Source organism: Coffea arabica, chromosome 11c, assembly GCF_036785885.1.
Source record: "Coffea arabica cultivar ET-39 chromosome 11c, Coffea Arabica ET-39 HiFi, whole genome shotgun sequence".
NCBI classification, from domain to species: Eukaryota; Viridiplantae; Streptophyta; class Magnoliopsida; order Gentianales; family Rubiaceae; genus Coffea; species Coffea arabica.
The window spans coordinates 3942575-4014663 of NC_092330.1; the positions used below are offsets into that span (position 1 = coordinate 3942575).

The window sequence follows — 72089 nt, forward strand, 5'->3', positions numbered from 1 at the left end:
TTTTGGTTTGCTTAGGCGAAATCAAAGGAAAAAAAAATTAGAGTTAGAAAGACTGAGAAGAACATGGTTCATAAAATATGCGATGCATGATGTAGTTAATACCTTTTCTTAGTAAGGAGTTGTCTAACTTGGAACCTTCATGTTTTCAACTTTATCTGCGTTAATTGTCATGTCTTTAATTTTTGCTTTTTGTTTTGCCATTGTTAGTTAGTTTAGTTTTGGTTTGTTGAAAAGAAAGAAAAAGAATAAAGTTAGGGAGACTAAGAATAACATGGTTCATAGAATAATTGATGCATGATGTAGCTAATTCATGTAGGACTGTTCATGGGCCAGGTCAGCTTGAACTCGACCCGTTTACCCCAAGAAAATGCTCGATAAGTCTAACATTTTATTGAATTGGGCTAAAATTGAACCTAAATATTAGACACGAATGCAAAATGAGCCAAGTTTTTGTCTCATTAGGCTCAAATCCAATATAGGTTCAAGCCTTTAATCTGCATATATATATATATATATAATATTCATATTTTGATATACATAATTGTGTATCTAAATATATAATAATTTTTACTTATGAGTTATGTGCCAAAATATGTTAATATATAAATATAAAAAATTATGTCAAAAGATTTAGAAGAACAAATCTTAGTACAACACATTGAGAATTTTCAAAGATGTATTGACTGTTAATCATGTTTTATTATTATTATTCATGTACTTTGAACAAATTTGATATATTTTTATTGAAATTTTTTTTATATATATACTTTTTAACAACTGTTACTAGTTCGTGTATAGTTTTAATATTGTAGTAGTGTGGATATTAAATTACCTTTAGAACTTACTAGTTATAGTAAGGAAATTAAGGAGCATTAAATGAGTTTGAACAAAATCCGAATTAAGTTCACAATCCGAATATTTTGTGAACTAGGTATAAGTTTCACATTTATCAATTCAAAACTTATAACCTGAAACCGAGAGTGGTACTAATTCTATGAAATGAGTCTGCGGTTGTTAAACCCAACCAAGATAGCCTGATGACGGGCCTCAACACAACCACTGAGCTAAGGCCACTAGAGAGGGACTTAAGTCTCTCTTTGAACTGTAGGTGAGAGTTCAAACCTCACCTGCAGCAAAAAAAAATTTAAGGGTAGTGCTATAGCACTCTCTTGATTTAGTTGAGTCTGTATACTCACTAATCCCTAACACAAGCCTCCTTAGACTCCCCCTCCCCCTAGATTAGAATAGAGTAGGTTATATAATGTATTTTTGCTAGAAAAAAAAAATGACATACATGTTACTTCGTGAACATGCGTGATTTAGATAGTTCTTTATAATAGCTTTCTGCTTTTGTCATGGATTTTGTAATCAGGTGAGGTGACCTATTTATTTTATTGACAAAGTACAACCTTATGATACGGCAACAAGCCTTCAAGTTCTTGAACCAACATTTGTCTCCATTTTAGGCACATGTAAATAGAGATTTAATGTACTTGAGAGAATTACATGTGAATGTTCTAAAACATCTTTAGCATGTGATATACTTTTAGCTAATTAAGAGATGTAGATACGGTTCATCAGCTTCCAAGGTTAACTAAAAATGCCATTTTCGAAAGATATTAGGATCTATTAGGATTCAATCCATCATTAGATCTTAATCGATCCCAATACACGATATTATTTAACTATCATGAAATATAAATTAAACAATCAACAGGTTAGCCTATCTTTGTTTAGGACAAGATTCACTGAAAAGTATGGAATTGCTGCTAGGTTTACTTGACAGTTATATAAATGACTATTATTCTACCAAGTTATATTTATGTTAATTATGTCTTTGTTATGTGATTAGAAGTGATTTACGAGCTTATTGATAACACAGCCTCTAAATCATATAATGTGAAACTTGAGCTTAATAGGGACATAAGTAAGAGCTTTTTGAAGGGTCAAGGTTGTGCCTTACAAAAACTTATTCCCCTAGAATTATAAGATACAGGGAAATAGGGAATTGTCATTGGGAGGATGACTAAGAAGTGGGCAAGACTAATAAGTCTTCTCAAAATTCATTTCTTATTCCGGACGCCTGAATTACACAAGCGCTGACGGTTTCAGGATTTTATAGTTTAGGGAGATGAACTATCAAAACTAGGCTAGTAAAAAAAAATATATTATGTTAAATAAAGCATACCAAATATAAAGTAAAATACTAAATATAAAATAAAAATTTAATAGACGATAACTAGGAATAAGATGTTTTTACTAATAAAGACAAAGCGTAAAGTAAAATGTGAACATTGGATTCTATACCATTCTATTTAATATCAATACAAGGTATTGCTTAAAAAATGAATCTAATAATGCATCATTTGTTATGATATTTCTTGTTTTCTATAATGCACTAAGGGTGATTACTTTTTGGTAAATAATGATATAATCTAAAAGCATATATTGACATTTTATTTAATAGGGATGCTAATGAATGAGTGACTTGAAAATGGGTAGGCACTAGATTTTTACAATCACATGCGGAAATTACATTTTTGCGTAATGGATAACAATAGATTTGTTGAAACACAATTTGAAAAAAAAAATTAAATTTTATGTGAGTGAAAATTGGGAAACTCGGTGCTCACTGTTCCTTCATATTTTTGGAAATTTTCATTATAATTCAAGAAAATTTTGATTGCAAGTATTGGGATTACTCAATGCTTTGTCTTATTTCATATCTTTGGAGATTCATTTCTATTTTTTTTAATAATATAGTGGACTAATAATGGTGTTGGTTCAATTAATTTTGAGGAGGTTTCGGCCCGTTATCCTTCCACTGCAAGGAACGGGAGGTTTTCGTTGCCCTGTCAAACCAGTCTCACGCAGTTCCCTCCACTTTAGGAGCCAAGTGGTCCACGCTTCCGCCTAGGCCACATAGCCCAGCTCTCCGCTTGGAATGGGCGAGCCAGTGATTAGCTCAATTAGTCCTATCAATCCAACGTTCCAACACATTAATGCCCCCGCTTGGGTCACAAGCTTGAGCAACCAAGCTCGGCGTGAGGCAGCCCTCAGCAAGTTACTTATAAAGCAATAATATCCACATCAATTTTTCGATGTGGGACAAACTTGTTTCCATTTCCATTCAAGAGAAAACAGATCTCAAAAAAATGGACAGATTTCTTTTCTTACAAACACGCATCTTGATATGGGACACACTTCAATGGACCCATTAAGAATGTACTTAGACATATGGTAACTGGGGTTGAATTGCTGGTATTATTGTCAATGGAAATGTAGGCTTTAAAAGAAGGTTTGGTCGCTGCAAATTCAGCATAAATGAATAAAAAGAGACTGAAGTACGAACTAGTGTCAAACTGGCTTAATCCAAATGGTGAAAGGTGTAAATAATGTCTTTGGAGAACCTAGAATGAGAATTATAGGCTTTACTTTTATTCTGTAAATTTTCTTGATTTCTTATGTTTATAGTGAAAGCAGCAACTGTCATTCTGACTTTATTGCTGGATTTCTCATCTCTATAGACACCTTATCGTTGTCAAAATTGCCCTACAATATGATTGACGAATGTAAGAATGGTAGATTACTTAATTGATGCAATATTTTCACCTTTATTAATATAAGCTCACAACCTCTCAGAAATATTAAAAAAAGAGAAAAAGAATAACCATACCAAAGCATAACAAGCTGATTATACCAGATTACAATTATTGAAATGCCTGAGAATTAGCATTGAGAATGCTGAAATGAAACTTTTTCGTATATAACAAAATGCTTATTTATGGCTGAAAAACTAAATGCTGAATATTTGACCATAGGGAAAAATTTTGTGAAAATTGGCATTTTAACTATTGTACTAAGACCAACACTAATCATAAGTCTGACCACCACTTTTTGTTTCATGCTTCTATTCCTTAATTATACCTCACAAAACACGGGGGGTTAAAAAAAAAAGGGTAAATTTAATATACACTGACAGTGTATACACTATCACTATTAGATTCATGATACATACGTAAAAGTTGGATTTCAAATTTAAATTTTATATAGTTGTTATTCATCCAAAATTAACAATATATACACTGTCAATGTAGGAAAGATTAATTCTAAAAAAAAAAAAAAGAAAGAACCAAAAAGTTTTTCCAGTGGTATGCTATTATTTTGAAGCAATGTTGCTGTGTTAAAGCCCTTAGCAAGTTTTACGTTATTTATTCTAAAATCCACATTGCTCGATTAGATTAAAGCAGAAGAATGATATTTCTTTCCTTTTATGATCAATCCAATGAACTAGGAAGATGGCATTCGACCTCAAGCTTTAAATTGGCTATACTTTTTTGCTAACGAAAGTGAATTTGTATTTTAAGTCATGTTTCTATCCATCTTTAGATGTTTTTCCTTGAAATATAAGAACAGAGAACTCATATGGATGAGTTAAATCGGGCATAAACAATTGACTAACAAATTGTGTATATTTGACAAGAAGAAGATATTTAATTAACTTAATATTCCCAGTAAGACCTTTTCATCGTCTTATAAGTTGATGCTAAGTTGATTACAAATCATTCAAATTAATATAATGTTAAGATTATGGTAATCAAGATTTTGCACCTTGAAACCTTCATTTTTTTTTCTGTCATGTTGGACAATTTTCTTTGTGCTAACCACTTGATTCCTTAAACTTTTTGTTGGATATGAAATCTTCATACGTAGCTGATATCTAGTAATAGGTATTAATTATCTTATATCCGATTATTTTCTGTATTTTTCTGATTTTCAATGTATCAATCACAAAGATAAAAAAACCTTTTGGTATCTCTATATTAAAAAAAAATGTAGTTAAGGTCAAAAAAACGAAATTTGTCAATCTCTTCTTTCTCGATATCCATTCCTTAGCTGTAATTTTCTTTTTTTTTTTTGGTTAGGATTTTTTTTTGAAAGTCTAATCTTAATCACATTTAGAAGTGCAATGAATATATCAAAGCAAGCAACAAATATATACATTAAACATCTTTACTATTTTGTATGTTTTTAGGAGCTGTGTACAAAACCATGGGAAAAAAATTTAGATTTCCAATTCCTCGGACTAGCATAAAACTTTTCTCCATACTCCCCATAAAATTGATTCAAAAACTGTTTTGGAAGAACAACACAATTCACAATACACAAGAAGTATTTTTTACTCGTCAGTCAAGTCATTGGGTGTCTGAAATTTGTGTTACAGAATATGCAGTTTTGGATTCTTCCTAGTTCATGAAATTGAACAACTTTTTTACAGCATTGATTCAATCTCAAATATTTCTCCAGGTTTGTGCAGTCACTGGTGTTTGGCCATCGAAATCAACGATTTGATTTTCTTAGGTGGATGCTTTTGGAGTTGTCATCCTAATGCCTTAACTCTATCATGTCCTGATGCCAAATTGAATAATGTTAAGTTGGCAAAGTTGGTCTCTGAGACGCTAACAAATAGCATAAATCTAGAAAATCCTGTTTCAAGAGAGGTTAAGTGTTGGCGGCATCAGCTAAAGGGGGTAAAGCATGAGGCCATCACAAAAACTCGAAGAGAAGGGCTGCCAGCTGAAGTTATGAACTTTGATAACTCTGGTGGAGAAATCAAACGTCTGCTACCCATCTCCGCTTTGGCAGTTTGTTGATTCGTTTCAATTTAGAATGGTGAGGGAGCGTCTTGCAATTTTATCTAGAGTGTGCAAAGGCTTTAGATCAGTGCTCTGATAAATGCAAATGTGATGCTATGATTTGTTACCGATCTTATTTATTCCATCTGGAGTAATTTATTCACAACAAACACGCTGATACAAACTAGAGGTACATTCGAGTTGAATTGAACTCGAGTAGCATTATCTGAGTCAATTCCAGATGAAATAACTGAGTTCGAGTTCAAACTTGAGCTCATCGAGATTTTAGAAGTCGAGTTCGGGCTCAAACTGGACTTCAGCTTACTTTACTCGACCTCGTACTCAAGTTCGAGTTTAAGTTAATCTAATCGAGTCAAATCAAATTCAATCAAATCTATTCATGTGTAATCAAGTTTAATCGAGCCTATTCGAAACTAATTAAGCTCACGTAATAAAAATTAACATTTTACATATCATTTTAAATAAAGGATATTATTGACATTTCATAATAATAAATATAATATATATATATATATATAAATATATATAATAAAAAGCTTGAATAGCTTAGTCGAGCCTTCGAGTACAAAATATTGGAGTTTAAGCTCAACTTGTGAGCTCAAGCAAGTACCTCGAACTCGAACTTGAGTTCGGTCAAAACGAGTTCGAATCAAGCTGCTGACCGAGTAGCTCGCAAACTCGAGTTGAGTTTCTTAATTTAGCATCACCCCTAAATACAATGCTAGTTTTGCTTGTTGATTAATTGAATTTTTGAACCCATAAGATGTTTGCTTAGTTGAAATATGTAGGAAACAAACCCACAGGATAAAATAATATAAGCGAATCACACACTCAAAGGAATAGCTTGGCAGCGGAATGTTTATAACAAACGGAACAGCTAAAGAAAGAAACAAAAGGTGACAAAAGCTTCAGGAGGCAAACTTCTCAAATTGTGTCCAATTCTCGGCTACTTTACATATGACACTCACATCAGACTAGTACTACACATATGTATATATAGGCACCAAGTCTCCATAATCAGAGACCACATTAGAATTGGAAATCAAGCATCCTAGTTAGACTTGAACTCAATTAGCTAGACGTAGCCCTGAACTATACTAATTCCAACCAACTCCAACTAACAAATAATAATCTTGATTTAATTCCTACATTGCCTCCCTTAAATCAAGATCTTCAAATTTCACCATGCCGAGCATCTTCTCCAATTTCATGAACATCTCCAATTTAAGCGGCTTTGTCAAAATATCAGCTACTTGATCTTCACTTCTACAATAATCAATGGCAATTTCTTGCTCTTGAACTAACTCACGAATAAAATGATACTTGATGTCAATATGCTTACTGCATCCATGAAAAACTGGATTTTTTGTCAACTCAATAGCAGACAAACTATCACAAAGTATTATGGTAGGACCATCTTGCTTGTGTTGTAAGAATCCAAGCATTTTCCGCAACCAAAGTGCTTGAGTAGCACTACTTGTGGCCGCCATGTACTCCGCTTCTACTGTGGACAAAGCAACCACCTGTTGTTTCTTTGAGGACCAAGAAAATACACCAGATCCCAAGTAAAATGCATAACCAGAAATGCTTCTCCTTTGTATTGTGTCACCAGCCCAATCACTATCAGTGTATCCAACAAGGTTGTTATCATGTGAAGATGAATAAAATATACCGTCAGATTGCGTACCTTGAACGTATCTCAAAATTCTCTTAGCAGCTTGCAAGTGAGACTGGCGTGGAGACTCCATGAATCTACTAATCAAACCAACTCCATAAGTGATGTCAGGTCTCGTAGTAGTTAAATATCTGAGACTCCCCACCAACCTCCTAAAATAAGTAGCATCAACAAAATCACCAGTACCATCTTTGGTTAATTTCAATTTTTCCTCAACCGGTGTCATCATTGATTTAGCCACATCCATCTTAAACTTCTTCAGAATATCACTTGCATACTTCCTTTGTGAGATAAAAATTCCATCATCCAACTGATGAACCTCAATACCAAGAAAATAAGATATCAATCCCAAATCTGTCATCTCAAATTGACTAATCATAGCCTCCCTGAATTCAGAAATTAGTTTGGGATTGTTGCCTGTGAATATCAAGTCATCCACATACAAGCATACAATAAGGATATTTCCTTCGGGGTTGAATTTGATGTACAAAGTGTGCTCATATGGACATCTCAGAAAATCATGCTCAACAAAATAAGTATCAATGCGAGTGTACCAAGCTCTAGGAGCTTGTTTCAAACCATATAATGCCTTTTTCAATCTATATACTTTGTCTTCTTGACCCTTTCTAACATAACCTGCAGGCTGCTCAACATATACCTCTTCTTCAAGAAAACCATTTAAAAATGCGGATTTCTCATCCATTTAATGAATTTTCCAGCAATTATTTGCAGCAAGTGACACAATCATACGAACAGTATCAAGTCTGGCAACTGGTGCAAAAATTTCAAAATAATCAATACCTGCCTTCTGCTTATAGCCTTTGACAACCAATCTCGCTTTGAAGCGATCCACCTCTCCTGTTGGCTTATACTTGGTCTTATATACCCATTTCACTCCAATTGGATTCTTTTCAGGTGAAATAGTGGTCAACTCCCATGTATCATTTTTCTCAATGGCATGAATTTCTTCATCCATTGCACAAACCCAACGATCATCTTTGACAGCTTCTTTAAATGAGACAGGGTCACAATCTGCAAAAAGAGCAAAATTTACAATTGCTTCATCAGTTAAATCATCATCTGTGCCAACAACATAATCATCAAATCGGGCTGGCATGCGGCGTTCTCTCTGTGGTCGACTGGATGTCTCAACCTGAATAGTAGATGGTGAGGGATCACCATAAGAGTGCACAACTTGCTCCACTACTTGCTTACTAGCACTCGGTCCCATAATGGGAGAAATGGATGGATATTTTGGTGATGTCTCGAGATCTTTTCTAGACCAATCCCAAACTCCATGTTCATCAAAAGTTACATCTCTGCTAACAATCACCTTTCCTGTGTTTGGATTGAATAACTTATACCCCTTTGTCTCATGACTATATCCAATAAAAATACACTTCTCTGCTTTGTCATCCAATTTCTTTCTTAACTGATCTGGAACATGCGCATACGCAAGACAGCCAAATACCTTGAAGTGAGAAATATTCGGTTTCATGCCAGTCCAAACCTCTTGTGGGGTCTTCCCAGAATTGCATCTAGTATGACACCTGTTCAAAACATAAATATACTGCTTCTGCCCAAAGGGATTTAGGAATACCTTTGGAGTGCATCATAGATCTCACCATGTGCATCACAGTCCTATTCTTTTTTTCTGCCACACCATTTTACTGAGGTGTATCTCTAGCTGTCATTTGATGTTTTATACCACTTTCCACTAAATAGTCATCACAAACAAGATACTCAGTGCCTCTGTCAGTTCTCAAAATTTTAATAAAGTAATCACTCTGCTTTTCTACATAATATTTGAACTTTTTAAACACATCACATGCATCAGATTTATTTTTTAAAAAATACACCCATGTCTTCCTACTGAAATCATCAATGAAGGTAATAAAATACTTACTACCACCATTGGAAGGAACTTCAACTGAGCATAAATCTGAATGAATCAGTTCAAGCGGTCGATTAGCCCTCCAAGCCTTACCCTTTGGAAAAGGATCCCTGTGTTTCTTTCCCAAAATACAAGACTCACACTTCTTGTCAGAAAACTCAACAGAAGGCAACCCAACAACTAATTTTTTCCTTGCAAGAAATTTCAAACTCCCAAAATTCAAATGCCCAAAAAGCATATGCCATAACCAAGAATCATCACAAGTCACAGAATTAAAGCAAGGTAAATCACCACAGTTAAGAGAAAGAGGCCACAAACGACTACGGTTCATTTTTACCTTGGCAATTAATCCCAATTTCTCATCACTTATGGTGCCATCACCATATTTAAAATGCAGATCATAACCTTTCTCAGACAGTTGTCCCAAACTCAACAAGTTATGATATAAACTTGGCACATAGAAAACATCAGAAATATAATTTGAAGACCCATCTTGCAAGATAATTCTGATTTTCCCTTTGCCAAGAACAGGCACTTTTTCATTGTTTCCAAATCTCACAGATGCATGAAAAGATTCATCCAAGTCAGAAAACATCTCCTTTTTACCACACATATGATTACTACAACCAGAATCAATAAACCAATCATTCTTCATAGACTCTTCAGATGTAGAACTAGAAAACAACAAGGTCTCCTCTCTATCACTACTATTTTCAGCCACTTTAGCATACACCTCTTCATTGGACCAACATTCATTCTGATAATGACCAATTTTACCACAATTATAACATTGGACATTAGATCTATCATGCCTTTGAAAATTATTTCTTTGACTTTGTTGTTGACTATTTTCCTGATCCCCATTAAAATTATTTCTAGGTTGGTAAGAATAATCACCTCTTCCACGACCACGAAAGTTACCTCTGCCTCCACGTTCTCTACCTCTGAAATTCTGGCCCCTTTGATTTGTGTCCATACGATTCACCCCCTCTTTTCCTTTTGGGTGATCTACCTTGGCTTGTAACACCTCCTCTACTGTATCCGATGGCTGCTGATTCAGGGACATCTCATACGTCAGCAATTCACCTTCCAATTCAGCAAGTGACAAATTGTCAAAGTCCTTTGTGGCTTCAAGGACCGTCTTCTTGGTGTGAAATTTGGTAGTTAGAGATCTTAGAACTTTTTCAACAACTCTAACCTCTTCCAAATTCTCACCATTGGACTCCATATCATTGGCAATCTCTTTAATTGTGCCAATAAAATCTTTAACTGACTCCGTGGATTTCATCTGGGCCAACTCAAATTGTCTCCTAAGTTCCTGCGATCTGATTTTTCTCATGTTAGCAGCACCTCGATTTGAGTTCACCAAAATTGTCCAAGCCTCTTTTGCCGACTTTGCATGTATAAATTTTTTGGCAACATGCAACTGGACTTGAGTGTTGAGATAGTACATTGCCTTGCAATCCAACTGTCTATTTCTCTCTAATTCTTTAACTGCATCGCTTGATAATTCTAGACCTTCTATCAGCTCCGTATATCCTGTTTCGACAATATTCCAAACTCCAATATTTTGGAAAAAATTCTTCATCATCGACCTCCAAACCTCAAAATCGTTTTTACCATCGAAGATAAAAACGTGACAATTGTGCAAATAATTTGGATCCATATTTTAATTTCTCAGGATCTCAAACAAAGCTCTAATACCACTTTGTAGGAAACAAACCCACAGGATAAAATAATATAAGCGAATCACACACTCAAAGGAATAGCTTGGCAGCGGAATGTTTATAACAAACGGAACAGCTAAAGAAAGAAACAAAAGGTGATAAAAGCTTCAGGAGGCAAACTTTTCAAATTGTTTCCAATTCTCGGCTACTTTACATATGACACTCACATCAGACTAGTACTACACATATGTATATATAGGCACCAAGTCTCCATAATCAGAGACCACATTAGAATTGGAAATCAAGCATCCTAGTTAGACTTGAACTCAATTTGCTAGGCGTAGCCCTGAACTATACTAATTCCAACCAACTCCAACTAACAAATAATAATCTTGATTTAATTCCTACAAAATATCACTACATTTTTAAGCAATAGACACAAGTATGAAAATCTCTAAATCAAGAAATTGGGTCATCCTTTAATAAGGACTATATCCTAAGCCTAACTATATATAAGAAGCATTTGCCCTTTAAACTGTTCACCAACTTTCATCTCCTCACTTGTGGTTCAAAAGCTTGTACCTTGTTTTCATTCCACTCTTTGTACTTCAAGCTCATGTACGTTGCTTTCTCCTTACTCTTGTACTTCAAGCTCCCACTTTCCATTTGGTATTGTTAGTGCATTTGTTTATTTACGTTATTACCCTTTGTAGATGCTTTGTTGTGGCTGCTGCCTCAGAGTTGCATGCTCTTTATAGTCATTTTGTATGGGTTTGACTAAGGTTCAGCACTTACAACTTTAGTGGGTTGTGAAATTACTCACGTGGACAAGCATCTTGGTTGTTATATGGATGATGGTATGACAACAATGTGCACTATAGTAATTTCACACTAAATTAAGCAGAATTAATTCTTGGAAGCCGTGTACTACAACTTTCATCTTCAAAATGCAGCGCTCTATTTTATATGCTGCAATGCATTGCTTTCAGCTTTCAGCTTTCAGCTTCAGCCTGTGTTTTGCTCCTCTGGTTTCTCAGTGCTTCGATTGCTGGTATCATTCAATTTGCACTTTATTTCCAATGTTTATTTTCCCTTGGATCGTTTGCTTTCATGCATCTCTTTGGTTTTGCTTTGTCTTTCATATTGCATTAGTTTTCTGTTCTCATTTTTGTGCTTATGAACTATAGCATTTGCTTGCATTTCTTATGAAATCTTCGTATGAATGAAGTTAACAGGTTTTTTTGTCCATACTAATAGTAGTTATTTGCAAACAAAAATTGCTATTTGTTTGATCGAAGGAGTATGTGTTACTTTTGGAGGCCTGTTTAGTATATACCAGTTGGATTATGCTCTTATTTCTTCTGTTCCTGTACACCACGTTAAACAAGCTGAACTTGGGAGAAATTGAAGCCAGAGGACTGCCACCAATATATTCTGATGCAGAGAGTTCAACAGCAGCAATGCATGCTAAATCGACAATACCACCAACTGAAAACACTACAACTTCATTTGGAGATCATGACAACTTGCCTCCCACCAATTGCCACATTATGTGGTTTTTAAAAAAAATTCAGACGAGTACGTAGTGCACTCTTCTGGTCTGATGATTGTTCTGTTCCATCGGTCCCCTGTAAGCTCAGTTGAACCTTCTAAGTTAGATTAGGATAGAGTAGAAGTAGGAATGACAATTGATCAAAAAAATAAAAGTGAAGGAAAAAGACGACATGACCGAACAGAATTAATAGCCACTAATTCCTTCACCCTTTTGCCAGCCAGCGCACTTTTGTAGATTCAATTATCTAAACTCCAGCTCTTAAGCCATAGTTTTTGCAATTTATATTTTGCAGATTCACTGATGTCCACTGAAGTTCTTAACTGCCAACTTTTGACATCCGCCAACAATAGATGTAAAATACTTTTGCTATCATAACAATGTCATCCTATTAACCACCACTCAAATATTGTTACCTTCCCAAATTCACTCATCTCAACTACACCACGTCTAACAACATGAATTTCCTCGTTCTTATTAAATGTTTCCTGATTCTTATTAAATGTAATCCAAAACTTTCCACCTCAATTTCTTAAGAAAATCAACCTTTACATATATGCACACGCACCACCTCCGTCCGCGCAGTCATTTAGTACCAATTCATTGACTAGTCCTCGCAGTCATTTAGTACCAATTCATTTAGTCAATGAATTGGTTGAATCATATAACTAAAGCTACTTTAGCATCAACGTTGTGTCTAGGCTGCAAACAAATCGAGCAGCTCGCGAGTCAAGCTCGACTCGAGCTCGATATTGATATCGAGCTCGAGTCGAGCTCGAATTGGCTCGAGTTGAAATCGAGTTCGAATTCGAGTTCAAAATATTAAGCTCGCGAGCTTAAGTATATATATATATATATATATTATTTTAATAATAAAATTATATATATATAGTATTTTAATAATAAAATTATATATATATAGTATTTTAATAATAAAATTATATATATATAGTATTTTAATAATAAAATTATATATATTATTTTAATAATAAAATTATATATATCCTTAATATTTTATTATTTATTAAGAAAAAATATTATTTTATTTATTTTTTAAAAACTAAAATAATTATTTTTTATTTTTTTCGAGCTCAAGTTTTAAATTGGCAACTCGTCGAGTTCAAATTCGAGTTCGAATTCAATAAAATTAAGTCAAAATTCGGCTCGATTAGACCAAAACTCGGATCGATTCGACTCGTTTGCAGCCCTAATTTTGCCATTTTCTACGTTTTGGTTTGCCTTCTATCCTATATTTCTTTTAGTCCATGCTAGATTCCTTCTTCTTTAAATTAGATAGGCCCATTTTTGTAAGAGGCAAGCATATAGAATCCACCCAATTTAGGCAAGACCAAAATGAAATTCTATTTCCTTGCCAACAATAAATTTGGGCTTATGCGTTTCAGCATACTGTACATTTTTTTGGGCCATCAAGTGGATTACGAAATCAACAAGCCCCAATTATATATTGCAGTTGACGCCATAACTACACTAATACAAAGGCCTTAGGAGAAAGCTAAAAGGAAAAACATTTCAAATAAGTCTTAGTACAATCTTTTAGTAAATATTTGCTTAAAAAACACTTTTCGTAAATATTCTTCCTCTGCTACTTATATAAAATTCCAAGCAATGGAATGGAGTTGGTTTATCTTTTATTTGTTTTCTTTCTTGTAATTATTCTTAGGATGGTTTTTAGGTGTTAATTATCTAAAAAAGTAAAGTTAAACCAAGCAAGTGCATAAATATAAGATAGGGCAATAAATATGAGAGTTTTGTTAAAGGACCTATCTAATGAGTTGCCCACTAGACAATCATTCATATGTAGCCCAAGTCTTAATTATACTTTGAAAATGAAAAGTTAAATAGGGAAAGCTTATAAATACATCGTAGGTTAATAATTATTAGTGTGTGCAATCACATAATAAGTTAAATATGAATTAGCTAATTTAATAAGTACACATTAGGTACCCGTTAAAAAAAACTCTTTGTTAAATAATGAATTTGATGCATATGAATTAACCAATGCTCATTAGTTACCTATTAAAAATGATTTTTATAACGGGTGCTTATAGAGCACTCGTTAACATATCTATATTCCACGTAATATATCATATATATATAAACACTAACAATTACTACTTTCTCTTACATTTATACATTTTTTCTAATTAATTCCCTTGCATTTATACACTTTCCTTAATTAATTTTATATTTCTAAAATACCAACACCCAAAATATATTTTAACGGGTGCTTATAGAGCATCTGTTAGACATATAGTTAAAAAAAATGGTCTGTCATAATTTTACACCTTTGCACCCTTGATATATATGGTGATGGCAGTTGACACGCTCAAAAAGGTTGTATGTAAATAGGGAAACAAATCACCACCCAAAATTTTCAATGAGAAGACTATAAACAAGCCTACAACAACCGAAGGATACTGCCCCCCCCCCATCAAAGTCAAAAATAGTGCTTCAAAGGCAGTGATTTCCAACAACGACATCCCCGCATTCAACGGATAACTAATACGTCAATCAATGCCAAAATCTAGTACTAAATAGTTCTTCCTTTTGGTTTTTTTCCTGGTACTCTAAATAGATTGTCCCCAAGAAAAGTTGCAAGTACTACAAATTTCAGATGACAAAAATCAGTTGTAATGCAAGTACAATCTCATGTGAGCAACAATTTTTCTTGCACTTTCTGATTTTCCCTTTCGGTGGTATGAACCAATGGAGTGTGTACTACAAGCTGATAATGTTACATCAAAACTGTGCAAGAATTTTCTAGTCAAAAATTTTTTGTTTACTAAAATGCAACTTTTGCCCTATGCAAGACTTCAATTCTGTAAGTTATTTGCCAAAATAACGGGTTTTTGTAATGGGCGGCACCCGTTAATATACCTACATTCCACTCAATCTATCATGCATATACACACACTAACAATTACTACTTTCTCCGGCATTTATACATTTTTTCTAATTAATTCCCTTGCATTTATACACTTTTCATATTAATCTTATATTTCCAAAATCTAACACCTGAAATACATCTTAACGCCGTTAGACAAACCGATTAATAATGTGCTTTTTCACTAATCACTACATCAAAGTGGATCCGGAGAATTCTATTACACAATACGATGGTAGCACTTTCTTGATACTAGGCAGTGAACTATTTTCATTGTAAAATTTTAGTCAGTCAGCTAATTAATAGTTTCAATTAGCGTAATAAACTTCTAATTTTGAAAACAAAAGGTAATTTCATTTATTTGCTCTATTAAGTTTGTTCGTTTCAATTAATCGAAAAGCATCACAACAATTTTCGTAAAGGAGAAAACTAAAAAAAAAAAAATCAACATTTTCTTCCTCTTTTTTGGCAGTTCCAATACACTTCTATCTCTTTTCATATTTTCTTAAACATATTACATGTGGCTAATGGGTTTCTTTTGCATTTATCTTTTAACTTATTATACATGGACACAAATTTTCCTTAACTTTTTTCGGATCAAAAGGATTTAATGGTGAAATTGGACAGAATCATCAGTAGTTTATAGATTTAAAAATTGACTTTTTTTTTTTGTTACTTAGTAGCCTCTTCAGTAATTTACCCTTTTTATAAGATTTTATCTCTGTGACACATACTTTTCACATACTATATACTTAGTAAAAAATTCTGTACAATTCTGCTCCAATTATTGGATCAGATTAACACTCATAACCTAAATATACTTAATAAGGATAGCAAGGCAAGTCTGTAATCTTTGTACTTCAATGCAAAAGCACAAAGGATCAAATAGTACATTTTCTTGTTCTCAAATTAAATAACCACAAAATTAAGTTGAAATTTAGCAGAGTTCTGTATTTATTATTGGTGTCATCCTTAATTTGCACGAAATTTTATAAAAGCAGATCAAATTACTACTCCAATCGTTTTCAACAATTACTAGATGGAAGGATTTGTCTTTAGCCCTTATCAGAAACACGACTTGAACAAGAACACTGAAGAAACAACCTACGTGACATGTTCGAAATTATTGAGCAAGTGCTGCTTATTGGTCCTGGCCAGCTTGCAAGCTTAGACCTCTTAAAACTGGTTTTATTTACTGAAAAATCGATATGGTCTTGAGGGTCGTTACTTTGAAAATTGCAGTTTCACCCTCGAACTTTCGAACTTCCTACTATGCCAATTCAAAAATAAAAGATTTGCCCCACAAAGTTTTAGAGAATTGCAACGGACTCAACTTATCGTCCAAAATATCAGTTTCAAACTTTGCACTGAGAAAGAGAACATGCTTAATCAAAATACTGGTCTAAAAAACATATATTGAGAAAATGGAAGAGATTTTGCTAATTAATGAGATGTTGCCCTAACTTCGGCGTACCTTATTAATTTTTTTCTAGGATTCACCATGTTTTGTGCATCTTAATTGCTCCTCCTTCATCCAATTTGTAAGTTCCTTTTGTTATTTATTATCTTCTAAACTAGTAAATGATTTCTTGAGGAACATACAATTTATCATATTCTACGTACCTTAATTGCTCCTCCTTCATCCATCCAATTTGTAAGTTCCTTTTGTTATTTATTATCTTCTAAACTTATAATGATTTCTTGCGTAACATACAATTTATCATATAAATTGAAATGGAGAATCATTAGAACTTGTTTCATGATAAAGGGCTAGTTCACCAATGGTTGTTTTAGAGTCTTGTGAATAGAGAAAATAATAGTGGGAGAGTCACCTTCGTGAAGAGGTTCGATGATACTTTAGTCGGGGTCCAATACGGTCATCCAACAAGAGGAAGTTTACACCCAAAAGAAAGGCGATTTTTCCTCGTGAGACAGCTCACTATTTTTTTGGACACAATGGTTCCCATACGGAGAACTTTTAAGAGGGATTTGCTGTAGTATGCAAAAGATCACGAGCCATGAATTGTTTGGCGGAAAGATAAAACTAGACATAGTAGCTTGAAAGTCTTGAACTAGTATTTGCACTTTGACAGAAGCTAAAAAGGATTGCATTACTGCCGACTCTGATTTTCTAGAGTTGAAAATACTACTGATATGGAAATTCGTAGTTGTAGAATTGATCACTCAATGCTTTTGCTTTTAATTTTTCTTTTCATTTGACACAGTGTCAAAATCTCAAGAAAAGCAAATTTGGCACTGAACAAGTGACTTACACGACAAGTTCAAATACACTCATAAGTATCCATAATCATGATTCTTTGAACAAATTAAGAACTATTTAGTATGTCCATGCATAAACTATTGCAGTTTAGCATATATAAAAATCATCCCATTTTGGGATATATTTTACACACACACACACACACACATATATATATATATATATATATATATATATGTTTTTGTGTTTCTTGATCCAAATCAAAAGGAAGATTGTCTTATCAAACTTTCCTTAAGTTTGCATATGTGCATGTGACACTGGTACGGCAATAATGTCTAGAAGACTAAAAAACATGTTTTGTCACTTCCAAACATTTTACTAGTCCAATCCAAAAATAAAAGATTTACCCCGCAAAGTTTTAGAGATTTACAATGGATTCAATTGGCTCAACCAAAATATCAGTTTCAGACTATGCACTGAGAAAGAGGAAAAGCTCAATCAAAATACATATATTGAGAAAATGGAAAAGAGTTGGCTAATGACATGTTGCCACCCTAACTCTAGTGAACCTTAGTAATTTTTTTGAGCGTTCATCATACTGTGTGTACCTTAATTGCTCCTCCTTCATCCAATTTGTAAGTTCTTTTTATTATTTTTTATCTTCTAAACTTGTAATAATTTCTTGAGGGACATAAAACTTATCAATATAGATTGAAATGGAGAATTATTAGAACTTGTTTCGTGATAAAGGTCTATTTTATCAACAGTTATTGGATCAAGTGACAAAGAATTTGAAACTCGGTGCATAAAATTTCAAAATCTTGTGGACGGAGAAAATAAACATTGGGAGAGTCGCCTCCGGGAAGAGGTCTGATGGTACCTCCGCAGTAATCGGGGCCAATGCACATCATCGAACATTGGGAGGTTTACACCAAAAATTGTCATTTTTCCTCGTATGCCTGCTCACTGTTTTGGGCAAACGTTTCGCATATGGAGAACTTTTAAGAGGGATTTGTCATAGTAGGCGTAAGATCACGAGCCATGAAGTGTTTGGTGGAAAGGTAATCTAGAGTTAAGTGCAGCTAGAGAGTAGACATGGTAGCTTGGTGTCTTGGACTGGAATTTACACTTTAGCAGAAGCTAAAAACGCATCTAGGGTCTCAATTGCATCACTGCCTACTCTGAGTTGCTAGAGTTGGAAACACAGTATACTGAAATTACTAGTTGTAGAGTTGATAACTTATACTTTTTGCTTTTCATTCGATATAATATCAAAATCTCTAGAAAAGCAAATTTGGCACTGAACAAGTGACTTACACGACAAGTCAAAATACACTCATTAGTATCCATAATGATGATTCTTTGAACAAATTAAGGCCTATTTGGTATGTCCCCGCATAAACTATAGAGTAGAGCATATATAAAAACCATCCTAATTTGGGATATCTTAATTTTACAAATATATGTTATTGTATTGGGATGATTTCAGAAACCTCCCTTGAGGTTTCTAACTATTTCACTAGCCTCCTTTCAGATTTTAAAAATTATACTAACCTCCTTCAAATTTTATTATCTTGTAATATCTGGATCCAACTAATAATTAAAAAGTGATATTACGAGAGAGAAGATAATATAAATTTACATTGCTCCTCATCTATTAAATTAATGTAATACCCGCCCAAACACTAATAAAAAATACTAAAATTTGCTGTTTACCATCAAAGATTAAATCACATATGGTATCAAAAATAATGTATCATTCTATATATTTTACTTAATTTAAATTGTTCTTTTTAGTTACAAACACATTATTAAACATGATCAACAACAAATAATTAAAAAATTCCGTAACCAAAACATTACAAAGCACGAACTGTAATACAATAAAAATCTCAGCAACTAACCTTAATATATTGACAAGAATATTTATGATGTTAAGTTTGTTCTTTATAATATTTTGATTGCAATTTTTTTGATTATTTATTACTGATCATGTCTGACAATGGGTATATAATTGAAAAGAGTAATCTAGATTTTGTATTAAGTGAAAAATATAAAATGATAAACTATTTTTTTGATAATATATATGATTTGATCCTTAATGATAAATAATAAATTTTAGTACTTTTCCTTAATGTGTTGGTTAGGATTAAATTAATTAAATAATATAGTAGATGAGGGGTAATAATGAAATCATATTATCTTTTCTCTTATGATATCACTTTTTAGTTATCGATTGAGTTTAAATATTACAAGATAATTAATTTCAAGGAAGATTAGTATAATTTTCAAAATCAATAAGGAGACCAGTGAAATAGTCAGAAACCTCCTCTGAGATTTTTGAAATTATCCCTATCGCATTTTGAGCTCCCAAATCAAAAGGAAGAGTGTCTTATCAAACTTTCCCTAGGTTTGCAACTTTTTTTTTTATTTAAATTTGTTTTGCTCCATATCTTCTCACTCAATCAGAAAGTTCTTTTGCTCGTTGAATTACTTTTAATGCTTTCAATCATCAAAATTCTCAGTTAAGAGGATTGGCAAGGGTACTTTGATTTGGTCACAACTCACAGGGTCCCAAGAGCACCAAGTTTAATGATGACCAACTACTTGAACTAAATATAAAAGCTTTTTGCTATCACATGGACTGATTGTTGGACCCCAATTCTGAACATCCATTAGTACAATTTATTCAATTTGCAGGACTCAACTCAGTTACTTTTAGCACTCTTCTTCTTTTGTATGTCGGACTCCATTTTACCCCCGGAAAAAATTCAGGAGACTTTTCAAGCAAAAATGTACTTTAGACTATTTCCCTTCTGGATTACATATTGTCATTGCAATTATTTGATGTGGGATAGGATGAGAGATGACGCAAGATCATTTAGAAATTCATTGCCCCCAAATGATTTTCAGTAATTCTTTAGTTGATTATAATGAAATAAAATAAATGTATACGTCCACATTTACACTCATACTCACCTAAACCAAGCTTACCATCTATAGACCAAGAAATATGAATGAAGTTGTAACAAAGGATGAAGCTTCCCAAGTACATGAACAATTTTACTCTTTAAGTAAAAATAGATGCTGTGAATCAAGTATCGATGAAGGTCTAGTTTAGCATTCTACCAGTGTAATTTAGCCAGAAGTAAAGAATATACTAACATTTTCACACATGATAAGCAATTTTTGTTAACCCACTAGTTAAAAAGAGTTGTATAACCCCCCCCCCCCCCAAATAGTTTTATATAAAGTGAAAAACGGTAGAATGTACATTCAATTACGGCATTTGTATCAAACTCACTCTAAAAGTGCATGTTATAAAATATTAATCTCTATGTAACCCTCTAATAGTTTGTATAAATATCCATTTGACCGCTTGTGATATTTTGTATTTTTCTATATAATTCCTCTATACTTTTATACAAGATAGTTAAGCCGTAGATTGATTTAGCATTTAAGTAAGCGCACTATTGATATTTTAATTAATGACGTTATATAGGTTATTTTTAATCATGTTTCCACTTTACATAAAATCATAAGGGGTGAAGCGAATATTTTAAAACATCAGGGGATCATGTGGCAATAAAAAAATCATACGGGGTTAATGTAATTTAAATATATTTTTATTGTGTAGCATTCGTTGCACTTTTTTTTTTATGCAGTAGATCTAGTCTGCCTTGCTTCAACTTATTTTTTGCTTATGGACAAAAAATTTTCCTTTTTTGAGCAAAATAGAATTCACAAAATTATGCAACGATACAGGTTTTTTTTTTTTTCCTTTTTTGTTGTGGGCTTGGTATACATGGTCAAATCTCAAGCAAAATGTAAGCATTCTCCAATTTTTCTTATTATTTTCGACAGTTTCCCATTCATGCACTGCATAAGAGTCTATTTCTATTGGAAATGATGGCAAGGCTGGCCTCTCCAACGTTTAATTAAAGAAATAATTATGATTATTTAGCAAACTTCCAAAATCAGAAAAGTTATTAATCAATCTTCAGTACTTAAATATCATTTGAGGTAAGCTAAATGGTCAAGATTTCACCACACGTATTAGTGGTACTTTAAAGTCTTTGACATATGATTAATCTTGGCTCGTTGTTACTTTTTCCATTTAGTAGCTAAACCTCTTTTCTTGTTTTTTGTCTGGATATTAGATGACAATCAACCCAAATCATCATGTGTGATATGACACAAACGAGTAATTGCACGTTAGGTAAATTGGATAAGATGCAAAGAGAAAAAGGGTAGAGTTAGAGAAACCAGAAAATTTTGAATTCAAGTTGCAATGCCATTTTAATTGCTTAGTGGCCTAATTAATTATGTGTCAATTTGTTCCCCAATTTACGTCCTTATAATTAATTTTGGTTACAAAAGAATCATATATATATATGAACAAGCCAGTTGAAGCATTCATAGATTGAGGTGGAACCATTCAAATGAATTTCAAATGCTATCTCAATATAAAGGTGAAAATAAATGTAAATATATGCATTTGAATGATAAGTTTCGTGTAAATTAGATGTTCTTACAAACGTGCAATGACCTACACAAAAACTGAAAAGGAAATTTAACCTATTTTCTCTAGAACTCGGTCTTTCTGTAATCTTTCTGTAAACAACTTTGGTGCAGCCACCATTGTGGACATTTATCCCTGCTAAATGCACTAAAACAAGAGAGTAGTAGATGATTATTGGAGTTGGAATATGTGGACCAGCTCAAACTGCAGCAAAATTCTAAAAGTTGGAAAGGGAATTTTGATTATTTGAACCTAGTGCGCTCCAACGTTCGAAACCTAATGAGAAACCTCGTGATCCATCAAACGGTAACAAATTTTACATGTGATTCCACTTAATTTAACCTGCTCAAAATGTTACTGCTTGTATTTTTTTTTCTTTTTTTTTTTACCAGAAAGTTGCAATTTTCTGGTTTCCTATAAATGAGGGAGACAAGGCTGGGTTCTTGAAAGCAAAGGTCCAGGTCATTGTTTCCTTTGTCAGCCTTAGATTTTCCTCTACCATCTTTTCTCATCATTATACCTTCTTGTTTACGTGAAAGAATGAAGCCACAGTCTCCTTTTTGCAACTTCTGCTATTAGTATATGTTAGTGACCCAATAAAATATACACTTCACTTTTGTTCCTCCCACTGAGATTTCCCTTTGTCAGATCCCAAAAACTTCAAACATTCTTATTCCATTTTCAGCAATATTTGCTGTCAGATCAGAAAACCGTGTCCCAAAATGCAGATTCTAATGTGGGTTCTCAAGCTTTTCCTCATTGTAAGCTTGCAACCACCAATCCTAGCACAAGCCCAGAAGGATGTTCAGGCAACAGCAGCAGCAGAAGCAGCTGCACCAGCTTGTTTTGAGGGTGATAGAGTTGCTCTTCTTGGGTTCAAGGCTAGAATATTTAGGGACACTACCGACATTCTATCTTCATGGACAGGCAAAGATTGCTGTGGAGGGGGTTGGGAAGGGGTCGAATGTGACCCTGCAACAGGAAGAGTTATTAGGTTGATCCTGCAGAGACCAGTTGATCAAGACTTGAGCAATTTCATGAAGGGCATTTTGTCTCCTACTCTTGGTAATTTGTACTTCTTGGAGGTAATGGTAATAAGTGGGATGAAACGCATTGCAGGGCCAATTCCTCAAACTTTCTCAAATCTCACTAGGCTGACTCAGCTTATACTCGAAGACAATTTTCTGCAAGGAGACATCCCCTCCAATTTGGGGCATCTGCCCTTATTGCAGACAGTATCGCTGAGTGGGAATAGATTGACAGGGCAGATTCCTCCAGCATTAGGGAATTTAAGAAACCTTCAGCAGCTAAGTTTAGCAAGAAATTCCCTGACAGGTCCTTTTCCAATCTCCTTCAAGAATCTCATCAGCTTGCAGTCAATTGATCTCAGTTATAATCTTTTATCAGGAAACATACCAGATTTTATGGGGCAGTTTAGAAATCTGACATACCTTGTTCTTACAAGTAATCAACTATCAGGCCAGATACCAATTTCTTTGTGCAGCTTGATTAAACTCTCAGAGTTGTCACTCGGCCATAATAGGCTTGTAGGAAAAATCCCACCCCAGATTGGAAATCTCAAGTCTCTTGCAATTCTGTCATTAGTTTCCAACCAGTTAATAGGTCAAATTCCAGAATCAATTGCTCAGATGCAGAACCTGTGGAACCTAAATCTATCAAGAAATTTGTTTTCAGATCCATTGCCTAACACCTTACCTAGTGGTCTTCCATCTCTGTTATCACTGGACCTTTCTTATAATAATTTTGATTTGGGGACAGTTCCTCAATGGATAAGAACCCGGGAACTTTCCAGCATTTATTTAGCTGGCTGCAAGCTTCGAGGGACTCTCCCAAATTTCACAACCCCTGATTCATTAAGCTCTTTAGACCTGTCAGATAACTATTTCACTGAAGGTATTTCAAATTTTTTCACAAGGATGACAACCTTGGAACAGGCCAAGCTTTCAAACAACCAACTGAAGTCTGATGTATCTGCAATCAAATTGCCAGATGGACTTTCATCAATTGACCTCCATTCAAACCAACTCTACGGTTCTCTATCAAGTATTCTAAGCAACAAGACAAGCAAGTTTCTGGAGGCTGTTGATATTTCAAACAATCAAATTTCGGGTACCATTCCTGAATTCAGCAATAGCTTGAACCTGAAAGTGCTCAACATAGCAAGCAACAAACTTACAGGTTACATTCCCAATTCGATCTCAAACCTTGCTAAGCTTGAAAGATTAGACATTTCAAGGAACCAAATAGGAGGCACAATCCCAACCAGTTTAGGATTGTTGCTCAAGTTGCAGTGGTTGGATTTGTCCATCAACACACTTTCCGGGAAAATCCCTGACAGCTTGCTACAGATTCAAGCGCTGAGACATGCAAGCTTCAGGGCCAACAGATTATGTGGTGAGATCCCGCAAGGAAGACCATTTAACATCTTTCCTCCAGTAACTTATGCCCATAATCTGTGTTTATGTGGCAGGCCCTTGCCACCTTGTAAGGGAAAGAAGTGATAGGAAAGGATGGGCCAGTACAATGCTGACTCGATCAATGAGGATGATACAATTGCTCAAGCCATGTTAGCCTTGCATCAACAATCAATTTCGGTTGTTTCTTAAATACCAGTCAAGATACACATTCTTCTGTATCTCACGATAGAATCCTTACTCAAAGAACTGAGTACTTGCTCCTATTAATTCAAATCAAGAAAGTTCTTCTCTTATTTTATCTGATGCTGAGCTTTCTATGAATTTTTTAGCATACGATCTTGTCTAACCACAATAATAAACATTAAAACAGGGCAACCAACTTTGAGCAACAACAAAAAGTGTAATTAGTAGTTCAGTATTTTCAAATCATGTATCTCCTTCGAGCATCAATTTAAACATGTTAAAACCACAAACTCCATATAATTAGCACAGTAATTTGCCATTTCTGGATTCCAATAGTAGCATAAGCAGAATCCAAATGGTGCATAGAGCCTAACAATTTGAAGCAAAAAAGACAGAAACTACCCTGCCATTCAGAACTATTTGATACCTAACCAGAACCCAGTTGACTAACAGGGACAAAAATTTACAAGACAGAACTATTGTAAGAGAAACTACAAAAGGGCATAGCAGACTTTGCAAGGCAGAACACTATTCATCATCATCAACTACAATCTCCTCAACTTCCTTCTCAGCTGAATTTTCTTCACCCTGAAAAAGCAAACCAAATTAAGAATTGACACTATTATAACAATGCAAGAGTAATAAGAGAGAAGCATCTAAAGAATAAGCACTTTTCCTAACAAGCTTTGGAAATCAAACCACTTACATCTTCATTTTCAGCACCATCACCATTAGATTCCAAGGCCCTCTCATATTCAGCTTTCAGCTCTGCAGCTCTGTCCACATAAGGTTGTTTCTCCTGATCAAAGCATTTGAAATATCATTACCATCAGTAACTGATCAAACAGTTTCTTATGGAATGCAATAAGCTCCAGCATACAGAATTGACACTCACTTCTTCAGTCATTGACTTCCATTTCTCGCCACCCTCTTTGGCCACCTAAATCATTGGATAGTTAAAAATCCATGTCAAACATAACCAAGTAAATCAACCATGGTTCAATTTTCAAACAATGAAAATAAACAAATAAGAATTGACTATACCACTGAGACACTCTTGCAATCAGGATTTGCCTCCTTGAAAGATTTCCTGAAGTCATCCCTGTGTAATTCAAGTCAAACATAATCAACCACCTACTCTACAAATACTCCTAATGCATAGTACACATAAGCAAAGGATTACATGAAAATGAAGAAAGCAGTAGGAGGGCGTTTTAGTGCATTTGGATTCTTGGCTTTCTTTCCCTTCTTTGCCTTTGGTTCAGCAGCTTTGGCCTTCCTTCTGTACATCATCGTCACCATTGTAAAATCAAAAACAAACCAAAATGAATCAAAGCAACAATCAGTACATGATAGGTAGCAAGTAAAAACAAAAGGAATTCTATAAAAATTACTTTTCAGCTGGTTTTTTCTTCAATTCAGCAGCCTTCTCCACAACCTGAGCCTCTGTTTAGCATCAAATTAACTCATCAGAAGTGCCCCTCAGATAGCAAGTTAACTAACCAATAAACCTCCATCAGCTAAACTAAAACTAAAATCAATTAACGGTGAAGAATAACAGGTTAGTAGACTTCAGAACCCAAAAAAATATAAAAAAGGGTCCGACTCATTAACCAATTACACTCAAAAGGAACCTAGGTTCATCTTAACATAGATCAAATCAAACCCCATTTTACATCCTTATCATAGTAACATAGCAACCAATTAAAAGCGGAAAATGGCAGTCACATGCAAATTGGCACAACCATTTCAACATAAATTAACATATTAAACACCCAAAAGCACCCTGCCTCCCTGTTTAAGGGGCAAAAAAAACTGCCTCGTCTTAACACGAAATTAACAGTAAGAACCCCTTAACACCATATACAAATTGATGCATGCATGACCCAATTCAACCGAAAAAAAGTACAAGCACCAGCCTCATGTTAACCAGAAAATAATCCATTCTCCATCCTCATTACAGCATTATATCTAATCAAAAGCAAGAAATACCTAGATTCATCTTGATTTTAGCTTCAGTGCTACAGTCATGCATGCTAATCAGCGCTACGGCAACATCCTTGTTGCATTCCCCACTGCCAAAAAGAAAAAAGAAAAAAAAAATCCAACTTAAGTCCACCATTTTTCCATATATAAAGAACCCACAAAGAAAACCCAAAAAGATTAGTAGACATCATATTAGTTCAAAAAAATCTCATACCATTTCGTAAAAGCGCTGCCATCTTTAGCCCGGAGGAGGGTAGAAGAAGATGCTGTAGTGTTGCTCTTGCCACTAGCAGCAGGAGACGTAGAAGAAGAAGAAGAATTCTTCTCCACCTCCACCCTTTTCCTTAGTCTTCCACCCGCCATTTGGACCGCAATTAGAGAGTTTCTGATGGAATTGGAGATGCAAACAGGAAAATGGAGATGGGTTCTTTGTTTTTTTTGGGGGTTTTGGGGGAAATCGCGGTTGGGTATAATAAGACGGGGGAAAAAAGAGAGGAGGGAAAGAGCAAAGACGAAAATTGGAATTGAAATGAAATTTTGGGGCCGCCATTTTTTTTTTGGTGGCTTTTTCACATTTTCGTGAAAAAACCCGCCAATTGAATTGTTAACATACTTCATTTAACTGATGCGGATGAATGACCTGTCGCGCTTCTTGACCGTTGGACTGTTGCGTTCTCAAATGGACGGTTGATGATTCAAAAAGAGCTTATGTTCTAGAGAAGGTGGGATTTTTTTAAAAAAAAAAAAATTGAATTTAGGATCTAAGTTGAACTAACATATATACTATAATGATTTGATTTACATGAGATAAAATTATATTTGAAATATGTGATGACAAAAAACGTAAAAATTTTTCTACACAAAACTGTAACCCAACCAAATTTGCTAAAAGATTATTTGAGGGAACAGCTCCATGAATAAATTTGATATGGCCACTTCCTTGGAAACTAAAATGGATGGCGCGGAGTGTTTGGATAGCTTTTCTGTTTGGATTGTAATTTTTTAAAATTTTTGTAAAAAATGTACTGTAATAATTTGATATATGTGAAGTAAAAGGGTGATTGAGAAATGTTTTCATGAAAAATATAGAAAATTTTTAGTGAAAAATGGCTTTCCATTTTTTCAAATAATATTTCTTTTATATTATAAACACATTTTCAACCCACTTTTCTATATTTCTAACCACTTTTTTTATCTCACATAATCACGTCACAAAAAAGTACTATAGTAATTATTTTAATTAATAATTCAAATAATACTCTATCCAAACAAGAAAAGCAGATGCTTCCTACTATAGTATTGTATTGTATATTTTGTTTGGATTTTGGGGAACTAATTCAACTTGGTTGTATTAATTAAAAAACAAAAGCTTACAGAGGAGAAACTAGTATGCGTTTAAGTTGACCTCTTGATTACTTGGTCTGATAGATTACTTCAAATTTATGTAGGATAAGGCTTTTCTTTTAGTTCAACATAAGATGTTACACAACAAATTTTGCAAATTAATTTCAAGCACTAGAGAATATCTACACATGTTTTATATTTTTCTCTTCCTTTTTCGTGCAAACCTTCTAGTGTTCGGTGACCACATTGGTCCTTGACTAATCTGGAACGGAGTACTATCAAACTATTTCCTGAGGATGGCTTGCCTAACATTGTCAAACTTTTTCGAGGATGGAATCGTGTTTGAATAGTTGATTATTTGGGATAATTTTTTGAAAAAAAAAATGTTATAGCACTTTTCATGGTATGATATATATGAGATAAAAAGGTTCTTGAAAAAATAAAAAAATATGTTGAAAAATGTATTTGTGATGCGACTAAATAATTTTTGTACAAATAGACTGTGTTTGGATAGTAAATTATTTGGAGTAATTTTCTGAAGACAAATAATACTAGTCTACAACACTTTTTAATGTAATATATTAGAAATAAAAAGGTGATTAAAAATGTGTTAATAATGCAAATAAATAAATTTTGACAAATAAAGTACTCTCTGATTACTTTCATGGGTCAATGGTTTTACTAGTTAGATACGACGAACATAAGAAGATTGATGTACTTGCAAAAAATAACATAAAGAATTAACGGATCTGACAACCAAAAAAACTCGAGTTTGAGTCTGAGTGGAAATGTTAAACTGACAATATGATCTCTTTTTTTTTTTTCAGAAAAGTCTGAATATTAAAATGCAAATCAAGAAATTTGATCTATTGATCTACGCCTAAATGGAGTTTAAAAGTTCTCTTAGTGAGACCAACTCCTGTAGGAGCAGTTGGTTGTTACAATTTGATGTCAGGCATAGTTTCTTTTTTCCTACAGAAAAATCATTATCGTTTCGCCATTGACCCCATGCCTTGAACAAACTGAATACATGGATCTCTACAGAGAATAACAAACTTTATGAGATTGGTCAGATGAATGCACCATGATTTTGCAGAAGCAAGCGGCCCGACACACGAGCATAGTAGCAGCACAGATAGGTAAGCACAGGAAACTAATAAGTCTGGAATATATCAGAGCATCTGCATTCAATGATTCAAACTGATTTTTTAAGTACCAAAATCCACGGCCAGTTAGAGCATTACAACACGTTAATTATACAAGCAATTTTAGATGTCCTACCGGTGCTTCCTACCACCATTTCTCTTCCCACGAGTCTTCTTACCACCCTTTTTCTTCTTCTTTTTCTTATCGGCAACAGGTCTGCTGTCATCGACTCTAGGCGCGGAAGGTCGTAATAAATGTTTCACGTCAAGCACACCGTTTCTAAAATGACCTTCAGTTGACTTCAACACTCTGTCCTCGGAACTGCGCCTCTCAGTCTTTTTAGCATCCCTACCACGATTGCTTGAAAAGCGTCCAAGTATCAAATTCTGAAAGTCTTTAGTGTTAGTGAAAAATGGTACAGAAAGCACGTTTTCAAGCAACTAAATAAAATGAATAGACATAACCAACCTCTTGAAGCATTTTTTCCTCCCTTTCCTTCTGTCTCTTCATTGACACTCTCGCAACACTAAGGGGTAACCTCTGCCTCTTGGCAGGCTTAAGTCAAAGGAAAGATACAGTTATTTGATGCCATGCACAATTTTACTGACTGAAAAATTATTGAGTGTGCAATTGAATTACCTTTCCGCCCAAAGAGACAACCTTCTTGTTCTCCAGCTCTTTCTTCTCTTTCCAGGTCATGTGTGTAGAGCCTATAATGGACAATTGAACAACAGAAACATTCATGAAAATCAATTAAAACAAAAAAGGGAAAAAAAAAAAGGAATGCACTCAAAAAATTCAATAGAAAGCAGGTTTCCTTTCTTAATTTTTCACAGCCAAATTCTTCAGAATCCCAAAGAAACCCAATCTAGAGCAAGGAATTAAATTTCAAACCAAACCATCAAATTCAGTCATCAAGTCTAAGTGCACCAGCATGTGATTTTCTTCCAAAACTAATAACATTTGAATGTAATAAAACGGTGAAAATATAAACATTTTTGAGTTACAGTTATTTAGAGACTCGTACAAGTTGAGTGGCCAATATATATTAAGATAGCAACACTTTCATGCTCACATAAGTTTTTTCGCCAATGTATCTCATGGTCTGCAGTAGCATCCTAAACTTACTATTCCTGGTGGAGATACAAAACTAAACTACTAGAGCTTTCTGCTTCATTGATTCTAATGTCAGCCCAATTGAATTAAATTAACCACTCAATCTTATGGTATTCCACCCTCAAGCTTCATATATTACCTAAGAGATGAAACTCAAGTACAAGTAAAGTTGCCCCCTCATGACTTAAACTTCATAAGAAGTAGCTTTTCCTCAAGTAATACAACTACCCCCACTATGAAAGAAGAAAATAGTCTTCTAATTTAGACGGAAGCAGCATTCATCTAAGCCTTTCCCCTTTTTTGGGTAGGAAAACCCTTTTCCCTTCACATGTGGCAAAACAGCAGTATGCATCTACCAGTACTGAAAATATGGCTATTGAGTACCTTTCTGATTAATCAAGTGAATAGCTACAAATGACTACTTTATTCATTTTATACTTCATAAAACTGGGCTCCAAAGTTCATCATCTCAGATCTGGTGAGTCATGTATTTATGATATAAATCCTACTAGAAATTGTGTCACACAGTTTGAAAGTGATCAAATACTACTAATGATCTTGATCACAGAAAGACAGACAGCTGAAAGCTGGATCTTTGATATGCAAATTCCAGAACAAGGGTCACTTTTGATAAACAAGTGTGAAGCAAGTACAAGAATCTTTTGCATTAAGAAAAGGATAAAGCAGAGACAAGCTATGGCAAAAAGACAGAAAAATTAAGGGAAAAAGAAATAATCAACTCGAGCATGAAAATAGAGCATTTAAGCTTTGAAGAAATGCACGCAAAATCTGCACCAGAAAACAAAAAGAGCTGAATCTGTTCACAACCTTATGCAGCTATTAAGGTGCTATTTCCAAGGACAATCTATTAGAGCACTCCCAGTTTCTTACGGACATGGAGGAAAAGCAACAGCAAGTAGAAAGCCAAGAGCTGGTTGTGCAATATGCAGAGGAGGGACAAATTTACCACGAGTCTTCATAAATTTCAAGTGGGTTTGTTAGAAGACAAAACTATATACTAAAGGTAACCATTACATCTGTCAGCTAAAGAGCAAAGGAGGTCAACCAATGAACAAGAGCTCCCAAAGTCAAATTGGAGAATTACAATCTAAATGACTTGAGAAACTTCTCAAGTACGAATTGCAAGAATATAGTTCCTCCAGTTTTCATTGTTGGATACCTAATTCTCACCTGAGTGCAGAATATCTAGAGCTTCCATGTACAGGCGTACTTGACTAAAAAGAGTGAATCTCTGGACAAACTCACGCATCCACAATCTGCTAAATCCTCAATAGCTAATTACAATAACTCTCCATTGAACATAAGAACTAATCAATCTTTAAGTATATGCAAAAAAAAAACTTTACCATTCAAAAGATTTGTACCTGAAACTATTGTTTTCACATTTTCTTGTGAATTCTCATAAAGATTTACCAGTGTTCTCCTTGGATACATCTACTATCCTTAACAACTCAAGTTCCCAAAACAAGTTAAAGCTGGCCAAAAAGTTACAATGAAGCACGTCTTCCAAGATTATCTGAATGAGAAAGTTTGAATTGGGGATCATGTTAACCGTAATTAAGTAATAGATCTAAAAACCAACCTGAAGCATCAAAAAAAGAGAAGTATCCATACTATCTAAAAGTAGGAGCCAAAAGAATGAAAAACACCAGCAAACATCCGTTTTGAGCATAGATTTAGTTCAACAACCAGAATGCGATATCCATACTGTTTTCCACTTCAAAAATGATTAACAACAGAAACATAGAGAAGAGAAGATAAAGAAGGAACCAGGGCCAAGTTACTGGCGAAACGATATCCATACTGTTTTCCACTTCAAAAATGATTAACAACAGAAACATAGAGAAGAGAAGATAAAGAAGGAACCAGGGCCAAGTTACTGGCGAAAACTAAAATCCATTAATTTAAAGAGGAAAGAAAAGCAACAAATCCAGGTGAAATACGTAGCTTTATTAACTAAAAGCAAACAAGTATACTGATTTCAAATCTAACCTGAAATGAACTAATTCTTGAACTTCTTTTAACTTCTAAAACTAGCAATTTTTCTCCAACTAGATAATCAAAGATGCTTCATTAACCACAAGTCCTACATATTCGATTTGGAAAAAAGTATCTTAGCTTGAGGAGCATGAGAGATCAAATTACCCAAAAATTCGATATCTTTCATTATGGACTTAAAGTCCATCTTCGAACCCCCATTATCCGTGTGGCTGGTGGATGATACACCTCCTGAAACTTGCTTTTTCTGTGCCATCATCCAACTGTTTTTCCAACTGCAACTAATATTAACAACAACCCATTAATAAAGGGCAAATTTTTAATAAAGAACCATATAATAGCAATAATCATGGTTCAAAGACCGGCTGAGTTGTCACCGGAACTTCAGCCTCCGTACCACGACCGGTCCGACGGTAGACCCGGTGGAAACTCCGGGACTCAAAAGAGCGGCGGATTCTGCAGAGTCAATAACAATCCGCATTGACTCATCAGATATCCATGAACGGAGGCATTCGCCATGATTTTCAGAGACTTTTAGGGTTTAAACAAATAAAAATAAAAATGAAAACTTACCCATGTCCAATTAGTAGAAATTGCACAGAATGACAAATAAAAAATCTGTCAAATCAATCTTCAACCCAAAATTAATTCTCTCTTTTAAGATTATTCACTAAACAGCAAATGGCTGGCAGAGATTCAAGAGAAAGAGAAGGGGGAGGAAAAATAGAAGGGCGAAGAAGAATGAAAGGCAGACTCGAGGCAGGAGATGGCTACTGAGGTTTATGACCACCATATTCTCTAACTTTGAAAAATCGCACTTGCCTCCCCATATTTTTCTATCTTTTACAACTCACTCCAAAAATATAATGGAAATATAATAGTATTACAAAATACATTTTTTGAATAGCGGATATAATCTCATCCTAAATTTATCTTTTTCCTATGAATTTTTAATTGTTATAGCACATTAATTTTATTTATTAATTGTTGTGCACTTGACTTATGTGATTCTTTAATTGAAATTTAAAAGTTGATTATGTGGTCAAAAACCTTTTAACAATTATTTATGTCATTTGTTTGGACAAGAAATATTAAGATATTTAAAATTATACATAATTTATAATACTCGTAGGAAAATTTTGAAATATTTATAATAATGAGAATAACTTTTTGTATCAACTTGAAAACTTCACAAACATGTTTATATATAACTTTCAACATTTTTCATTTTTCTAGCTTTCAAGCCATCAAGTCGGAGGAAAAAACTATAAAATTCACAAAAAGTAAACAATTTATTAAACTCCTTAAAATACTCAATACACTTTACTAATAAATTGTAACTTACAACAATTTTAAATAAACTTTGAAATATTAACTCTCTGTATTTCAAAAGCGTACTATATCTTTGGATTTCATTTTTTTAATTATTATTAATATACTCAAGTTTTTTAGTTATTATATATGTTAAGGAGTAGTACTCCTCTTTTATTTTTTTTTTAATCGCCACACATTGAAGGTTTCGGTTAGGTTCCCTCCTTCGTTTAAATTCATATATTAATAAAATAAAGGGCTAACGAAAAAAATTTTGTACTAAAGAGTAAGATGTATATTTGAAATGAGATTATATTCTCTCTCGCACAATTAGTTTTTTTAATATTATATTTTGAAAAAGATTTTAAATATTACAAAAAGTCTAAAATAAGGGAGGTAAATGAGATTTTTCAAATTTTGGAGGTACTAAATAATGCTATTAGAAACTTCAAGGACGGTTTCTAAAATTTGCCAAAGATAAAATTATATGTCTTTAATTTATACATAGTGGATAAATTGAGTAAAATAAACAATACACGTAACAAATTAATTAGGTCTTTCTTCTCCACACTCGCATATCATGAAGTGACTCTATTGGATAATAATTTTTTTAATACTTGTAATAAAATTCTGTTTATAGCACAACATGTAATCAAGTGTAAAACTAATTACATTTATAGCACAAAAAGAGAAAATAAAATCAAGTGTTAAACTAATTACATTTATAGCACAAAAAGAGAAAATAAAATCAAGTGTTAAACTAATTACACTACCTCTGTTGTACTTTGGCTAAACTACCTATACACCATAGATGTTTAGACAATAATGGTTATCCCCTTTAACTTAATAGATGGTGGACAGTTTTAAACTTTTCATAAATGGACAAAAGTATCATCACCAAAAAGATAAGGTTTAGCAGCTCAAATTCTAGAGAAAATCAAAACAAGCCACTAGTCAACCTCTGTCTTCCTCCAAATCTCCCTATTTGACAACTCTATCAATACAAGGAGAAACCATCGTCTACTTTTGATACACTTATCACGAGATTAGTGTATAGTACTTTATTGATAAAGGAATCTTAGTTATGGTCAATGCCATGATGATAAAAGAGATATCAACTATATAAAAATAAAATTAAATTTCATATTAAAGTAATTTTGTTTGACACAGTACCATTTCTAAATTAGTTGAATTTTCGGACCCCTACAACTAAAGCAGAACACATGAAAAAGAATAATAAAATTAAAACAAAAGCAAAAAAAGAAAATACAAAAGAATCGTCTATAAAAACTAAACTTTATAAGTATTGTGTTGTGGTCTTTAAATGTTTTAAAATTTATTTGTGAACTCTTGTAATTCTAATTACATCTATACCTACATACAAAAATATACTTATCCTATAATTAATGTGATTTGAAATACATAATTAGTGTCAAGATATCAAATTAACATCCTATAGTTAACAATAAGGAAAATTTTGAAAATTCTAATAAATCTTTACTTAATAATTTATCGAAGACTCGTAAAAATATTTAATTAGTGGACAGCAATATACTCTGAAATGAGTTAAAATACATATTTTACTAAACAAATAATTAATGATTATATAAGACAAGTAAACAAGTTTAACTCTTGAACATCAATGAGTTTGTCCTCCTCGATTTCATAACAAATCAGCAATTTCTCTGCTCAAACTCCCATCCAATCTCCCACAAACATTATCCCCAATGGTACGTGATCTTTATAATGACATAAATCATCACGGAGTTTACCAAATCAACACAATTCGTAGGCCAAGGGGTTTGACCAAATGAGAACAAATAAACATACTTCGGCTCTAATGATCTAAGGCAGCCGAAAACAGAGGAATGCCAAACGTACATATGAACTAACATTCACAAAAGGGTGAATTTTAATTTGGCCCTTCAAAGTAGATAAAAAGTATTAATTCAACTCTCGGAACTTCCGATAGATAAATGAAATGCGATAACCCCAATAATTCAAGTTAATTAGCCAGCCCAAAAGCTTTGATTTAACGAATATTGATTGGAAACTCAAAAACCTAGAACCAGAAACAGAGACAGACCCGTTCCCTCCTAATTATCCAACAATTTAAGCGCACAAGGAAAACAAAGACAAAGATATCAGCAAGAAAAAGATGAAGATTTACCTCCGATCACTTGCCGACGAAGACATTAGCTCGATCTGAGATTCTCGGTTGGGTAAAATTTTAGGAGGATTCAGACAGAGAGGATGGGTTTAGTTGAGTAGTGATTAGAACTGAGGGGAATTGAAGGCGACGGCTGTGGCTGCGGTTGCGAAGGAGGGAACGAAGGAGGAAATAAGGGGTTTTTTTACTTGTGTGTGTGTGTGTGTGTGTGTGTGTGTTATGTTTTTTTTTTTATGCGGGAATACCCCACCCATCCCCTACCCCTTTTTAAGGCGGGGGTAAATATTTTGCCCCCACCCTCACTCCCGCGCCCGTCCATTGCCATCCCTACTCAGAAGTGATTAAATCTCAATTAAGTCCAAAAAAGTGAAAAAAAAATGACACATATACATACACACACAAACACACATACATATTGAATAAAATTTTTTGGTTGGATAAATAATAATACATTGTGAGAATCGAACGTTGTGATAAATAATTAGAAGCATGTATGATTATAAGACAAACAACATAAAAGTCTTCCACTATTAGAATCAGGAAGTTTCCGAAGACAAATAATTAGATGCAGCAAGTTCCCAAAGGTGTACGGACAAATATTTATGAAATTATTTCAAGTAAAAACTACGAGATAGATAGCAAAGTAGTTGAATAAGACATCATGTATGTCTACTTATTTAGTGATATGAATAGTAGTAAACTCATGTAGATGTTGTAATAGACAGCAATCAGATGCGTTGCTTCTTGGTGGTTTCTTCATTTTGGTCCAAACTTTAGCATCTACATGATGAGTGTAGAACATACATGATCGAGGGCCCTCTGCAACTTCCTGCTTCAACTACTCTGACTGCTGAAGTTGAAAGTTGAGGCAACACAGGGATGTTGGTGCATTTTCTTGTCGGAGTAGCTACTCTTGGTGCTTTTGACTTAAGGAAGCAAGCTGAGGAAATTCTGTGGTGAAGGACTACACGCTACTAATGTCCACATTCGGTTGGTCTTCAAGTAAGCGAGTCATTAACTTACCAATAGAAGTTGATTAAAAACAAGTTGTAGCAGAATGAAGAAATCGTGGGACCAAAATGAAGCAGAGGCCAAGTGAAAGCCTCATCAAATCCCAAATTAAATTAATGACCCTCGTAAAGATTGTCGGTCGGACCCTCCACAACTTCCTATTTCAGTGGGCGGTGATTATTTCCATGCCTAGGATTTATGCAGTATAAGGGCATAAAAAAATATCCCAATCCCAGAGTATGAAAAGGTTGAAATGGAAGAAGGTGAAGAGGAGGCATGGAAACAATCATAACCAACGCTGCTATTGGGCATTAACTTACCAACGTCTGGCTATTTAATTGAGGCTATAATGAGAAAGAAATAAAGTGTTTCGGCCATAAGCTCGGGTGAGAGGGAAAACGATGCGGCATTCTGTTTCAAACAAAGGTTGCAAGAGAAAACCCAATACCCGAAATTTAGGAGCCATTAGTAGATCCACGTTTCTGGCCATTAAATTCAGGTATAAATGATAGAGAAGAAGGTCTGAAAGGAAGTGCTTCCACACCTAAACTCTAACCACGGTGACGGTTAAGCAAGGTTGGCCTTTCTTACTCCCTTTTACTTGTAGGCTCCCTGTACAAGTGATTTCCAAGTTCAGTGATCATTAGTCAAACGGTGCATTTATGATGTGTGAAGGCCATTTCAGTGATAACCGTGTGATTCAATTGCCGTATTTATGGTCATAACTTTTTCTTCTCGTAATGTCCGCACTTATGATGTGTGAATACCATTTAAGTAATTTCACAAACCTACAGGCTTATGTGTGTTGTACCAAAAACAACAAATGGTTGTAGATTAATTGCACATACCATAAATATCCAAATGTTTCAACAACATAAAGTTTTAAATGTCTATAAATAAGGGTATTTCGGTTAATATACCTAACCACAAGCTTCTCTCACTTGTACATATAGCTTGTCAAATACTACAGAATATTTTACATTTCCAAAAAGTCCCTACCTATGCGGTTGAAATACAACCCCCTCTTTCACCAAAACTCAATCTTATATAGTATAAGGATATATTTTTCATCATTTCACAATGTTGGAAGTGAAACTTTACCTATTCTTAAGGTGCTTAAGTTAACTTCTGGACTAAATGAGTTAAAATGAATAATTTCTTTTCATGTCTTAAAAAAAATTACTACTATCTTAAATTCATGTTTACTCTTTTATGATTAGAAGAGCACTATGTTACTCTTTTCGTTTTTGGGTTTTGGACTTCGGATTTATACCAGCGGTAAACAATGCTGTTAAACTCGAATCGAATAGTGATTCGACTAAACTATTGGATCAAAGATCAACTGGTCAAATCGGACCGTTCTCAAAAACTCGCTAACGTCAGCAGATGTTATAATTATTTTATATTTTTATAAGTTTTAGAAATATTGAATTTAAATTCTTAGTTATATTTGACCGATCATGAAAAATATTCTAAAAATATTAGACTTGCAATCAAATATACATCTAATAATTATATGTAAAAATGTAAATTCATAATTAAAATATATCCATTCTCTAAAACTACTTGAAAAGCTAAATTAAAATAAATTAATACAAGTTGAAATCACTAATGTTAAATTAATGAGATCATAGGAATGAAAACATCTTGATTTAGAGATCATTTTAAAAAGCGAGTGATTTTAATATTTACATTAAATGAGTGATGTTTTATTATTTCTATTAATAAATAAAATATTATAATTTAGATAACTCAAATTATATTTGGAGAAAAGAAAAAAGAAAAGTTTAAAAATCGAACCAACCAGTCGAATCAAATCACTGATTTTACCGATTTTTTATGATTTTGATCGATTTTTTACCAAAACAATTTTATACTACAAATCACTTAAAAAACAAGGCCGATTTACTACTCTTCTCCAACTTCTTTCTACCGCTTCATTTCTCTAAATCCCACCATGATCTCTCTGGTCTCCCTCCTATAAGTTTCATTTTTGTTATTTTTCTAATAAAATCTCTCTTAAATTTTCTTAATGGAAGATATCTATTTTCCTAGGGTTCTTAGTGAAAATTTTTATTCTCCTAGAAGTTTATAGTGAACTTTTGTATTATTTTTTCTTATTTTGTTGTTTAAATTTGAATTTACTTCAAATTTAGTTGTTAGATTTGAATTTATTTCAAATTTAGGTCTATATCAATAGATCTCACTATCTTTATTAAAACTTACTACTATTAATTAGCAGATTTGACAATTATAACATATACAAAGTAAACTGAAGCGATTTTAAAATTAATGATACCTTTTAAACTTCTTCTTAATATCTCAAATCTTTTGTATTTATTAAATTAGAGATTTATAATTTTAATACATGTTTAACAATATATGTCAATCGTATTAGACGATTTTCAATAATCTGTTAATAATCTTATTATTAACAAAAAGAAAAAAAACCGATTTACGATTGAAGCGGTTGAACCGATCCAAATCTAAAGATGAATCGTAATTGGGTGGCCATCGATGAAACTGTTTTACCATGGTTTAATGGTCTATCCTGGTGCTACATTTTCTAGTGAATTCCGGAGTTGGTTCCGCAATCTAAAATCCGCCACCTCGACCCTTCTCGCCATCTTCAGTGTCTTTCATGAAAATCTGACATCAATTGCGCCTCCCAACACTTCCAGAACTCAAAGAAAAATGTTACCCCCCCCCCCCACCTCAAAACATCTTGCTTAAATTCCTAATTGAGCATCTGAAATCACTTAATTCTTTTCGCTGAACATAGGATATACTCCGTGGTGGATATAAATTAAGCCAAGAAGAAAACTCTGGTAAGAAACAGGTATCTACCGATACTTTTTATTTCAAGAAATACAAAGCCCTTTACACAAAATTCATCATCATCCTCATCCACACAGCAAACAAACAAATTCATACAAACGGAGACATCTCACAACCAGTTTGCACGCTACACCTCACACTCTTTTATTCTTGTTTCACATTCAGTTTCCACAGAGCTTAGCTTAGCTTAGCAACCCAAAGCATTTAGCCGGAGATCTCAATGGCCTTAACATCAGACTTCTTCACTTCCTCTTTCGGCACGGTGACGGTGAGCACCCCATTCTCCATGCTGGCCTTCACCTGATCCACCTTGGCGTTCTCCGGCAGCCTGAACCTGCGCAGGAACCTGCCGCTGCTCCTCTCCACCCTATGCCACTTGTCGTTCTTCTCCTCTTGCTCCCGGCTCCTTTCTCCGCTAATCTGCAGGACCCGGCCTTCCTCAACCTCCACCTTCACTTCCTCCTTCTTCAGCCCCGGAAGGTCGGCTTTGAAGACATGGGCTTCGGGAGTCTCTTTCCAGTCGATGCGGGCGGTTGCAAATGCAGATGTATCCCTTGCTGTATCTGGGACGTTCGCCAGACTGGTGTTCGAGAAAGGAAAGCCTTCAAAGGGATCCCAAATGTCAAGTGAAAATGGGTCGAAAACGTTGCTTCTTCGGCCACCGAAGACGCTTGGAATCAGCGACATTTTCAGCAGAACTGACGGTGACGGTGACGTTAAATATTTGACAGCTTATGAAGCTAAACAGAGATATATAATTGTACTGTGAGATTCGATCAATTCTTGTCGATGATGATGAAGCAGGTGAAGGAGGTTCATATTTATAGGATATGAGAGGCAGAGCCCAGAGTTTTCGAGGATTTTCGTGAATTGATTGCCCAACGGATTAATCTGGAATTCTTTTGCTTTCCCTATCAACTTCTACGATCTTCCTTCATGGTCTAGAGGGCTCCGGACAAGTTGCTGTTCTGACAAAGGACAAATTACAAATAACCTCCCGTCATTTCATCTATTATCACATCACCTCTTAGTGTTTTAAAATATCCACTTTATCTCTCTCTGATTTTATGTAAAGTAAAAATTTAACAGAAAAATAAATTATACTAACTAACGTCATTCGTTGAAATTCATAGTGTATTTAAATATTAAATTAAATGATGACTTTTGCACCATATGTAAAATAATAGAGGGATGGGATAAAATGAATATTTATATAAATTATGGAGGAATAAGTAGATATTATAATTTGATCATAAGCACTTTGAAGCATTTTTCTATAATCATTATAATTAATTGTGTATTTTATTCATTGTTTTACTTTATACTAAAATTACATGAGAGTTATATAACTATTTTAAAATGTTAAGAGGCTCGTCTGTTACTGTGCAAAACTACAAGGACTTATATGTAATTTATTTGCCCTTTAACAAAAGGAACCAATTTGCCGTTTTGGGGGAAAAAAATTCTAGAGAGCTCTGGATGGTTCAAATTTGAAGGCCCACTTAATTCTTGGGAGGCATGAGATGGACTTTTGCAATCTGTTTGGAGCACTAGGCGTGCATATTAGCCCAAGAAGATGAATTACAAGTTGCAGCCCAACTTCAATTGTACATGTACGTTCATTCAGTATTTATCACGCCAGAGATTTCTTGTGAAAAGGTGTTTTTTCCCCCTCTTGTGAGAAGTTAATTGTTTGGATTCTGATCTTTCGGAGAAAAATTTTTATGCTTTCATGAATATTTCTTCTACACAATTTTTAATTACCATTTTACTTTACATATATTGTAATTTTTTTCTCAAAAACTTCTCCAAAAAAAAATGCAATTCAAACGAGCAGTAAGTTTTTTATTTCTCTTTTGTGAAAAGTTAAGTCTTTTTTTGGTAAATAAATATCCAACAGAATTACATGGTAGAAATGTCACATGTAATTATCACAGTTTGGTTTAATTAAAGTTTCGTATGGCGACCAGAGCAAACTGTAATGAGACAAAAAATCCTCTTTCTAAAGTTTTTTGGTCCTTGACTAACTTGTTTTAAAACCCATTCACAAACATTGGAAAAGACAGTCTTTAAAAAAAAAAAGTATTGGATAAAACAATTTGAAATTGGTGAACTATGATTTGAGAATAGACATAGGTTTTTGAATATTAACAGAATATTAAACGACTTTGGGAAAGACACATTTCGTCCCTCAACTTTTGAGCACGACACATTTGATGTCTGAATTAATAATTTTTGACCAATGTCATCCTCAAACGGCAATTTACCCAATTTTTAACGGAACTGGTCATGTGATTTTCACATGACCGTTAAGTAAACTTAAATCACATTTTTAACAAAACCTGCAAGTTTCCTACATGCAATCAATCAACTTTTGACAATTTTGACTAAGCATCCATCAATAAACACTTGCGTTAACTATGATTTGAGATTGTTGAACTATGATTTGAGAATAGACATAGGTTTTTGAATATTAACAGAATATTAAACGACTTTTTAACATTCCTAATCAAGAATTACAGAAATGCTACCCCATCCGGACGTGGTTAAGGCAGCTTGTAGTAGAGCAGACTTTGTGGCCGTAACAGGCCTTGGCCCAATATTAGGTCTCTACTGGATGAGTTAAAAAATTTACTAGATTATAATTCAGGATTTAGATCAAACTTGGTCAGTAATCTTTAATTTATGTCACTGCGTTTATTCAGCATAAGTAAACAATAAAATCATACAACTAAAACCTATGCAGGAAACAATAAAAATGTGAAGTACAGTTGTAATTTAGTATGATAAAGTCAAAGTATCAAATACGTAATGAGTTAGCATACTATTAATAATAAAGTTGCACAGTTTCCTCTTCAAGTATCAAGTTCTTTTTCTAATAGAGTGGTTTGATTTTTATAGTCCTTTTCCCCCCTTAATAAAGGCTCCATGTAGAGCTGTTAAATGAATCGAACTGTTCGGTAGCTCGATTCGTTTCGACTCGTTCGTGTTCGTGAAAGACTCGTTCGAAACTTTAAACAACCGAGTTCGAACGAATTTTTTTGTTCGATTAATAATCGAGCGAACACGAGTATGTTCGCAAATTTTAACGAATGTTCGTGAACATGTTAAACGAACGTTAGCGAATACGAGTATGTTCGCGAGTTTTAACGAACGTTCGCGAACATGAACATAATTATCATTTGACAAATTTTAGGGTTAATTTTATGGCTGGACTTTTATACTTGGAGGGCAAATTGCTTTGTTTTATTTGTTGTTTTTATGTTAATGTTAGTTATATAGTTAATGAATAATAGAATTTAGTCACTTAGTGCTTTAATTGTTTTTGAGAATGAGTAATAATTTGCATGGCATATTTAAGGCTTAAAATAATTTGGATTCGAGCATTTCGAGCATATTTGCGAACGGCTCATATGCTCGTTTAACATAAACGAGCCGAACACAAACTTTGTTTAACGAGCCGAACACGAACACAGGTTTGTAGTTCGAAAATTAACGAACGAACACGAACGTTGTTTGAATCGCTTAACGAACAGAGCTCAAACATGAGATACTCGGTTCGATTCGGTTCGTTTACAGCTCTAGCTCCATGTAATTCGATAATGAGTTAAGCAATGAAGTGTTATAAATTGCAACCATTAGAGTGGTACGTCTTTTGTAATAATCCAATATTTATTTTTTCTAATAAGCTAGTAGTAAGTTTTCTAATAAAGCGGAATATTTATTTTTATGAAGTATATTCTTCTTTCAATAAATTGACTTGGTTCAATTTGCAAGTAGATTTTTTTTTCTCTAAATTTTGTTAGAAATAAAATGGTAGATTGTGCTGATGAAGTGGCTTGTTCAATGAAAGGATGCGCTGTAAAATTTAACGCTTACTTATGATGGTACATAGAGGGTCCTAAATTGGTAATTTGTTATCAATTAAGTGTAATATTTTGCTGATTAAGTTGTACGTTTTGTTTCAATAGAGGAACAAGTGCATCAAAAAAGGCGGCAACATATTAATACTCTACCATGGAAAAAAAAATTGAGATAAGTCAGAAATTAGTCTTGTTTGGATTGCATTTTTGACAGAATTTTTTTAAAAAGTTTTCATGAGCCTATTTTTTCATACATTTTTCAATCACCTTTTTACTTCACATACATCATATCCTAAAAAAAAAAAAAATGTTACAGTAATTTTTCTTTAAAAACTCCACAACTAATTAAAAGTTGTTATTCGAGGTCTTTGTTTATTTGAGGAGATGCATATTATAAGTTGTTATTTGAGTTTCGGTGGACTTGAAGGTATTAATTGTTAGTAAATAATTTGCTGTTTCAAGTTCCCTTTTTTTGCCATAACTTCACATCGTTTCAGGTATCTGCAAATTATTCCTAAGCCTACAGAACTCCAATTTGTAATAGTAACTATTATCTGAGATCACTTGAAAATTTAAGAAATTTGCTTTGTTGCTTAAATGTTCATCAGCATTAACTCTCTTTTGGTTGCAGGCAATGTTGTTAAATATGGACCAGATAATGATTCGGCTAAACTATTGTGTTAAGGATCAATTGGTCGGATAGGTAGGACCATTCGTTGACCTCAGTATGATTTCATGATTATTTTATATTTTTTATAAGTTTTAGAAATATTGAACTTAAGTTCTTGGTTATATTCGACCAACCATATAAAATGTTACAAAGATATTAAGCTTGCAATTAAAATTTATATATAAAAGTGTGAATTCATATCTAAAATACGTCCATTCTCCAAAATTACTTGAAAAACTAAATTAAAACAAATCATACCCAATTCGGCATCTTTTTGTTGGGAATATGGTTTTATAATACAAGTTAGAATCGCTGATGATAAATTGATAAGAAGATAGGGATGAAAACTTCTTAATTTAGAGATCATTTGGGAAAGCGAGTAGTTTTAATATTTACACTAGGTGAGTGGCATTTTCTTATTCCTATTAATAGATGAAAGTTTTATAATTTAGGTAACTTAAATTATGTTTCAGAAAAACAAAAAAAGTTTGAAAATCGGGTCAGTTAGTTGAACAAGGTCACTGATTTGGCCTGTTTTAGACGATTTTGTCTAGGTTTTTACCAAAGCAATTTTTTTTAACCTCGGAATTTTATTTATTGTTTTTGAAAAGTAAAAGTCTATGAAAATCTTAAAAAAGGAAAATGCATCCTATCCTATCTAGATTAACTATGCCTTTTACAAGCTGCAGCAAATCTTGAGGATGATAAAAAGTGGAAACTTGGCTAGAATTGGCGAGTTGAGCAAGTGCATCCGCCATAGAATTGACCTCCCGATAACCATGAACAAAATGAAACTGCCTATTCTGAGAAGCAGCCCAAATCTGGCAAAAAAAAAAAAAAGCATCAATGCACCATGCACACTTAGCATGTCTTTAATCCGCATCAAGCAGAATCTTGGAGTCCATTTCAACCAAAACCTGAATGTGACCAAGTGCTGCGCAAACAGCTAGACCTTCCAGTAAGGCTCTTGCCTCGGCCTCCAGACTAGTGCAATGTCCATAAAACGTATAGAAAACACAAGAATCACAAGCCTAAATGATCCTGGAGCATACCTCCCTCACCTGAGGGCCCAAGGTTCCCAAGCGAAGAGCCATCCACATTTAATTTGGAAAAAGGGAATGATGGTGCTTGCCCAGTTAGGCAAGTAACTGGCCGAGGATTCCTCGGAATAAGAGAGGAAACCATACTCGTAGAAGAAGCTTTGCATCAGATGCCTCCTTATGAGCTAAAGGCCAAGCTATCAAGATAGCTTGAACTTCAGCGAGAACTCGATGACAAATCAGGGTAGCTGGGAGGACAACACCTTCAAAGAAATGGAGATTCCGTACTTTCCAAAATTTCCCAACAGACTATCGATGGCAATATGTGTAGAAGACAACCAGTCATTGAATAACTTGAGGCACCTGCCCATAGGCCCTGCAGTCGATAAAGAATATCGAGGTGATGATTGCTCGGAATATCTAACAGACGCTCAAAATAATTCCAGACTTCCTCTGCTAGGGGACACTTCGAAAATAGATGATCCATTGTTTCACAACTTGTACAAAAAGAACATTTTGAGGGCATATTAAAGCCCAAGCCCCCAAGGACATCAACTAATGGAATAACATTATTCAGAAGCCTCCACATAAACATCAATATTCTTAGGGGAATTCGAGAGCTCCAAATGTACCTCTTGGAAATCATTGTCGGCTTCTTTTGACGCATTATATATGTTGAAAGCAGATGAAACTGAAAAAAGGCCAGAAGCTACAGGACACCACACCAGCTCATCTTTCATATCGTTAGACAAAGAAAATTGCCTTATATTAGTTCACTGTTCACTAGAAACAAGTGACTGCAATGCATCTAAATGCCATATCCTGTTATGGTGGAAATCTGAAATTCGAACCTTCGGAAATGGAACGACTGGCAAACTAGTGGCAAGAGGCCCCTCACCTATCCAATTATCAACCCAAAAAGATGATGATCTATCTCGAACAAGCAGGCGAGTATTATCTTCCACTACTTGTTTAGTGCATAACATCCTTCTCCAAATCCGCGAATCTGAATGCTTGAAGTTGATTATAGAGGCATGATCAATACCTTTGATATATTTTGAAGCCCTTAAATTAGCCCAAATGGAAGATCCAGAACGAAATTTCCACCAAAGCTTACAACCAAATACTAGTTGAACATCTCCCAGTTTCTGAAATTCAAGGCCATTTTCCTCCATCGGATAGCATAACTTGTCCCAAGAGATCTAACGCCTTTTATTTACCCTGTCCGAAACCCCCAAAAAAACCTGGACATCAATTGTTCCAGTTGTTTCAAAACCTGCTTCGGAGGATCCAGAACAGCCATTGTATACAAAGGAATTGTAGCTAAAACATGCTTAATAAGTATCATTCTGCCTCCAACAGTCAAAAGCTTACCCCTCTATTCAATTAAACGTCTATTAAGTTTGTCAACTAGTGGTTAGAAATATACTGCTTTTGTCCTCCCTTTGAAAAGTTTGCATCCAAAATAATCAATTGGGAGATGCTTTTCGTTTTCAGACACAAAAGTTTCAGAAAGCTCCCAAGGAGGGAGATCCGCACACTTCCCAATAGAGAGAAAATTTTGAACTCTCACGCGGGAGCTTGGTTGCCAAGTTCAGCACGTTTGGTTGATTTTGCTGAGTTCAACACGTGAGATCCTCGAGACCAGACGACCATCCTTCACCAAATCACACATCGCCATATCAGCAAAACAACCACTCATTTTAACACTTGCATTCGCTCTTTTACTAGATATGTAGATAAGTGCACTAAAGCTTTTTGAATTTCAACATAATTGGAGGACCAAATAGATTAATTTTTTAAGAGATAGTGCTAATTAAATTCTTAGGATATGAAACTTTTTTCATGTCTACAAAACTTTGATGCTCAAGATAACAATATTTTCATTACCGAGAAATTCATTGCTAAAATCAATCATTTAAAATATTAGTATTAATTTTGAAAAGTTTTAAAATTTTATTTATTCTAAAAAGAGTCCTTGTTTTTGTCACAAAATAGTTTATACAAATATATTTCCCCTCCTTACAATCAAAATATGTGCAGAAAAGCTTTTTGAATTTTAGCATTATTGGTGGGTTGAATTGATTTGTATTTTGAGATAGGTGTTAATTATTGCATTTATTAATCTATCAATTCTTTTAATGTGGACAAAGGTTTGACATTCGAGATGCCATCATCCAAATTATGGAGAAATCATTAACTATCATTCTAGTAACAATGACAATATATAGTTAAAGTTAACTGTTTAAAACTATTTATATTAATTTTAAATAGTTTTCAAAATTTTAATAATCTTAAAAATAGACCTTGGTTTTTCTAGCAAACCATCACAAAGCATTCAATAAAAATTGTTGTACTAATCTACATTATCAGAGGTGTCCTTTGTTTAAAGTCCATTCTGATATCACAACAAGATGAGACTAGGTTAATGCACAAGCTACCCAATAAGCATTTTTGTCTTTGTTTCTTACTGATGCTTTCATCACTATATAAGAAAATCTTCATGGAATGCAAGGATAAGTGGACAACCGGGGCCCATTCTTTAATGCTGCACTCTTCTTTCTTATAAGGAAAAACTTTCATTAAGTAGAAACCAGAGGACGCTAGCCATTTGAGAAAGTAGGACAGTAGAAACAATAGAAAGCTAAGGTACAGAAAAGGATGATACATTGATTCAAGAAAAATACCATGGCTATGCATACAACTAAAAACACAAAACTAACACATGGAGAGCAAAACTTTACAGGATTCAAGAACAAAAGGAGAATATCATGTATACAATAGACATAATCGTTACTAAACATAAATCTATTGACATGTCTTGAGCAAATTATCTAGAATATGCCAATCATAATCGAAGTTCGAACTAAGCTAGAGGTATTCAAATTTTGGCTCTACATTAACAATTAAAAGTTTATAAAACTCCTAAAGTCCTTTGAGACACTAAAAACTAAGCATCATCTGCACATCATTTGCACTAAACCACTGTTTAGAACACAAAGTTATTAGCAACATTCTTGTGAGCAAATTGTGAATTTGAGAGCATCTCTATCACGTCCACCTTCTTTCTAACTTTAGGGTCAGTTTGATCCATCATCAGAGTCTCCATGTTAATGTTGTTAGAGTAGACCTCAGAAGGAGTAGAAAAGGCATTGCCTGCATCTTTTTTTTTTTGTCGAAATGATAGGATAATTTCATTATAGTAAGGGAAAAATTTACAAGTGCGAGCAATGGCTCAAGAGAACTTTACAAAAAGTGTTCAAAGACACTGAGGAACATTCCTTTCCTCATCCACAATAATGCCTAAAGCATCAACACTTAATTTTCTACTATCTATCATATTTTCTTCCCTACTCAAACAAAAGGAGCACATGCAAAACAGTCTTTTCACATTCACAATATCCTCCAGCAATGTAGCCATTCTGCTCCCCAATGGCTGTGTTTTTGTTAGTTGTTTCAACAGCTCCTTGTTGGCAAAATTGAGCCTGATTCTGCTCCACTGATATTGTGCAGCTTTGCACAAGACTAGCTTTAATGCTAGTGCATCATCTAGGCTTTGGTTTCCCAGGCTTCTTTCTTTCAGCTTCCATTCTGCAATTTTGGTGCCTGAAGTTGTTCTAACTGTGACTCCAATGCCTAGATTGTTTTGTCCTTTCCTTGTAGCTGTTGACAGGTCCATGATCATAGCTCCCTGAGCTTCATTGCCTTGGCTTTGTTGATCATGCATGTGGGCTGTTTCTTCTGTACTCGTTCTATCTTTTGATTTCTCTACTTCCACTTGCTCCAGCCACTCTTTATGTGCTTTTTCTACTGTTCTCAGTGGTGATGATCTAGTTGAGCTCTCAAACTCCTTCTTATTCCTATCTTTCCATACTTGCCACAAAATATTTGCCGTCAAGCCAATATGTTCCCTCCCTTCTGGTCTTGCCCTTGCTTCTGAGATTCTAAGCCACCATCTTCTAAAGTCACCCTGCTGGTCCTGAGCCCCGTCCCAGTGAATAGGTGATGCCTTCCAGATGTCCACCGTGTGGGGGCATGTTAGCAATAGATGTTCAATTGTTTCCTGTGCCTCTCCACAGGTTCTACATATTGGATCTCCTATTCTTGTTCTTCTACTCACGGCTTCTCTCACTGGTAAAGCTCCTTGTATACATTTCCAAATGAAGAGCTTGATTTTGTGCTTGATGTTGGGCTGCCAGAGTGTGTTCCACATCTGTGACACATGCTGGCTCCCTTCTATATAACTCGAACCAGCTACCTCTGAGATACTCTTCCTTGCTTTCCTGTTGTTCTTCATTTGGATTTTGTAACCTGAATTGACCGTATACTCCCCTCCTGCCTGTGGTTGCCAGTAATAGCTGTCTTCCCTCCCTGACAGACTTAGGGAGATACTTAGGATCCTCTCAGCATCATCTCTGTTGAATACTTTAAATATGGTGTTCTTGTTCCATCTGTTGTGGCAAATGAGCTCGTCCACTCTTTCCAAATCGCAATTGTTTGGTTTAACTGTACTTGGCATTCCTGAGATTGTCTCTGGTATCCATTTATGCTCCCAGATTCGTGTATTCCTTCCATTGCCAATTCGCCTAATCAGTCCCTTGTCCAGCAAACTTCTTGCTCCCATTAAGCCTTGCCAAATCCAGGAGGCATTTTTGGGGAGATTGCAATGTAGTATGGATTCCTTAGGGAAGTATTTAGCTTTTAGCACCTTGCTCACAAGAAGGTTTGGCTTGGTGAGGATTCTCCATATCTGCTTCCCTAACAGTGCTTTATTGAAAGCTTCAAGGTCCTTGAAACCAAGTCCTCCCTCATTTCTCTTTCGTGCCATTCTTTCCCAAGAAGTCCAGTGCATTTTGTTCCTACCACTTGTTTCTCCCCACCAGAAGTTGGCCATCAGAGCATTGATATCTTTGCAAAGTTTCCTTGGTAGCTTGAAACATGACATGACATACGTTGGCATGGCCATAGCTACTGACTTTAGCATTATCTCTTTCCCTGCTGAGCTGAGGAACTTACTTTTCCAGTTTTGAAGTCTTCTTTTGATGTTTTCTCATACAAAGCCAAATATCTGGTCTTTGGTTCTTGAAATCACCATCGGGAGGCCTAAATATTTTCCTTGCTTTGCCTCATTAATCCCTCCCAATGCTTGGCGCACTTCCTCCCTTTGATCACTGATCATGTTTCTGCTGAAAAAGACAGCAGATTTGTCTAGATTGATCAGTTGACCTGATGCAGCTTCATAGATTTTAAGAACATTCATAATCTCAGTAGCTTGCTGCTTGTCAGCTTTGCAAAAGATGAGGGAGTCATCAGCAAAGAAAAGATGGGTAAGTACAGGTCCTTGCCTGCTGATTTTCAGTCCCTGAATTCTATTACTCTCTTCAGCTTTCCTCAGCAAACTGGAGAGTCCTTCAGAGCAGATTAAGAATAAATAAGGAGACAAAGGGTCTCCCTGTCGTATGCCTCTCCCTGGAGTCACAAAACCTTTGGCTTCTCTATTGCAATTGAAGGAGTAAGTTACAGTCTTCAAACAGCTATTGATCCAGTTGATCCATACAGGACAGAAACCCATCTTTTCCATCATAGCCTGCAAAAAGTGCCACTCTACCCTATCATATGCTTTTGCCATGTCTAATTTGATTGCCATGTATCTATAGTTCCCTTATCTTTTGTTTTTGAGGTAATGCATATATTCATGTGCAATCATCACATTGTCAAGGATCTGTCTAACTGGGATGAAGGCAGATTGAGTTTTGCTTATGCATTTATCCAGGACAGATTTCAGTCGATTAGCAAGGATTTTAGAAATGATTTTGTAGAGTACACTACAAAGACTGATAGGCCTATAGTTCTTCAAACTGGTTGGGTGCAAGATTTTAGGGATCAGGGATATGACAGTATGATTTACTGATTTAAGCATGTATCCAGAGGTAAAGAAGGCTTTGATTGCTGGGATAACATCACATTTGATGGTGCTCCAGAACCTTTGGAAGAACAATGGGGTCATCCCATCTTAACCTGGGGCTTTTTCAGAGCTCATAGAAAAGAGTGCTTCATGAATTTCCTCCTCCTCCACAGCTTTAGTCAGCCTTTCATTCATTTCCTGAGTTATGGATTGAGGAATACCATCTAGAACTTCTGACATATCACCCCTCCTCCCACTGTTAAACAACTCCTTAAAAAATTCTAAGATTTCTGCCACAACCTCCTCCTCATTTGTTGTCCATGAACCATTCTCTCTCTGCAAGGTCCTGATTCTGTTACTCACTTTTTTGCCTTTTACATAGGAGTGGAAGTACTTAGTATTCTTATCACCCTCCCTAAGCCAACTGATCCTAGCTTTTTGACACCAGAAATTTTCTTCCTCCTTATAAGCTGCTTTCAATTGGTCTTTTATGTGAGCTAGGATATCTTTCCTATTGTCAAAACTCGATTCCTTAACTCTATCAAAATCCTTTTTCAGATCAGTAATTCTTTGCCTAGAGTTTGCTTGGAAAGTATTCCTCCACTTCAAAAGCTCAATTCTGCAATTTTTAACCTTCTTAGCGACTTTGAACATTCTAGATCCTTGTTCTTCCTTACTCCAAGCTTTTTCTATCACCTGTTGGATCCCCTCCCTTTGGAGCCATCTTTTATCAAAATAAAATCTCTTCTTTCTCCTCTCTTTCCCCGAGTCAGTATCTAGTAAAAGCATAGAATGGTCAAACGCAAAGGTGTCTATATGCTGACATCTAGCCTTTTCAAAAACTTGGAACCAATCCATATTACACAAACATCTGTCCAACCTTTGTCTAACCTCTCCTTCATTATCCCAATGGTTGCTCCACGTCCAAGGTTGTCCCTCAAAACCAATATCTATTAAGCTATTCTGATCTATGAAGTCTCTAAAGTCCTTGAAACTTCTCTCCTGCCTTAGAACTCCTCCCCACTTTTCATCATTGGACAGAATGTCATTAAAGTCCCCAGCAATTATGTATCTAGTTCCCCACAGATTTCTCCTATTACTTAGGACCCTCCATTGTTCTTTTCTGATCATAGGGTCACAGCTAGCATATATACCAATAAACCACCAGCTAACCTGAGTATCAGGGTCTTCTAACTTAGCTTTTATCGTGAAAGCAGATTTATACACCTCCAAGATGTTTGCATCCTGACTCCACAGCAAAGCCATACCACTTGCTTTGTTCATAGCTTCAACAGTCACATTACCATCACATCTTAAACCTCTAGTCAATCTGTCTATCACATGTTTCCTATTCTTTGTCTCACTCAAGAAAATCAGGTTTGGAGAGGAGAGGTTATATACCTCCCTCAGATGGGGAACTGTCAAGGGGCTCCCCACACCTTGACAGTTCCACACCAAAACTCTCATGTTCCTTGAGGGGTCCCTTCAGGCAGGTCCCCCTAACCTCTCCCTTTAGCTCAGCAGAATAGAATTCTATCATAGGTTTAGTCTTTTTCCACTGGATTATCTCAAAATTAGCTTCCTCCATCTCTTCATCCCTCAGCAAGACTTTTCTCTTTCCAAAATTCGACTGACTTGCTCCATTTTCGTTTAACTCTTTCAAAGGTCTCCTATTACTAGTTGGGGACTTCAGTCTTCTGAACGCCCTCTTAGCTTGTTTGTCCTTAGCCTCCTGTACCTTTCCAGTCACCATTGATTCCTGGTGGATCACTAGCGCTCCTACAGATTCCTCATTATCCACTAGTCCTTGATTTTGATTCTGCATCTCTATCTCTCTATCCTCCTCCCTCACTTCCACTGCCATAGGGGACTGATTTTCTTCCTCAAACTGGATCACTAGTGGGAGATCAGGACCTCTCGTTTCTAGGTTCATGATGTCTTCACTACAGTCTTGGGTTCCTCCCTTATTTTCCTTTACTATTGGTGAGGCTCCCCTGCCCTGTTCTTCCTTCGCCTTCTCCCTTTCCTCCCTCCCTTTCTGCGAGCTATGGCCTTCCTTACCAGATGACATCAGAGATTCTAAAAGACTTTGATTCAAAAGACTCCTATTTCTATTTTGTTCAATCAATTCTCCTTCCTGGAATCTCCAATATCTTTTGTCACTCGAACCTTCATTCCTGGTAGGTTGTTTCTGAGGTGAGCTCCTAGTATTTCCAGCTCTCAACCAGGGCCCGTACTGGTGGCCTCCCATGCTTCCCCCTACCACTCTCTTATCCTTACAAGACCTCTCACTGTGTCCTACTAACCCACAACTATAGCAAAAATCAGGACACCTCTCATACTTAAAAGCTATCCACTTCAAAGCTCCTGCAATCCTAACCACAGTACCCCTGAGCAGGGGTTTAGACAGGTCAACTAAAGCTAAAATTTTCAAGTGCCTGCCCTCTTTCCCTCCATTATGAGGGATTAGCACCTCTCTTACTTCTTTGAAAACAACCCCTATCTTGTTTCCTACCTCTTTAGAAAGCCAATGAACTGGCAAATTCTAGAGTTGCACCCAAAGGGGAGCAGTCATAAAGGCCCTGTAATCCTATTCTATCCCTTCCTTCCACCTATTTAGGACTAACAGTTGATTATTCATTACCCAAGGACCACCCTCAATAATTCTTTCCTTATCAACTAGGCTAGGGATGTTGAACTGAAAAATATTTGGGCCAAGTTCCATCACTGTCATATTCCTAGGGTATCCCCAAGCAGCAGTTACGAAATTTTTTACCCCTGTAAAGTTGACAACTTTCTCACCTATAACTCTTCCTATCAGGCTTTCCTCGCAGGCTCTAACTCCCTGATGGAGATCTCCAAATTCTAATGTGGCTCCAAGGAGCTCATTCCCCTCCAGAGAGAATTTTTTTAAGAGCTCAGCCAGGTCTTCTTCCATCGATAATGTCAGATACTTCAGGATAGTATTCCACTACACACCCAGGAGGAAAACCAGAATGTAGGAGGCTCGGAACAGAAATATTAAACAATAAAAACAAGGAAAGTTTTCTGGTGTTTAGGTGCGTCTACTAACAGAAAAGGATGAAAAAAAGATGAAAAAAGATGAGGATGGCACATAAATAGAGTTCTCTGGTCGCAATACCTCTAAACATCAGACAGAGGAAGTAAAGACACACAGAATCTCATTATACCTGTCGAACGCATTCCATAGGGTAGTTCCTTCTGGCGCTTGGACTTCTGCTTTCCATGCGACATTCATCGACTGTGTTTGCTGCATTAATTAACCTTTGATTCCAAACAAGAATTGGAAATGGAGATGTTTCAGAAAAGTGCGGGAGTGTTGGAGTTTGAAAATGTTTGATTTTGCTGCCTTTCCCACCAACAGGGAAGGTAGCTCTTATCCCAAGAGAGAGCACCTCAATTTTAGAGTGAGAAACACCTCTACGTAGAGAGAGGACGTCTGAGAAAGATAGATGTCTGACTGCATACTTGTAGATTGATTATTCTCTTGATCACCCAAATAGGGTTTGGTCAGCAAGTTTTGTTCGGCATAAGATGGAAAAAGCCCACAATCCCAATTCTTACCAAAATCTTAATTATAACCACTAGAGCTGCTACATCCAAAAGGGTTGAATGAAATAGAACAATTGTCCTTTCGATCAATCCTAATGACTAGAGGAACCTTTCCCTTATCATTCCCACCAAATGAGAAGGGATTGAGATTATTGCTTCCAAAAAAGTTTTGCATGAAGTTCATCTCATCTTCATAAGAGTGTTGAGCTAGATAGAATGGGGAATCATCAGAGATGGACTGAGACAGCGCTAGATAAAGTAGATTTTTTTTCAACTCCAGTAAATGACTTTTGTTGAAATAATTAACCCCAATCCCAAATTAACTAGATAAAGTAGATTGAATTGAGTTGATGTGATGTCCTCTGATAAGATAGAATTGGGTAGAGTTGGGTAGGTGGTTGCACTATTGGATGGTGTCACAATACTGGAGCTGAGATCTGCACTAACGGTGGTTAAGGAATTATTATTAAAACGAGTACTTTTATATACTCTAGTAGAATAGTTGATTCATTTCTTCCATTTTGTACCCCTTCCAGTTTCTTGACCTTTCTTTCCAAAATTTGCCTTCTTTTTGTGGCATTCCAATAATTCTTCATAGAGTTTTCGGTCCATCCTGGAATTCTTTTGGCAATTTCTGCTTATCTATTTCCAACCTCACTTCCACCTGCAGCCTCTCTTCCTCTGGACTCCAAGTGTCTTTTTGAAATAGGATTGATAGGTTGCAATTTTATCATTTATTTTATTATTAATTTCCTCTATTACCTAACCCGATGTGAATTAATTATTAGATTCTACTCACTTTTAGTATTTTGCATTTATTTCAGGAAGAAGAACGAAAATATAATAATAGGTGTCAATTTGTTAGGAAAGGAGCCCAAGTCACAGAGCTTAGCCCAAGGGCATTGTTGGCAAAGAAAAAAATCTTTTGCCCTTTCTTTTGGCAAGGGCTGAACCGAAGAGGAGGGGTTCCTTTCCCTTGGGGGAGGCGCCGCACAGTGCCAGCGTAGGAAGAAGGATTAGATAGAAATTAGAAATGGCAGGGGATGAGCACTATCTTTTTGGTCTTCTTTAGTTTTTTGTCCTGTAGCGTAGCTCGGAGACTTGACTTCTTTTCAGCTTTGAGTAGTATCTTTTTCTCCGTATGCCAGAGGAAGCAAAAACAAGGAATTGCCTCCTGTAGCTTTCTTTCATTATTGAATAGAACGGATTGAATTCGCCCAATTTTTCAATTGATGGCCGCAGCTCTTGCTTCAATTTCCTGTGGGTTTTGTTCATCAAATATGAACTAATTTCCCCGCTCTAGTCAAGGGACAACGGAGGTTTTGGTTCGCCTAAAAATTGTGAGATCGATTTAATTTTATCTTTTCTTTTTATTTATTAGTATTCGAATATTCCCTGATTATAGTGCTTATGATTGTTTAATTAATTGATTGTCTTGGATCCGGATAATTAGTTAATTTGATAATATATTGTCAATTGGGACGTTAAATCCGTAATTGTTTAATTGTCTCAAAATAGTGATAACTGGCATGATTGGATTCATGTCAGGGGAATACGCGGGCTAACCTAAAATAACCCTGGTAATGTGTTATTTGGTTAGAATAGGGCTCCTCTAATACGTAAGGCAATTGGGGAATTAAATCTTACGGGCGTACCTAAGATTATTTCTCAATTAGACCTAAGAGTATTTCTCAATTAGGGTAGTGATTAATGGGCGTACCTTAATCACTGACACAGTAAGGAGGGGTTGACTGTCATCGCTTGTTTGGCAGTTATAACCTATTTATTAGTAAATAATTGGAATCGCCTTTGTTTCAATGATCAATTAGGTGAACCATTGCTGAAATTATTTCTTGGCTAGATCCTTTATTATCACTCATTTGATTTTAGTAATTTGTTATTTAATTTTTAGTAGTTTCTTAGATTTTATTTGAATTTCTTTGATTGTCACCTTCTGCACAAAAACACCCCCCTTGTCACTGTGAATTTGAAAAGAAACAATTACTCCCAATCCCTGTGGATTCGACCCTGCTCACCGCTATCTACAGAAATTACTTTTAGTTTGAGCAGGTTTTTATTATTGCACAGACTTCGACAACCTGTCAGGGATAAATATTTACAAACAGCAAAGGTTGAACACTAGAAAACCTTCTAATACAAGTGTAGAAATATTATGAGAAAAAAAATAATATTGCATTCAAAAAAGAAAATTTCTTACAATAACTTTCACTTGTTCATAGACAAAAAACTTTCATAACAAATCATGATTCCTTTATTAGAAAAAAGTTTTTACCATCCATGAAGATTAGGTTCAAACAATATGAGAAAGATCATAAATAGGACAAAATGCAGTAGAATATGGCTTATGCACGATTCAGCACGTTAAAATGTTCAAATTAAGAAAATCTCAAAAGAAAAATAATGGTAGAAGATATACACATATATACATGAAAAAAGACCATATTTCAGAAACAAATGATGCTCTCCCTATAGGATGAAAAAAAGGGAAAAAATCTTAAAGCACCAATGATTCATCATATATGCCTGTGTTTGATTGAGAAAATATTATTTTTCAAAAAAAAAAGAAAAGAAAAGAAGAAGAAGCAGAAAATTAACATAATCAAAATTTGATATTTTTCTCATCGAAACTTTGGAAAAGATTTAGCATCAAATTTGCAGTGAATCTAAGTTCTTAGATTCATTGCTATTTCCTATTAGAATTCTCAACCATACTTTGCAATGGATGGGCCAAATATGGAAAATAAATAACCGAGTCAACAAGGGATCAAGATAATACTAAACATTATGGAAAATCAAGTGTTAACCATCAATTGACAAAAGATAGCCCTAAAATATAATGAAGATTTTATAAACGATGTAAGTAGAAAAATAAAAACCTTGGTATAGGGACGCAAATGGTTGTGACTTCTCTCCCTGCACTGCTTACCGGTCCTTATTACCATTTTCTCAGCAATTTGAGTCCACTTCACTAGCCTTCCTAATGTGCTACATAACAATAAAAAGGAAAATTAGCCGACACATTAACTAGCACTTTCGACAAAAAACTAATTTTTCATGTCACAAATAATATAAAAATCCATAAAAAGGAATAAATAAAAGTAACAATAAGAATATAAGAGACTAAGAGGGAATTCAATGATTTTTACTTGTCTTCCTCTTCAATCCACTGGCCTTTGATTAAAGTTACAGAAGAGCCATCTTTTCCTCTCCTTCCTATTCCCCTGGGAACTTTTGGTGCCAAATTTTCTTCCTCTCCTAGGCCATCAATGGGGTTCGTTTCTTGACTAAGTTTAGAGTACTTTCTTCATTGAAGAAAACTGTATTGACGAAACTACTTCTTTCATGAGAAGGAGATGGAGTAGTTGGCCATGGGAATAGCCCTTCTTGTCTTGCACGGCCATGGATTGCGCTACCACTTAATGGAGAGGAAACAAAATCAGGATTCACTGGAATAAAGGTTGCCTTATTCTTGAAATTGGATAGAATTTTAGGTTGAGAAAATTGACTCTGACACCGTAAGGATCCATATGGCCTTGGCTTAGCAAAGGGAAGCTGTAGGTGATGATCTCTTTGGTAATTATTTCCATAAGAGAAACTTCCTCTCACTCTTCCTTCTTCCAAGAAAAAGAAGTGTAAAAGAGTATTGAAAAGGGAAAAGGGATGTCTTTAAGTAATGAAAATAGCTTCTTTTTAATGAAAGGAAGTCCTTAAGCTTTTCTTTCTCTCTCTTTCTTTAGTGGAGTTACCAAGAGAAGAACTCTATGACTATTCACCTTTCCTCTTATTCTTTGTTTTATACTTGAGATAAAATTAAGATGAGGAGGAAATGATTTTTTATAACACAAAGTATTGGTATGTGGTAAGCTACTTGGGTTTTTATTCATATCAGTCTCAAGGAGTTTATCAGATACATAAAATTCTACGATTAGGTTCAACATTTAATTATTTCATCAAATTTGGCCTTGACTTGCACTTTTCATGCTATTCCTATATATTTTGAGTAAATCTTATATACACTATTACTGTTGGATCTATGACACATATGCAAAACGTAAATAAAATTTAGTTTCCGTAATAGCGTGCGTCTGGTGTGTTGAATTTGGCATGTATTGAATAATATATATTTCTAGTTTTTATGTATAATTATTGAATTTTTCCTTAAGAAAAATCAGGATGGCCGAATTTGGTATTGATGATATCTTGAATAAAATTTACTTTCCATAATAGCATGCATCTGATGTGTCGAATTCGACATGTAATGAATAATATATATTTCTACTTTATAATTATTGAATTTTTTTTATGAGCACAATTTAAAGAGATTATCGTCCGACGCGCGCTGATTTGATAATTAAACATTTCCTTTTAAACCATTTTCCATACTTTTAGATCATCTTTTGTAATTATATTTTCAAAACCAAAAAAAATTGCTATAATTTACACATTAATTGAAGTTATTGTCAACAACGAACATTTTGAAACGTTGAAGTTTTTTGATATAGAGAGCAATATTCTTCCACTCACAAGACAAATGTTCATACTCTGTATAGATAAGTAATTGGGCATAATATTGCTTTTAATAATTATTTCAGCATTAGACACAATTAAAATGGTCAAATAATGATACAAAGTATAAGAATATGACCCAATAAAGTGGTTTTATAATTGGACTCAAAGTGATAAAAAAAATTAGAAGGTCAATGATCATTATTATAGGTGATATTTTGCTTAAACACAATACTTTTTAGTTATTTAATGAAGTTTTCTTAGTAGTGTGTCAAGGACAAACATTAAAAAAGGGACAAACATCCAAACCCTAAATAGATAGAACCTTTGCTTACACTTTAAAAATTGTACACATACTCATTTATTCTATTTGAGTTACACAATTCTTATAATCCCAAGAAATGAAAAAAATTAGGACTTAAAACATTGAAAATTTAAAAGGATAACAACACTCAATATTTTATACCAATTGATCAATGGCTTATACCATAAAAGTTGTGTCAATTTTTTCTGGACAACAAGAGTATGATTTACTACTATTACGTATCATTTACGACACTAAAATGTGTGTGTATGTTAGTATATTCTGACTCAGTTAAACCAAAAAAAGAAAAATCTACCGGCCTATATCTTGAATAAAATTTACTTTCCATAATTGCGTGCGTCTGATGTGTCGAATTCGATATGTATTGAACAATACATATTTATACTTTCATGTATAATTATTAAAATTTTTTAACGAGCACAATTTAAAGAATGATTATTGTTTGACACGTGTCGATTCAACAATTAAACATTTCCTTTTAAACCATTTCCCATACTTGCGGATTGTCTTTTGTAATTATATTTTTTCGAAACCAAAAAAAATTACAATAATTTACACATTAATTGAAGTTATTCTTAACAACAAACATTTTGAAACTTTGAAGTTTTTGATATATAAAGCAAGAATCTTCCACTCACTAAACAAGTGCTCATGCTATGTATAGATCAGTAATTTGGCATAATACTATGTTTAGTAAAGTGTTTGATCTTAGACAATAAATATAAAAGGCTAATTTGAACATTAAACACAAGTAAAATGGTCAAATATTCATACAAAGTTTAAGAATATAATCCAATAAAGTTGTTTTATAATTAGCCTCAAAGTGAAATAAAAAATAAAAAATAAAAAATTAGAAGGTCTAAGAACATTATTACAAGAGATATTTTCCCTAAACACAAAACCTTTTAGTTGTTTAATGAAGTTTTCTTAGGTTTGTGTCGAGGACAAATATTAAAAAAAAAGGACAAACATCCAAATCTAAATAGATAGAACCTTCGCTTATACTTGAAAAACTGTACTCATAATCATCTGTTCTTTTTGAGTTGCAAAATTCTTACAATCCCAAGAAATGAAAACTTATGACTTAAAAAATTGAAATTTTAAAAGGATAACAGTAGTAAATTCCGCTAATTGATAAAAGGCCTATACTACCAAAGTTGTGTCAATATTTTCTTGACAATTAGGCTATGAATGACTGCTATTATGTATCACTTATGACTAGAGCTGTAAACGAACCGAATCGAACCGAGTATCTCATGTTTGAACTCTGTTCGTTAAGCAGTTCGAACAACGTTCGTGTTCGTTCGTTAATTTTCGAACTCCAAACTTGTGTTCGTGTTCGGTTCGTTAAGTAAAATTCGTGTTCGAGTTCGAGTTCATGTTCGGCTAGTTTAACATAAACGAGCCGTTCGCGAACATGTTCGAAATGCTCGAATCCAAATTATTTTATACTTTAAATATGCCATGCAAATTATTAATTATTCTTAAAAATAATTAAAGTACTAAGTGACTAAATTCTATTATTCATTAACTATATAACTAACATTAACATAAAAACAACAAATAAAATAAAGAAATTTGCCCTCCAAATATAAAAGTCCAGCCATAAAATTAACCCAAAAATTTGTCAAATGATAATTATGTCTATGTTCACGAACGTTCGTTAAAACTCGCGAACATATTTGTGTTCGCGAACGTTCGTTTAGCATGCTCGCGAACGTTCGTTAAAACTCGCGAACATGTTCGTGCTCGCTCGATTATTAATTGAACAAAAAAATTCGTTCGAACTCGGTTCGTTTAAAATTTCGAACGAGCCTTTCACGAACATGAACGAGCCGAAACGAATCGAGTTAACGAACAGCTCGGTTCGTTTAACAGCTCTACTTATGACACCAAAATGTGAGTGTACGTTAGTATATTCTGACTCAGTTAAAGCAAAAAATTAGTATGGCCTATATCTTGAATAAAATTTACTTTCCATAATTGTGTGCGTCTGATATGTCAAATTTGACATGTATTGAATAATACATATTTCTACTTTTTATGTATAACAACTACATTTTTTCTTATGAAAACAATTTAAAGAATGATTATTGTCCAACACATGCCGATGCGGCACTTAAATATTTCCTTTTAAACCATTTTTCATATTGGCAGATTGTAAGTCTTTTCGAAACCAAAAAAAAAATTGCTATAATTTACACATTAATTGAAGTTATTGTCAACAACAAACATTTAAAATGTTGCGGTTTTTTGATATACAGAGCTATATTCTTTTACTCATTAGACAAGTGCTCATGCTATGTATATTTTAGTAATTTGGCATAATATTTTGTTTAATAAAGTTTTTGATATTAGGCTGTAAACATAAAGGCTAGTTTGAACAAAAGAGACGAGCAAAACAGTCAAATAATGATACAAAGTATAAGACTAGAACCCAATAAAGTTGTTTTATAATTTAGCTCAAAGTCACATAAAAAATACAAAATTAGAAGGGCTAAGAACTTTATTACAAGAGATTTTACTTAAACACAATACCTTTTAGTTGTTTAATGAAGTTTTCTTAGTAGTGTGTGGGCAAATATTATAAAAGGACAAACATCCAAACCCTAAATAGACAGAACCTTTACTTTTACTCCAAAATCTGTATTCATACTCATTTATTCTTTTTGAGTTACACAATTCTTATAATCTAAAGAAATGAAAAATTAGGACTTCAAGCATTCAAAATTTAAAAGGGTAATTGGTGTAAATTCTTTCCATGATATGCTATACTAATTGATAAATAGCATATACTGCCAAAGTTGTGTCAAAATTTTCTTGACAACTAGAGCATGAATAGCTTACGTTAGCATATTTAGACTCAGTTAAAGCGAAAAAGAAAAAGAAAAATCAGTACGGCCTATATCTTGAATAAAATTTACTTTCCATAATTGCGTGCATATGATGTGTCGAATTCAGCATGTATTGAACATTACATATTTTTACTTTTTATGTATAATTACTGAATTTTTTCATACAAGCACAAGTTAAAGGACGATTATTGTCTGAAACATGCCGATTCGACATTTAAACATTTCCTTTTAAACCATTTTCCATATTTGCGGATTGTCTTTTGTAATTATATCTTTTCAAAACCAAAAAAAAATTGCTATAATATACCCATTAATTGAAATTATCGTCAACAACGAACATTTTGAAATGTTGAACTTTTTTTATAGATAGGGCAATATTCTTCCACTCACTAGACAAGTGCTGAAGCTATGTAGTTATTCGAACATTAGACACAAGTAAAATGGCCAAATAATGATACAATGTATGAGAAAATAATGACAAGTGTTGTTTTATAATTGTTCTCCAATTGATATAAAAAATACAAAATTAGCAGATCCAAAAACATTATTGCAACAGATATTTCGCCTAAATGCAATACCTTTCAGTTATTTATTGAAGTTTTCTTAGTAGTGTGTCGAGGACAAATATTAAAAAAAAGACAAACATCCAAAACGTAAATAGATAGAACCTTGGCTTATACTCTAAAAATTGTACACATGTTCATTTATTCTTTTTGAGTTATACAATTCTTATAATCCTAAAAATGAAAAATTAAACATTGAAAATTAAAGGGATAACAGGTGTAAATTCTTTTAGCAATATGTTACACTAATTGACAAGTGGCCTATGCTACCAAAGTTGTGTCAATATTTTCCTGAGAACTAGAATTTGAATGACTGCTATTACGCATCATTTATGCCACTAAAATACGTGTGTATGTTAGTATATTCTGACTCAGTTAAAGTAGAAAAGAAAAACCAGTATGGCCTATATCTTGAGAAAAATTTACTTTCCATAATAGTGTGCATCTGAAGTGTCAAATTCAGCATGTATTGAATAATTCATATTTCTACTATTTATGTATAATTATTGAAATTTTTGTTACGAACACAATTTAAAGAATGATTGTTGTCCGACACTTGCCAATTCGACATTTAAACATTTCCTTTTAAACCATTTTCCATCCTTGTGAATTCTCTTTTGCAATTATATTTTTTGAAACCAAAAAAAAAAATTGCTATAATTTAAACATTAATTGAAGTTATTGTCAACAACGAACATTTTGAAATGCTGAAATTTTTTATATATAAAGCAATATTCTTCCACTCGCTAGACAAGTGCTCATGCTATGTATAGATCCATAATTTGGCATAATATTATGTTTAATGAAGTTTTTGATCTTAGGCAGTAAACATAAAAGGCTAATTTGAACATTAGACATATGTAAAATGATTAAATTATGATACAAAGTGTAAGAAAATAACCCAATAAAGTTGTTTATAATTAGCCTCAAGGTGAAATAAGAAATAAAAAATTAGAAGGTCTAAGAACATTATTACATGAGATATTTTGCCTAAACACAATACCTTTTAGTTATTTAATGAAGTTTTCTTAGTAGTGTGTCGAGGACAAATATTAAAAAAAAAAAGGACAAACATCCAAATCTAAATAGATAGAACCTTTGCTTATACTGTGACGACCCACCTTTCCCCTAAGGCGAACCAAAGGGTTGGGCGGACTGCCTACCCAACTCTCGACAGGAATCATTCACGAATCTCAAAAAATAAAAATAATTCCCAACTTTAATAACATGAATCCCAAAAATAAACATCAAAACTCTATGGTTAAATATTACACACCATCCAAAATTTCAAATCATCCAGACATATATATATACAACCAAATGGATAACCATTTAAGTCGTTTAATCAAATCACGAAATATATACTAAGATGGCAAGTTACTTAGAGCAAAATGTCAACTCTTGAACTGTCTATTTTCCCCGATTCCACGTTGTCAACCACTGTTAAGGAAAACAAACTAAAGGGATGAATTTTCGCCCAATGAGATTCCAAAAAAACTTGAAAACAAACTAACAGGCATCCTAAAGGTCGCATTAAGGCATGATCACATCTGACATGTAACAAGAAATATCTAAAGATATCATTTAACAGTGGTACGAACACGTATTTCATGAAATAAACATGAACAAGCCAAGCTATAACGCATAGTACATTCAATTTCAAAGGATACGGGACTGATACAAACTCTAGAGGCGGTTCGTGTGGGCTCTAGAGGTGGCCACCCTATATGACGTGGCACTTAGTCTTGTAGGCTCTAGAGGTGGCCCCCTGTCGCAAGTGACACTTAACCCCACACAACATTTCGTTCCATCCAATTATTTAAGGTCAATCATCCATATTCGGACTCTAGAGGTTGCTCCTGTCCATTTCGGATGTAGCACTTAGTTCCGTTAGGAAATCAGTGGCAATAATTCATATTTGGACTCTAGAGGTGGCTCCCATCTATTTCGGACATAGGACTTAGCTCCGTCAGGAAATTAGTGGCAATAATCCAACATGTATCAGTCAACTAGGCACTTAACATTTATCATTCCTTCAATATTCGATCATTACTGGTAACATGCCCAAATGACTTCAAGTCATGTGCATGAACATCATTTCACTTGTAAACAGTGTCAAGTTAGGACAAGTGTGATAAAGTACACACTTGTCCAGCCAAAAGCAAGTCAAGCAAGCTTAACACGTCACAAGCAGGTAACCAATCAATCAAGTATTCAAGATTACATTTCAAGTAGCAGCTTAGCATTTCAAATTTTCATGTAGTTAACAAGCTTGTCAAGATTACATGTCAATCAAGCAACAAGTTCTAACATGCAATTGGATCACTCACATATATAATGAAAATTTCACATTTCAATACCGGGCTCACGTTCTCGCCCGCTTTCAAGTCCTGAGACCAAAAGAATATATCAAAAGTTCACAATTTCAAACTACCACATTTGAGACATGTCAACTTCCAAAACTCGTTCAAAAGATCATAAGATTTTCGTGTTCGAAACAAGGGAAAATCACATGCAAGTTAGATCAATATGATGATCTTGATCCCGTTTCTTTTGATGTCTACAAAACAATTGGATAATTCAAACTAATATTTTTTTAATGAGAAAACTTTTCAACTCTGAAGAAATTTGATTCAAAAAAGCATTTGAAAGAAAAAAAAAGGAAGTCGAAAGCTGTCGGACGCTCACAATAACAATACCGGACATCCGATAGACGGGCAGGTACCGGACGATCATATCGGACAAAGAGCATCATCACCGGACGTCCGAAAGAATCGAAATGATTTTTCAAACTCTCTGTCTGCTTTCGGACGCAAGCATCGGAAGTAACGGACATCCAATACTCCCAACGACTAGTTGACTTTTCAACTACCTTCTATCTGTTAGAAGTTTTAATGAAGCACTTTCTTAGTCTCCCATAAATAGTGCACGGTCAGAAACTTCAAAAAACTTTTTGCACATTGAGAATACAAAAGATCAAGAGTTGTTTTAGTGAGAAAATACTCTCAAAGGAACATTTGTACTCTTTGTGGTGTAAGATTCTTTGTAAGATTTTCATTTGTGAGAGAATACTTTAATAGTGTAGTTTTGTGAGGGTTATCCTGAGAGATGATAAAATTTCCTAACTTGATCGAGTGAAACTTGGGGCAAGGAGAAAGTGAGCCTTCCTTTGTACACAAGATTGGTTGTATTTCATCAATTTGAAGAAGGTTGTTTTGTGAATTGATCTTCGAACTTAAGAGGAGCTTGATAGTCAATTGGTTTGCAATTCTTCTCTTTTTATTTATTTATCATCTTGTGATTTTTAAGTTGCATATCTCTTCTACTTTTCTCAAGTGATATTGCTCCTTTATTGATTGATTTATTGTGTGATCACTTAAAAACAGAGGGTAATTTCGTATTGAGTAAAAAGTGCCCATAACCTGATTTTTTTAATCAACCTAATTCACCCCCCCTCTTAGGTTCTCTTCGGCCCTAACAATTGGTATCAGAATTTGGTCTCCTAGAGATTAAGTTCAAGCGGCTTAGGAGTAAAGATGACAACCAACAATGCCATATTTTTTGAAGGACAATCTGTAACTAGACCTCTAATGTTTAATGGGTCAAATTATGTGAGTTGGAAAGAGAGGATAATTATCTTCTTGCAATCGATTGACATTGAATTGTGATTTATTGTTAATGAATGTCCATATGATGTCTCAATAGAAGATGAAAATACTCATAGACCTAAACCAAAAATAAGAAATGAATTGACTGCAGAGGATAGAGCTCATCTCACCTGAAATGCAAAAGTTATGAATATTTTATATAATGCTTTAGATTCAAATGAATCTATGAGGGTCAAAGGCAGTAAGTCAGCTAAAGAGATTTGGGACAAATTGAAAAAAATGCATGAAGATAGTGAGAATGTTAGAGAACAAAAGAAGTCTATCTTGGTTACTAAATATGAGTCATTTAAGATGGAATCTCATGAAGATATTGATAAAATATATTGTAGATTTAATGATCTTATTAAGGATTTAGGGGTTCTGAAAAAGGAATACTTCTTAGGAGAGAAAAATAGAAAAATCTTAAATAGTTTATCTAAAGATTGGGAAAGTAAAGTGACTGCTATTGAAGATGCGAAAGATTTGAATTCAATGCCTATTGAGTCTCTTATAAACTCTCTAATATCTTATGAGTTGAATCTTAAGACCAAGGTACAAGAAGAAGAAGATGTAAAAGTAAAAAGGAACATTGCTCTAAAAGCATCTCAAAATGAAGATGATTCGGTTTCATTGGATGGTGAAGATATGGATGTTGATGACAATGACCTATTTCTCATCACAAAAAGTTTCAAAAGAATGCTAAACAAAAGAAGATTCAGAAAAGGAGGACCTAGCAATTCGAACTCCAATCAATTCAATAATGCAAGAAACAAAGGAAAACAAGAGGTCAACAAAAAATAAGGTGACAAATGCTATGAATGCGTTCAACTTGGATGCTACATGAGTGAGTGTCCAATGAAGAAGAAGAAAGAAGGGAAAATTGAAAGAAAATCAATATTCAACAACTTCCAAATCACATGGAATGAGTGCAACTCCGATGGTGAAATTGAAAAGAAAAACGAATCTGCTCAAATGATTTTCATGGCCATTGAAGATAATGAGGAAACAACTTGTAACCCTCAACTTGAAAGTGATGATGAAACTAATGATGATCTTGAATCTTTCATTGAAAAATTACATGATAGTTTGAACGAATCTTATGCTAGAAACAAGGAATTAAAATACAAAATTATTTTTCTTCTTCAGGACAATGCATGTCTTTTTCAAGAAAATTAAAAATTAAAAATTAAAAATGATTACTTGAAAAAAGGTGAGATTGATCTACAAATGAGCTTAATAGAAAAACCAAAACTTTGTGAAATGTTTAAAAAGGAACAAGGTGATTTGAAAAGACGAATGGACAATTTAAATGAGTTTCTCCAACATAAAAAATAAAATTATTTTTAAGAAAATGGATCAAAGTCTCATCTTGGTACTCATGAAAAGAAATTAAATTTTGGTGCAAATGAATTTACTATTCATAAGAGAAGAAAAGTAAGATCTATTAAATCTTTTCATGTAAATAACTCTTTGGTTATGTGTATTTTTGGTTGTCAAAAAGGTCACATGAAAAGTGATTGCTATGTGAGGAAGAACATGAGAAGAAGCATAAAATGTATGTGGATAGTTAGATATGATACTAACTCTCAATGACCCAAAATTAAAGGGTACCAAATATTATTTCTTAAACTCTTGTGTAGGTGAATTTGATGAACATCATTAAGGAATCAAAATGATTCATAAATGGTAGTTATTCAAAACACATAACCGGTGATCCATCACAATTCATTAAACTCAAACTAAAATCAAGTGGCAAAGTGACATTTGAAAATGATATGAAAGTTGAAACAATTGGAGTAGAAGATGTTAGAAAAAGATTCAATGACAAGGGTGTTAGTATACCTAAAGATCTTCTAAAAGTTTGAAAATTTGTTCAAAATCATCCCAAAGAACTCATTATTGGTGATCCATCAGAAAAGGTAAGAACTCGCTTCTCATCTAAACAATTAGTGGATAATTTTGCTTTAGTCTCTCATTTTGAGCCTAAGAATGTTAATGATGTTTTGAAAGATGAAAATTGGATTTTGGTCATGCAAGAGGAACTAAATCAATTTGAAAGAAACAAAGTTTGGACACTAGTTAAAAGACCTCAAAGTCATTCCATTATTGGTACAAAATGGGTCTTTAGAAATAAATTGAATGATAAAGGTGAAATTATGAGAAATAAGGCTAAACTAGTGGCTAAGGGGTATGCTTAAGAGGAGAGAATAGATTTTGATGAAACATTTACTCCCGTAACTAGACTAGAATCAATTAGAATGTTTCTCGCATTTGCATGTTTCAAGAATTTTAAATTATTTCAATTGGATGTTCAAAGTGTTTTTTTAAATAGATTTATTGATCAAGAGATTCATGTTAACCAACCTCCCGATTTTGAAAATGAGACATATCCAAATCATGTATTTAAACTTTGAAAAGTTTTGTATGGGTTACAGCAAGGTCCAAGAGTTTCAAGAGTTTGGTTTGAACGTTTAAGTGATTTTTTGGTTGAGAATGATTTTCAAAGGGGTATTATGGATACCACTTTTTTCACTAAACAAAGTTCCAATGATCTTATAATTGTACAAATATATGTGGATGATATTATTATTAGTGCTACTAATGAGTGTTTATGCAAGGATTTTTTCACTATCATGCAAAATGAGTTTGACATGAGTATGATGAGAGAGTTAAATTTCTTCCTTGGGCTCCGAGTGCTTCAAACTCAAGAGGTTATATTCATTAATCAAGCAAAGTATACAAAGAAACTTTTCAAAAGATTCGGAATAGAGGATTCGAAACAAGTTGGAACTCCTATGCGTACATCCACCAAACTTGACAAATATGAAAAAGGTACGAAAATTGATGAGAAGAAATATAGAGGTATGATTGGTAGCTTATTTTATTTACCTGCAAGTAGACTCGATATTATGTTTGATATTTGTTTGTGTGCTCATTTCCAATCTTATCCAAAAGAATCTCATTTAAATGCTGTTAAAAGAATTTTTAGATATTTAAAGAAAACCTTGAATTATGGTCTTTGGTATCTTAAATGTCATGAATTTGCCTTATATAATTTTTCGAATGCTGATTTTCATGGGTGTAGGATAGATAGAAAAAGTACAAGTGGTACATGTCATTTTCTTGGTAATTACTTGGTATCATGGTTTAGTAAGAAACAAAATGCTATCTCTTTATCTACGGCAGAAGCAGAATATGTAGCCGCCGATGCATATTGTGCTCAATTGTTATGGATGAAACATACCTTAAATGACTTTGGACTAGTATATGACTGTGTGCTTATGTATTGTGATAACACGAGTGCCATAAATTTGACAAAGAATCCCATTCAACACTCTAGGACAAAACACATAAACATAAAGCATCATTTCATTCGTGATCTTATCCAAAAGGGTGAAATTTGTGTAAAATATGTTTGTTCGAAAGACCAAATTGATGATATTCTTACAAAAACTTTATCTATGGATCAATTTATATTTTTAAGAACAAAATTGGATGTTTTGGAAAAGACTATCTAAAAATTTTTCGGTCAAACCTTATCGGACGTCAGATAGTTGATGAACAGGCGTCCGACAGTGTTTTAAACTATTTTCCAGAAAATTTTTGCATCGGATGGTAGTGTCGGACAATTCTCTTCATTCGGTCGTCTGACACTCAAAAAGGCGTATTATAAAGGGTTTTCCCTTCATTTGATTCAGATACATTTTCTCTTTCTCGGACGCACCCCTTCTTTTCCCTCAAACTTCAAAAGTTCAAATTCGTTTCTTCTCAAGAAAAATTTCTAAAAATTGATTCCATAAACAATCTCACAGCCTCTTTGCAAACAGATTAGCAGCTAAACTTTCTTTTAACTGTCAAACATTCATCCGATCCCAAATTTTATATTTTATCAAAAAACCTAGTTTTTAAAGAACTCACCCACTTTAGCAGATTTGAGCATTTATTTTCGTCTAGATAGCACAATTAGTCCATTTCATCCATATTCTCATCATATTCTGCAAGAAAATCACTCGACATTTCACTATGGTGCGATTGAGAGGCGGGTCTTCCAATTCCGGACGCACAACCTCACTCAGAGATGAAGAAGTTGAGGTACCATCAATAAAAAAATTTGCTCGTTGGTCTGAAAAATGCATTTTCAGTGATAAAAAGAAACAGACTGATCAAACTGAGCCACAATCTACTACATTTCCTAGATTCATCGATAATAATGCCAGAGATAAATTTGAGTAGATTTCACAAAAAGGTTTCATCACACAAAGAACCATCATTCCCTCTGAATTCCGTAAGCTTGACTTAGACCCTGTTCTTAGGCTTTTAATTTCCAAAAATGGTCTCATATTCTGTCCCTGCCCAACATCTACTACCCAGAGATGTTACATCAGTTTTTTGCCAATCTTGGGAAGGGTAACTCTCATACTGAACTCATTTCTCGTGTTAATGGAGTGGACATTCTTCTTACTCCTGATATTATCAATCTTATTTTTGAGAACAAAAATTGAAAAAGGCTATCGTAGTAAAATTGCGAATTTTTTCTCATATGAAAAATTTTCAACTGTTTATCATCATTTTCACACTGAAAAATTGATGACTTACTTTCATTCTCGCTTTAACACACCTGCTGAGACCAAGTTGGAGGATCTTAGTCCTAAAAATCTGATCATTTTTACAATCATTTCCAATCTGTTGGTTCCTATTGATGGTCACAGGACTGATGCAAACAAAATGAAACTTTACTTGTTTTATTTCTTTGTTGAGCAAATCTGAATTAACTTTGATTTCGTCATGTGCAAATTTCTGGTCAAACTTAGTACTGATAGCCGTAGGAAACTTTCTTATGGAAAGTTTTTAATTTAAATTTTTGCTCATTTCAAAATTTCCTTTACTGGAGTATCTCAAAAAGAAACTTTCTCTTTTGTTTTCACCAAAGCATATCTTGAGAGAAAAAATATCGATGGCCATTGGTGTTATAAGGAAGCTCTCTTGGAGTTTCGAACCAAAAGTCGTCATGAAAGCTCTGTTACTCCTAGACCTTCCAAACAACCTCGTCTTACTTCACGCTTTTCCATTCATTCTCGCAAATTCTCTTCTCAACCCACTTCATCCACTAACGAAGTCATTGGGTTACTTGAGAATCTCAAGAATCATGTTTTTCTTCTTGAAGATGGCCTAATGATGACCATGAAACTTGAGCAACAGGCTGCATTCTTGAATAAAAGAAATTTGTTTATGCCTCCTGTCCTATAAGAGGAAGAACTTACACATGAAAAGGAGCCATGATCTGAGTCCATTCCTCCCACTATTGAAGTGGATGCCTCGATCTCTTAGCCTACTCCTCATGATCTCCCAACTTCAGATAAAGACAAGGTTCCAGCCACTGAAGGAAGTGAAGCAGATGATGAAGAAACTGAAAATGAATTGGATCCCTTTCCATTTTGTCTTACAAGGAGAAGGCTTGAATCGTCT

General features: G+C 34.3%; 4 protein-coding genes across 6 annotated transcripts; 1 reads left to right on the forward strand and 3 right to left on the reverse strand.

Annotated features, from left to right (window-relative positions):
* Positions 1-22560: 22560 nt before the first annotated feature.
* On the forward strand, positions 22561-24824 carry LOC113715582 (uncharacterized). Its single transcript, XM_027239820.2, has one exon. It carries the CDS (start codon positions 22816-22818, stop codon positions 24613-24615), a length of 1800 nt encoding a protein of 599 aa, XP_027095621.1. The 5' UTR covers positions 22561-22815; the 3' UTR covers positions 24616-24824.
* A 157-nt stretch (positions 24825-24981) lies between these two features.
* On the reverse strand, positions 24982-27194 carry LOC113716435 (high mobility group B protein 7). Its single transcript, XM_027240761.2, has 8 exons — positions 26915-27194; positions 26707-26789; positions 26109-26160; positions 25898-25996; positions 25759-25816; positions 25610-25654; positions 25421-25513; positions 24982-25302 (listed from the first exon to the last, which is right to left on the reverse strand). The coding sequence occupies exons 1-8, from the start codon at positions 27061-27063 to the stop codon at positions 25243-25245; spliced, it is 639 nt and encodes a 212-aa protein (XP_027096562.1). The 5' UTR covers positions 27064-27194; the 3' UTR covers positions 24982-25242.
* A 2007-nt stretch (positions 27195-29201) lies between these two features.
* LOC113717417 (uncharacterized) lies at positions 29202-36046 on the reverse strand. Of its 3 annotated transcripts, none has more exons than XM_072070956.1 (5): positions 35807-36046; positions 32473-32606; positions 29830-29900; positions 29659-29745; positions 29202-29576 (listed from the first exon to the last, which is right to left on the reverse strand). In XM_072070956.1, exons 1-5 carry the CDS (start codon positions 35830-35832, stop codon positions 29322-29324), a joined length of 573 nt encoding a protein of 190 aa, XP_071927057.1. In that variant the 5' UTR covers positions 35833-36046; the 3' UTR covers positions 29202-29321. The 3 variants fall into 3 exon arrangements, with proteins under 3 accessions (XP_071927057.1, XP_071927058.1, XP_071927059.1); XM_072070957.1 differs by having other exon boundaries at positions 32473-32600; positions 35807-36045; XM_072070958.1 differs by having other exon boundaries at positions 32473-32781; positions 35807-36038.
* Positions 36047-39643: 3597 nt separating this feature from the next.
* Positions 39644-40515, reverse strand: LOC113716352 (18.5 kDa class I heat shock protein). Its single transcript, XM_027240649.2, has one exon. It carries the CDS (start codon positions 40340-40342, stop codon positions 39860-39862), a length of 483 nt encoding a protein of 160 aa, XP_027096450.1. The 5' UTR covers positions 40343-40515; the 3' UTR covers positions 39644-39859.
* Positions 40516-72089: the final 31574 nt, after the last annotated feature.

Excerpts from the sequence above, each read along its gene's own strand:
- LOC113715582 (XM_027239820.2), top strand. The coding sequence starts at position 22,816 with ATGCAGATTCTAATGTGGGTTCTCAAGCTTTTCCTCATTGTAAGCTTG.
- LOC113716435 (XM_027240761.2), bottom strand. The coding sequence starts at position 27,063 with ATGGCGGGTGGAAGACTAAGGAAAAGGGTGGAGGTGGAGAAGAATTCT. Across the intron at positions 25,817-25,897 it reads ACTGCTTTCTTCATTTTCAT|GGATGACTTCAGGAAATCTT; the intron begins GTAATCCTTTGC and ends TGAATTACACAG. Across the intron at positions 25,514-25,609 it reads GGAAGTCAATGACTGAAGAA|GAGAAACAACCTTATGTGGA; the intron begins GTGAGTGTCAAT and ends TGCTTTGATCAG.
- LOC113717417 (XM_072070956.1), bottom strand. The coding sequence starts at position 35,832 with ATGTCTTCGTCGGCAAGTGATCGGAG. Across the intron at positions 32,607-35,806 it reads TCGTCGGCAAGTGATCGGAG|TTGCAGTTGGAAAAACAGTT; the intron begins GTAAATCTTCAT and ends TGTTAATATTAG. Across the intron at positions 29,746-29,829 it reads TTGTCTCTTTGGGCGGAAAG|CCTGCCAAGAGGCAGAGGTT; the intron begins GTAATTCAATTG and ends CTTTGACTTAAG.
- LOC113716352 (XM_027240649.2), bottom strand. The coding sequence starts at position 40,342 with ATGTCGCTGATTCCAAGCGTCTTCGGTGGCCGAAGAAGCAACGTTTTC.